The 72,089-nt window shown below is 42.9% G+C and overlaps 3 protein-coding genes across 3 annotated transcripts; 2 read left to right on the forward strand and 1 right to left on the reverse strand.

Moving 5' to 3' along the window:
- The first annotated feature begins 5,149 nt into the window (after positions 1-5,149).
- LOC112229614 (anillin) lies at positions 5,150-18,538 on the forward strand. Its single transcript, XM_024395550.2, has 23 exons — positions 5,150-5,358; positions 6,757-6,910; positions 7,946-8,431; positions 8,626-8,981; positions 9,211-9,601; positions 9,779-10,029; positions 10,229-10,336; positions 10,466-10,607; positions 10,827-11,032; positions 11,238-11,383; positions 11,953-12,100; positions 12,472-12,607; positions 12,767-12,943; positions 13,188-13,314; positions 13,405-13,453; positions 13,552-13,605; positions 14,141-14,173; positions 14,445-14,463; positions 14,694-14,806; positions 15,502-15,588; positions 15,834-15,941; positions 16,190-16,362; positions 16,706-18,538. Exons 1-23 carry the CDS (start codon positions 5,341-5,343, stop codon positions 16,818-16,820), a joined length of 3,597 nt encoding a protein of 1,198 aa, XP_024251318.1. The 5' UTR covers positions 5,150-5,340; the 3' UTR covers positions 16,821-18,538.
- A 555-nt stretch (positions 18,539-19,093) lies between these two features.
- On the forward strand, positions 19,094-40,549 carry asns (asparagine synthetase). The gene is made up of 12 exons (XM_024395548.2): positions 19,094-19,216; positions 21,933-22,188; positions 32,535-32,775; positions 33,086-33,271; positions 33,624-33,725; positions 33,961-34,088; positions 34,943-35,069; positions 35,645-35,751; positions 35,994-36,094; positions 36,546-36,627; positions 37,430-37,585; positions 38,886-40,549. The coding sequence occupies exons 2-12, from the start codon at positions 21,940-21,942 to the stop codon at positions 39,093-39,095; spliced, it is 1,689 nt and encodes a 562-aa protein (XP_024251316.1). The 5' UTR covers positions 19,094-19,216; positions 21,933-21,939; the 3' UTR covers positions 39,096-40,549.
- Positions 40,550-45,659: 5,110 nt separating this feature from the next.
- Positions 45,660-51,080, reverse strand: LOC112229612 (protachykinin). Its single transcript, XM_024395546.2, has 5 exons — positions 50,400-51,080; positions 49,378-49,480; positions 49,125-49,148; positions 46,667-46,723; positions 45,660-46,508 (listed from the first exon to the last, which is right to left on the reverse strand). The coding sequence occupies exons 1-5, from the start codon at positions 50,508-50,510 to the stop codon at positions 46,462-46,464; spliced, it is 342 nt and encodes a 113-aa protein (XP_024251314.1). The 5' UTR covers positions 50,511-51,080; the 3' UTR covers positions 45,660-46,461.
- Positions 51,081-72,089: the final 21,009 nt, after the last annotated feature.

The raw sequence follows: 72,089 nt of genomic DNA on the forward strand, positions 1-72,089 counted from the left end.
CACTTTTTTTTAACTAAACCTCATACAAATTCCGCCAAATTGTTTAATAAATGTAGCTTCATTCAATATCTGCTCATCTGATTCCATGTATTTCTGCATGTTTTAAATTTGTTACTCAGACTCAATGGCATAAAGAAAAGCATATGTTTCATTTAACCGGGCAGGTCAAATTCCATCCTCCTTATGTCTCACTGAAGGTAAGGCCTTGAATTATGGGATTATAATGATGACAGAAGCACAGAACTACCTGGGTTTGTATTTTGAATTTCGTGATCACACACTATTTATGATTCATGGTTTATGATTTATGATTCGCAAGTTTGTATCATGATGTGTGAAAGATTTAAGAATGGTCGCAAACGTGTAATTTGACATTTGAATACATTCAATAAGATTTAAAGCATAAAGTGAATTTAGGAGTATGATATTCTACTGTGAATTTAAGATACACTTGCAGATTTTGAATCTGCGTGTACTCTGAGTTATGTCACTGTTATCACCTTACCAAGAGATTTGTACATGTTCCTGACGGGCCGCCCCCAGGTGGTGAGGGTAGGCAACAACATCTCCACCCCGCTGATCCTCAACACTGGGGCCCCACAAGGGTGCGTTCTCAGCCCTCTCCTGTACTCCCTGTTCACCCATGACTGCGTGGCCATACATGCCTCCAACTCAATCATCAAGTTTGCACACGACACTACAGTGGTAGGCTTGATTACCAACAACGACAAGATGGCCTACAGGGAGGAGGTGAGGGCCCTCGGAGTGTGGTGTCAGGAAAACAACCTCACACTCAACGTCAACGAAACACAGGAAATGATCATGGACTTCAGGAAAGTTATAAATGAGAACTTGTTCTCGACTGGTCCACCTGGTTAAATAAAGGTTAAATAAATAAATAAAAAATGTAATCTGCAAAGTGATACACAAATTGGCTTAATTATTTATTTACTAACTAACGAAAAAAATCACACAGAAATACATAAACACATTATTGATTACTAACATAATGCAATGAAACACAGTCCCTAGTGGACTAACACGATATGACGGCTTGTTACACAATGGAAAGGAGGTCGGGAACGATAAGGAGTGGGAGAGACAAAGAGAGTGGGCTTATATGTTCATACATTTGGAAACTACGCTCGCCGTAAATATGAATATTTAGCACCCTAACAACCGCTCGTTCGGATTGGAAATGCAACATATATTTACACGTAGATGTCTTTCTCTGTCGTCTCTCTGATGAAACCATTTGATCCATCTATGGTGAGTATTTCGATGCAAGTCTCTGGTTGTGTAAATCTCTGGTTGTCCACCAGAGCTCAAAATGCCCTTAGTTGTAGTAGGCTTCTTTATCTTAGTGTCCTTAGAATGGATACTCTGGAGTACCTACGAGAGAACTGTTATTTGCAGTTGTAGGCTTCTTTGTCTCTGAGTGTTTGTTACAAAGTATACTCCAAATTTTACACACGCGGTGGTCTTTGGTCGAGTTTACTAGACTACCAGACTTAACTACAGACTGAATGTTTCGGTGTAGTCTATCTTCTTCACTCATTCTGGTGTTGTGGTTTTAAACCATTTGTCAGCCGTGTAGCCACCGCTCCATGCTGTCTGGTCTCTATTTAAATTCCAACCATTTCAACATGTGGACCACATCCTCACGTTCTCTGGTCTAATGTAAATTTCATCACGAGTCCTTTTATTCTTGAGTAAATGGGGTGTTCCATTACGCCGACACTGTGCTCACTTGATCATGGTTACTGACTGAGCAAAAGTTTATATGAAAAACAATTCTCATTTAGAAGGCTAAAATCACATTGTTATCTTCACAAAAATATTCTTAAACTTAATAATTTATTTTATACAACATTAGGTGCAAACCTGATAACTAGAACGTGTACACCTTCAGAGTTACAGTTGTCTTGTTATACTATCCTTAATGATATCACAAAATAATAAATGATATCTTTTAGTTCCCACAGCCCTCCACAAAGAAAGAACTGATAAGCTTCCTGGGAATTGCGGGGACTTACCGTGCTTTCTGTAAAAAGTTTTCGGTAGTAGTGTCCCCACTGACCAATCTGTTGAAGGCCAAGTCTGAATTTATCTGGTCCACCCAGTGTCAAGAGGCATTTGGTGCAGTTAAGGCTCTTTTGTGTTTGGCACCCGTGTTGGTAGCACCAAATTTTGGGAAACCTTTCAAATTGCAGGTAGACGCCAGTCAAATCGGTGCTGGGGCTGTGCTTCTCCAGGAGAATGATAACAATGTTGAGTGTCCAGTCAGTTTCTTCTCCCGGAAATGTAATAAGTATCAGCAAAACTATTCTGTAATTGAAAAGGAGGCTTTTAGGTCTCATTTGGGCTTTACAGCACTTCGAGGTCTATGTTGGTTCTGGTTTGACCCCTTTAACTGTGCTCACTGACCACAACCCACTTATTTTTCTGAGGTCCCTGCAAAATCCCAACCAGCGCCTGATGCGTTGGGCTTTGTTCTTGCAACCATTCAACTTTGATATTAGACACATTAGTGGTAAGGATAATATCATTGCTGATGCTCTGTCCCGTGCTCCTCCCGTGTCCAGTTTGTATCTTCTCTCTGCTGACCCCTACGGGCTGTCTGCGCCTCTTTCCTCTTAAATTGCTCCCCAGGTACCAGGGCTGCCGAGTTTGAGGGGCGGACAGTCATTTGGAGGACACAGGGCCACTACTAGGAGCCGGGACTGGTATCCTTTTTTTTTCTTTTTGGGGAATTTTATTGTTGTGAATATGTTTGGGCCAAAATTTGGGTTTTAAGGAGGGGGGTGTCACGGCCCCTCTGCAGTGCAGGGGCGGTTCCTCCTGCAGGCAGAGGAGGGTCGTTAGTGATTGGAGTCACCTGGGCTCAGGGTATTTAAACTGCTTCACTAATCTCTCTCTCTCTCTCTCTGCTCCTCCAGGTATGATCCTGTTTTGTTTGTTCCTTTGAAGTTGTGCATAGTTTTCACTCAGTCATTCACACACACAGATTCATGCATCCCTGCACTTTACATACACCTTACATTATGATACTTTCACACCTCATTCCTTTTTCTTTGTTTAAAGTTAATAGTTTTGGTTTACAATAAAGAACCTTTTTGATTGGCCTATACCTGTTTTTCGTGTCCCCTCATTTTTGCCACAGGCTATGAGCCGGCCTCTCATGGTCAAAGATGAGAATCACGGACTGGTCCCCCGATGGACCTGTTTTCATGTTCTCTCTCGTGTCATAGTCCCTGTGGTCTGTGACGTAGATGTGGACATTCACCAGGCTCTGGAGAGGGAACCCTCTCCCACTACCTGTCCTCCTGAGTGTCTCTACGTTCCCATGGGGATAAGGACGCGACTGTTGACCTGGGCACACACATCTCTCATCGCTGGACATCCTGGGATCACCTGTACTATACAATCACTCTCTGAAAAGTATTGGTGGCCCACCTTGAAGCAGGACGTTACTCCCTATGTCAACTCCTGTTCTGTGTGTGTCCAAACTAAGTCTCCCCAACATGCTTCAGTAGGGAAACTCCAGCCCGTGCCTCAGCGTCCCTGGTCTCATCGGTAACGACAATGGACAGATCTCCCCTCTGACGGTTTCACCACCATTCTGGTGGTTGTGGACAGATTTTCTAAATCATGGCAGTTTATTCCTCTCTCTGGTCTCCCTACCTCTCTTCAGGTCGCTGAGGCACTGTTCCGGCAGGTCTTCCAGCATTATGGCCTTCCGGAGGACATCGTCTCCGACCGTGGCCAGTCTACACACACGTAGGACAGAATAGTGGATGTGTTTAACTATTCTTTTGGGGACCAGAAGTCCAACTGGGGACATTTTGTTAGTCCCCACGAGGTCAAGTTATATTTCTAGGGGGTTTATGGTTAGGGTTAGAATTAGTGTTAGGGTTAGGAGCTCGGGTCAGTATTTAAGGTTATTTTTAGGGTTACGGTTAGGAGCTAGGGTTAAGGTTAGGCTTTTGGGTTAAGGTAAGAGTGTGGGTTAGGGAAAATAGGATTTTGAATGGAACTTAATTGTGTGTCCCCAGAAGGTTAGCTGTACAAGACTGTGTGTGTGTGTGTGTGTGTGTGTGTGTGTGTGTGTGTGTGTGTGTGTGTGTGTGTGTGTGTGTGTGTGTGTGTGTGTGTGTGTGTGTGTGTGTGTGTGTGTGTGTGTGTGTGTGTGTGTGAGAGACAACAACGTACAGTACCAGTCAAAAGTTTGGACATATTTAGATTTGTTTAACACTTTTTGGCTTACTACATGATTCCATATGTATTATTTCATAGTTTTGATGTCTTCACTATTATTCTACAATGTAGAAAATATTAAAAATAAATAAAAACCCTGGAATTAATAAGTGTGTCAACTTTTGACTGGTACTGTGTATATAGCCATAATATGACATTTGAAATGTCTCTATTCCTTTGGAACTTTTGAGTGTAGTGTTTACTGTTTTTTTGTTTTGTTTATTTCACTTGCTTTGGCAATGTAAACATGTTTCCCATGAGAATAAAGACCTTTGAGAGAAGACAGGCTATGTGCGCACTGCCCACCAAATGAGGTGGAAACTAAGCTGCACTTCCTGACCTCCTGCCAAATGTATGACCATATTAGAGACACATTTCCCTCAGAATACACAGACCCACAAAGAGTTCAAAAACAAACCCAATTTTGATAAACTCCATATCTATTGGGTGAAATACCAGTGTGCCATCACAGCAGCAAGATTTGTGACTTGTTGCCAAAATAAAAAGGCAACCAGTGAAGAACAAACATCATTGTAAATACAACCCATATTTGTTTTTATTTTCCCTTTTGTACTTTAACTATTTGCACATCGTTACTACACTGTAAATAGACATATGAAATACCTTTATTCTTTTGGAACTTCTGTGAATGTAATGTGTACTGTTAACTTTTATTGTTTATTTAACTTTTGTTCATTATCTACTTCACTTGCTTTGGCAATGCTAACATATGTTTCCCATGCCAATAAAAGCCCTTAAATGAAATTGAATTGAAAGAGAGAGATAAAGCCCTTGAATTAAATGGAGAGAGACTTGAATGGCTAGACTGCGTCTGTCCTCGCCCATCGGGTTTATCATTGGCTGTCGCGTGATTCCAACCGTCGGAGTCTGCGCAGTGAACACAGCACTGAAATTCAAATATTGAACAGCTCTGTTTGTTAAAAAAATAAGGAACGAACGACGCGTCTGCAGAAACAGCGGCTGAGAAGCTGTCCGCGTTTAGTGTATTAGGATAGATAAACGACGATTATTCAGTGTACGTTAGCTAAATCAATAGATTTGAACAAAGAAACTCTTATCGGAATGGATCCGTTTACCGAGGTGAGTGCAGTTTGTTTCTAGCTAACTGCCATGGCCAGCTAACGATAACGTAACGCGTTAGCCAACAAAACATTATTTCTTGTTGCGTTGCATAAAGATGGTAATCTTGTTTGATAGTCACTGTCAAACCCATATTTATAGAACTGAAATAATGTTGTAAAACCTGGATTCAAAACAACGTTAGTTACGTTAAATATCTAACGTTTGTGTGGTAACGTTAGGTAGCTAACTTTAACTGGTAGTAACGTTTGGGACAAAACATTGAAAGTATTGGTTGGAGTCAAACTAATACTTGTTCTTCAACAAATGTGAATTTAAATATCTTAACTAGTGTAGCTGGGTAACTTTAGCTTAATTCAAATGTATGACGTTAACTGAAAGTTGTTGGAAACGTTGCTAACGTTAGATAGATAGCCAAGTCAAATAGTATAGAAGTGACATCTAAACCCTGACACCTTCCATACGTATATCATTGTATAGCTAATGTTAGCCTGCTACCTTTCCTCTTCATAATTCATAATACTGTACTAAAATTGCATGCCAGCACAAGGCAGTCAGATGATTGTCATCTTGTCAAAAAATGAATGGATTCCTTGGTCAACTACAGTATGAATACAGTAATGTTTTCCACCTTCATTTCCATACAACATCTGTCTGTCAATTTCCCTTTCTGATGCACCCTGTCAGCTTTATCAATTTTACCAAATGTGCCAGGAGTGAGTGTGTATATATATATGTATATATGTATGTATATATATGTATATATATATATATATTTTTTTAAGTCACTCAAGTTAGGAACTAAGTGTGTTTCATAACAACACTGATATAGAAAAGCAGTGGCTGGCAGCAAAATCCATAAAATGTCAATTCCAACCAATAGAAATGCCTGGGAGATTTCAAATCCAGGAGCCACAACACGTCAGAAGTGGCTCATTCCTGAGGAATGACACACACACTTTAACAAGTTTTCCACACATCCTGGCTGGGTGTGAGATGTGTAGGCAACTGAAACAGGCAGGAATGTGTTGAGTCTTGCACTGTAACAGCCAGGGCAATAAATCATGCCTTGGGATTGTTTGCCTTGGACTGGGAGGCCAGCTAGGGTTTTGGTGTTCAGATGAGAACTGACAGGAGAGGAGGAGGCCAGGGAGGAGTGTAGAGACAACTGCAGTCCTATCTCCCCCAGACCTAGTTGTTTTTCTTGACCCTATGACATGGACTAAAACTTATTCACTATTTTAAAGCTATAGACCACTGCAATCCACTGCTCAATATGGGTGCAATAGCAGAAAGGAAATTTGAATTAGAAGAGGGAAAAAAAGCAAGAAATGGTGTAGACACTGCTTTTAATTGCAAATGTGTTACATTTTCTAATGTGCTTTTTTACCTGCTCAGAAACTCCTGGAGAGGACCCGTGCTCGCAGGGAGAACCTGCAGAAGAAGATGGCAGAGAGACCCACTGCTGCTAACAGACAGATGGCCAAGCGAGCTAGGGAGCCTCTTGCTGAGACCTGCAACAGCCTGGTCACAGTGCCTGTCATCGAAAAAGGTACGATCTTACTCATTTATTCTCAATATGATATAACATAATTTCTCAATACATTCATTTTCTAGCCCTGTGATCGCTCTGGCTGCGATAGTAAGTATTGCATTGATGGGAATCGTTTTAATTTAACCCTTAGATGTCTCCATTAGCCTTTAGGTGGTTGAACTTCATGCCCTGCACGTGTATGGCTTTCCATACCGGAAGCTTCAAAATCAAATCAAATTTATTTATATAGCCCTTCGTACATCAGCTGATATCTCAAAGTGCTGTACAGAAACCCAGCCTAAAACCCCAAACAGCAAGCAATGCAGGTGTAGAAGCACGGTGGCTAGGAAAAACTCCCTAGAAAGGCCAAAACCTAGGAAGAAACCTAGAGAGGAACCAGGCTATGTGGGGTGGCCAGTCCTCTTCTGGCTGTGCCGGGTGGAGATTATAACAGAACATGTCCAAGATGTTCATAAATGACCAGCATGGTCGAATAATAATAAGGCAGAACAGTTGAAACTGGAGCAGCAGCACAGTCAGGTGGAAGTTGAAACTGGAACAGCAGCATGGCCAGGTGGACTGGGGACAGCAAGGAGTCATCATGTCAGGTAGTCCTGGAGCTCAGGTCCTAGGGCTCAGGTCCTCCGAGAGAGAGAAAGAAAGAGAGAAGGAGAGAATTAGAGAACGCACACTTAGATTCACACAGGACACCGAATAGGACAGGAGAAGTACTCCAGATATAACAAACTGACCCCAGCCCCCCAACACATAAACTACTGCAGCATAAATACTGGAGGCTGAGACAGGAGGAAGCTTGACCTTTGAAACAGCTCACTGAGAATTATGTTCAAATCAAGTTGGTGGAATGGGTCTATGGCTGAAGCTTTCCCTAGGCTGTATTCAAATATAGACAAAATGGTGAAGTTTTAGATTGTCTATGTATATTTGTGAGCTTTAATATGGTACTCAAGGTAAATACTTAAATATGAATTTTGTGGATTGGAAATCTCCCACTGTAAACTTAATTTATGGTCTTTCTCACTTGACCCCCAGCCCCTCACCCATCCAGCAAGCCCTCTCCCTCAAAGCGGAGTCGTTCAGGTGAACTTGGCCAGCCCTCCATGATCGGCGAGGAGAACAGGGAGCCTTCAATGACTTCTCGCACCCTGACCCCTACTCTGACAGACCCCCAGACTGACCGGAAGCCCCCAACGGGCCCAGCCAGCGTCCGCTCTGCCGCCTCTTTGGAGAGGGTGGCTGTCCGTCCTCCTGTTCCTGAACCAGAGCCCATGTTGGCAGCACAGCTTGTCCCAGAGCAGGCCAGGGAGGTAGCATGCTCTGCCCCAGAACCAGAGAAGGTGGCTGTGAGTGCTGCTCCACAGCCACAGAGGACCAAGAATGTGGAGGTGGTGCCGGCTAGCCCGGTTCTTCAGGGGAACCGAGAAGCGCAGAGGGAGGCTCCCACCTCCTCTACCCCTGCTGCCATGAAGTCTCGCCTGGCCAGACTGGCTGAACAAAGGCAGTACTGGGATTCTGAAGGTAAGGCACGTGGCCTGTTGACTAGCTAGATAATTTCATTTGCACATGTAGCACCTGTTTAACCTTTATAGATCACCTGAAAACCAACATTTTTACACAACAATATCAGTTTGGAATTAGACTCCTACAATCATATTAAAAGCATATTTGTTTTTGCGTGACAAATATGAATGCCCATGTTTTTCCCGTCGAAGGTACCTCTGAGGTTCGAGACATCCCAGCAGCCCTGTCCCCAGTAAAGAACCAGACCCACCCTAGGCAGGCTCTGGCTCCGGTCCCCACACCTGTCCCTGCTGCTGCATCCTCAGAAGCCACCGTGGGCAGGAAGGGTCGCCTGGCCAACCTTGCTGCCAGCATTGGGTCCTGGGAGGACGACCTCAGCCACGCCGCCCCTCGTAGCAGAGACCATGCACAAGGGAACCCTGGTAGTGTCAGTATCGCCACCCCTGCTTGGAGGAGAGAGGCAGGTATCAAACCCATCTCTGTGGCTGCAGACCGGACACAGATGAGTCAGTCATCAAACAGCAAGCCTTTTCTGGACTCCAACCAGGCGAGTCATAATGCGACAGTTGGCTTGGTTATTAATCATGATGTACGTAACTTTTGTGTGAGTAATATGTCCTCCCATGGGAGAGGCTGATTCTACAGAGGCATTTTGGATGTGAAAATGATTCAAAGTAGAAATTAAGATAGGAAGTGGTGATGCTTTGCAAGAAAGCAGTGTGCAGTAACAAGTTATTTTAAATAGTTTGATTAATAAATTTCTTGCTTTTCTTCAGCATCCTTTCAACTCCCCAGTCAAGTCAACCGGAGTGGTTCCCCCCAGCCACCAGAAGACTGAAGTACCTGAAGCCAGACCAGCTAGACAGACTAGCAGAGGTCTCCCCTCTCCTTTACCCAGTCCCCAGAGGAGTTGCCAGGGTAGAGCCTCAGCCTTCACACCCAGCTCCCAAAAAGGTGCTCCCTCACCTGTGCCTCAGAGCCCCCTGAAGAACCAGGCCCTGTCCCGAGCCCTGGAGGTCAATGCCAGCCCCAAGAAGTCAGAGCTCCCTACACAGCCCTCTAACACTGGGCCCTCTGTCCTGCAGACCAGGGAGAGGTTCACCAAGGAAGCCACCCCGGCCACTCCCCTGCAGCAGAGAGGCACCGCAGGAGCAACTGGAACACCAGGTGAGCTAGAATGAGCACTCAATTTAGCTTTTTCTTTTTCCTAAGCTGAAGTTGACAACTTATTAGGTGGTTCTAAAATATCAGATGTTTTAATATGCAGTCTCTGCTCATTTGTCTGTTGCTGTCCACTTCCATTGTCCTCACAAGAGTTGCTAAATATTTTTCTGTTTCCAACAGGTGTCAAGTCGTTCATGGAGCGTTTTGGGGAGAGGTGCCAGGAGCGCTCCGGCCTGAGTTCCACTGATACCAGCCATGGAGCTGCCGCTCATACTCCAACCATAGTAAACTCGTCTGGGGCAGGCCTGGTTGGTCATACCCCTGTCGTGAGCCATTCTGGAACCCCCAACACCAGGCTGGTGCAGGAGAGGCTGAGAGCTGCCCAGGTTGCCAGCACCACCACCGCTGACCTTGCACAGAAACAGAAACTGGTATGTACAGTTCACTTTATTTGCTCAGACCTTCTGCCTTTAATGTCTTCAGTTTTCCCTTTGTACAGCACTTTGGCATTTTATTTTTCTAAGCTCTTTTTGAAAATAAAGTATTACACATAAAATTATGACATTTGTTTTGTGACCAGACTGTTGACAAACTGATGAAAAATTGTAATTTCCTTGTTCTTTATTGCAGGAGCGCGAGTCGGAACTGGCTCAGATTCGTAACCGGTTCCAGAAAGGGAACAACATTTGGAAGATCAAGGATGAAGAGGCAGACACCAAGAGAAACACAGAGGCCAAGGTTGGTGGTGAAGTATATTTCTTTTGACCACGCTTGGAGCAACCTTTTATGTGCAGTCTGTTGTATGATGGATGACTGCAAAGCAATTAGGAAGGAAATGTTAAATGATCCTGTAATAATTATTCTCAGGATCTGATTGAGCAGCCTGATGAGCAAACCGCTTCCCCTCTGGATAGCCTGAATTCAGCAACCAAAAAACCCAATGTACCTGCTGCCACCAACCCAACCTCCAGCCCTGTGAAGCGAGTAGAATTCTCAGTGGAGGAATCAGGTACTGTACTTACTGAGTATACTACTTGATCATACTAACTTTGCTTTCGAATAGTACACTGATCATAAATACATATTTGGATGCTTGAATCGGTTGCAAGTTAGTGTTTTAATGTCCTATGGTTTCGGTCAACTAACTTAATTAGAGCAGTCCTTACAATCTAAGTTCATACCGTTGGCGTCACTATATAATATTCCACTCACGATTGTCTCACTGCAGACGAAGATGTGAGTCATGAGCTTGAGGTGAACGTGGACCAGTCCATCAACTCTGATGTGATCAACGGGATCTTTGACGGGCTCCATGACCAGAGCGAGGTGCAGAGTGGTGAGGAGGAAGATGAATTGAACATCTCCTCTATGTCTATCCTCACCCCCTTCTCTGAGACTGTGGCTGCTGTGGTCAAGAGCCCAGTGAAGATGATGGTGAGTTAAAGTACAAAGCTGGAAACAACCTAAAGCATACAAAGTAGTAAAATCTTTCAGCCATTTAATGTCTTGGGGACGTACAACTGCTTTTTAATGCCAGCTTGTCATATTTTATTTGCGCCCATGGACTAGATATAATGTTATGGCGAATTATGTATTTTTTGGGGTCAACCTAATTACTTTCATGTATATCCCTGCCCAGGTGTCAACCCCAGCCAGTTCGTTCAACGCTAAGAGCCTAACTCCTGACAGTGTTTCCAGACCCAGTAAGTTCCAGAGGGCTCGCATGCTCCGGGCTGGGTCATCAGACGGGCTAGAGACCGATGATGGCCACAACCTGCCTTACAGGTAACCAACCAGTTAAAGCCCATACCCAAACTCTAATGTAGCTGGCTGAGCTTCACCCCTTCTACTGATACATCAACAACTTTAATTTTATTTAGTTTCACTGAGTTCAAGAGATGGCTAGGGCTGGGAATTGCCAGGGACCTCACGATACGATATTTCCACGATACTTAGGTGCTGATATGAATTGATACTATTGCCATTCTCACAATTCTGTGTGTATTGTGATTGAATATTGCGATTTGATTTTCCAAACATATTGCTCACTGTCTGCTGCAGAGAGAGCATGAGCAAACGCATTTTGATCAGTCAGTGAAATGAAAGTGCTGAAAATGTTGGCTCGCTATTTAAGGAAGATGGGGGACCGAACTATAGGAGGAAAATACTGGCGTTTTGGCGCAGGTACAGCCAACTGTACTGTAATGCAAGCTAACGCTACCTACAGTAGCAAACTTGTTTTAATATATATTCTTTCAAATCTAGATTGAGTCAAATATCTATCGTCCAAAAATAATATTGCCATATATAACTATCGATTTGAGTCTTTATGTATGTTTTCCTTTCTCTTCCAGTATTGATGCGTACAGGTCGACCAGGATCAAGGAGAGTACGGAGAGGCCTCGTGTGAGGCAGGTCATCGCGAGGAAGGAGGATGTGTCTCGTAGAGCAGCAGAGGAACCCAGGAGCCAAGGACACACCAATATCAAACAGAAGATGAAGGTAAAGGCATGAACAGACCGGTAGGATTGTTGTGCGTCTCCCGGCCAAGAGTACTTAGCACCTCTGAACAGAGTGCCGGCTGTAATTTGCACATATGGTCCCTATAACACGCCGTGCTGACAGCAAGCAAACGAATGGTCCCGTACTGTGCAGACCAACAGTCTGGCTGGATAGAAACAGACTCGACCACAATGCCAGCACAAAAACAATTCCGGTGTCATATTGTGAGAAGGATCTCACACTGTACAAAAACCTGATTTCATAGAATAAAGTATCTTTCCCCCTCATTCCGTGTAGGTTCTTCTGACCACTGATGTTGATTTCCTCATTCCATGTGACCAATGAGATGTCTTCTTTCTGATTCCTTGTAGGTTCTGACCAATGAAATAAACCTGCAGCAAACAGTGATCAGCCAGGCTAGCCAGGCCCTGAACTGCTGTACTGATGAGGAGCATGGGAAAGGCTCGCAGGTGGAGGCAGAGGCTGAGAGGCTTTTGCTTATAGCCAGTGAGTTCCCATTCCACCCCTACAACATGAGTGGACATACTGACAGCCAATCCCAATTTGCTCCATACCCCTTGGGGACCTGCTGTTATATCTTCATGCATTTCGCATTAACATTGCATTCAGTTTTCTTATCAGTCTTATGTTCTTGTCTCCCTCCAGCTGAGAAGCGGGGGGCCCTGAAGGCAGAGCTGGACCGTCTGAAGGGAGAGGGTCCTAGCGGTCAAATGGGGCAGGGTGGGGACATGGGGGTCACAGCCTCCAAGGGATCCATCTCCCTCCTGGAACTACGACTGCCCCTCAAAGCTGACTTTGTCTGCTCCACTGGTAACAATCCAGGTAGAGACCCAACACACAACAATTGTTACTTGGTTATCTCAGAATTTATTTATTTTAATTATGATGGATATTTTTTTGTAATTTGCCTGCAACCAAATTGCTTTTAAGGGACAAAGTTCTTGATCTCCTGTTTCCCACATTGTGCTGTCAAAAACAAGATCCAAATATACATTGCTCAATATACTTCATGTATAGTGTGTTAGACTGAAATCATTAAGTTTTCTATTGTATGTGTTTATTCAAGAGTGGTCCAGCCATTACTTCTTCATCATGATCCGTGCTGGAGCTGAGAATACAGTTGCTACTCCCCTAGCCAGCACACGTAGTGCTATCAGTGGAGACGCGATCACCTTCTCTACCAAGTTCACCATGTGAGTTAAACCACACACATTCTCTCTCTGGAATTCTGTAGAATAATACCACTGTCCTATTCTAATGTCTTTCTCTGGCTTCCATTTTAGGCCTGATGTCTCTAATGAATTTGCAATTGATATTGAGGTTTACTGCCTGGTGAGTTTTTGCTACTTTCGGCAAATGCAGATATTGTTTGAGGAGGTCTCTGACTTCTTTGATCTGGGATATTACTCTAACCCTGGTTATTTCTTCAGGAGCAGAAGCGTGAGTTGAACCCTGACAAGAGGAAGAAGCCCAGCAAGTCAAAGGTAGTTATATTTTCTCAAATGTGCCATAACAAACTACAAATCAGTTTATTGAATGTTGGAACTGAGTATAGTCTTGTATCTTGGCTGCTAGTTTCTGCTTGAATACACTGCCATTGTTATGCATCAGAATATGCATGTAGAGCCACTTTTAAAATGATGTCCTGTCTCTCAGATGAAATGGTGTGTGTTCAGATACCATGTTCACAAGGCCCACGAGTTGTGCTTGTCTGTAGGGACTGATTTTAAACCCCCATTCACCTTTTTTGTGTGGGTGTACTGTAATGTTACTACTCGGTAGTAGAACACATCTAATGCTGGTGTTACCAGGCCCTGGGCCTGCTGCTGCCAAATACACACACTAGGCCTGCAGGCTCTACTTTTCATTCCACACGGTGAAGGGTCCCTTTTGTAGGATGGAAGGCTTTGTTCACAGCTGGCAATGCAGTTGGCTTAGTCAGTGATTTGAATTACCCATTCACTTGTTTGTGTCCCAACGTAACCTCTTCTGAAACTGAATCACCGTTTCTCTTTCTAGGCCATCACTCCCAAGAGGTTCCTCGCCATCACTGTAAGCTTTCATTCTTACCAACCTCTAATACAGACCGTACTGCCTTGTGGTCTTATGCGGAATGTTTTAACACATCGGATCTGTTATTGGGGCGATAAGAGGGAATGATTGCCACATGAGAAATGTAGACTTGCATCGGTAATGCATTATAGTAATATTCTGTTACTGTGTAGATTATGCTGTCATGCATGTTGTATGCACAGCCAGCCATCTTGTAAATGATTCAAAACATGCCTCTCTTTCTAACATATCTGGCTCGCTGCTCCTGTAGAAGAGCAGTCTGACTCCAGGTAAGGATACTTTTTCGGTTGATGAATTTGAACCCTGATGTCTTACTGTGCTTGTTTAAATAATTCTGCAGCTAGTGAATATTTTTTTTGAGGGTTTTACTTGCAGTTGTTGTGATGTGTGGTTGTCTCACCTACTTAAGTTGAACTTATTGTTGCAAGTCTCTGGATGACGAGAATGTCTGCGCAATTACAAAAACATTGCTGAAACATCCTCCTAATACTCTTTGCAGTGGTGGCCAGTCCTGGGGGCCCTAATGCAGTACGAACCAGTAACTTTGTCCTGGTCGGGTCTCACAAGCTAACGCTAGCCTCTATTGGGAAAAACAAGTTCTCATTGGAGAAGGTAAAATCCATAGACCTTTTACATAGAACATTAATATATTTTTAACTCATTTGCTTTCACTGTTGTACAATGCAGTCACTTCCATTATATCCTGAATTCACCCTCTATTTCCAGTTTGGCTGTATCTCTGCACACAATGCCAGCTAATGTGTAGTTGTAGGGGAGGAGGTAACATTTCTAGCGTTTGGAACTGACAGGGAGAAAGACCTCCCATTCTGAGTTTTTTTTTTTTTCTTCACCTGCACAGTCTGTGTGCTACCTGCCAGACTCTGACACTCATTCACTCACACATACCTTGTTTCTCTCTCTTAGATCAAATATGAAGGCATTGAAAGAGTGCTTCTCAAAGATATGTTTCACAGCAAAGTTGCAAATCAATCCACGACCACTAATATTTTGGGGTTTGTGACATAATGTCGTTCTGTTGTGGCACCATCTAACATTTCTAACCTCAATCTACAAGTTGGTTGGTATTGTTGTAAGGAAAATAAGTTCTGCTGGATGTTTTTTGGGGTGTTTCAGGCAGTGTCAAGTTAATGTATTTCACCATCCAATTGAATCTTCTCTACAAGAAGATGAGTCTTGCGTTTCAGTCTAAAGCCCGATTAACACAATCTGTCCTGTCACCCGATGAAAGCATTTTGTGTTGGTAGTCTTAGAGCTGAGGACTGTTACATGTCCTGTGTAATCTGTAGGTGCCTTTCCTGTGCCCCTTGGAGGGACACCTCTACCTGAAGATGCAGTGTGAGGTGGGCTCCTTGGTGGAGGAGAGAGGCTTCTTGGTGAGTACACACTGGCTTTGAACGCGGGGCCCCTGTACACCTCAAGACTGTTGGCCTGCTGAGCTAAATCCTATCAATCAATGAAATGTATTTATCAATCCTTTTTACACAGTAATTGTCAGTGTGTTTATAGGAACCCTGCTTAGACCACAGAGGAAGCAGAGACCAAGCCTAGGCATTCATGTCTTCATGTCTGTCAAGGTTTATTACACAAGCAGTTTCAATAGCTTCCTTCTGTTTTTCAGACAATGTTTGAGGATGTGAGTGGGTTCGGAGCATGGCACAGGAGATGGTGTGTCCTGTCAGGATACTCTATCTCCTACTGGACCTACCCTGATGATGAGAAACGCAAGGTAAGAGAGGACGTGGAAGCCAACCTGCCTCTGATCACTATTATTGGAGCCTTTATTCTTGAATGAATAGCCCTGTGAGCCTCATTTCAAAATACTGTAGGACTCAAGTGGAAATCAGCCTTCAGGCTTTATTTAGGTAATTCTTGAGTTTTAATGTACCCATATGCCAATTCATGTTGCCTCCAATTAGTAGCTTTTTATATTTTAATTTTCAATGTATTTCTTTGGGCGGATCCATGTCTTTCTAGAAGCCAATTGGACGCATCAACTTGGCTAACTGCACCAGTTGTAAGGTGGAGCCAGCCAACAGGGAGTTCTGTGCCCGGCCCAACACATTTGAGCTGATCACCGTCCGGCCTCAGAGAGAGAGTGACATAGAGACGCTTGTCAGCCAGTGTAAAAACACAATGTGTGTCACCAAGTAAGTCTCCGGTCGAAGTTGCCATCGCACTGTGTTTTATAGGCAAATACCTTGCGTGAAGAATGTTGGCTGATTTTGACATTTAATGCACTTGACCCCAAGTTTCCTATTTTTTGCACTCTTCTCCCTGAAGTGAGCACTTGTTTACTCCCTTCAAAGATTTTAAAACAATTGGATTGGAGTAGGCAGTGTCTAGTATTAACATATTTCTTAAACCAATCCAATGCCTTCAAAACCTTCAAGGAAGTTAACGAGTACATACGTAAGGGAGAAGGAAACTGAATTGGACTTGGACCTCCGTTCCTGTATACTGAAACACATGACTCTTTCCGTGTACCTGCAGAAACTGGCTGTGTGCCGACACCAAGGACGAGAGGAACGTGTGGATGCAGAAGCTCAACCAGATCCTAGTGGACTTGCGCATGTGGCAGCCAGACTCCTGCTACAGGCCTGTTTGAGCACAGAGCCCCCGCCTGGACCCAAGGTTAACACCCTGAATGGCTCTGGGTCTTGTATGGACAGTCACTATCAGTGACACGGTGACTAAGTGCAATACAGTATGAAAGTTATTCAATAAGATTTACCGGTGGATGGTATTTTTTAGAGGTGCTTTAAGACAGTTTAAGTTTGGGATGGGCAACTGGTGGATCAATCCCCCCTCAACTCAGTCGGGGTCTCAATTTACTGTTGAGAGTTATAGTAGACTATACAAGGTGTAATTTGGTTGTGAATCAGCAGTTTTTATCTTGTCAGTCACTCGATTAGCCCGCGTCAGCTAACATTTATTTAGATTGGTAAGCTAGTCTAGCCAGCTATCTAAACTTGTGGTAGTCATAGTTGAATTACAGTCTGGGGGGGACCCCCATTGATTTTGTTAGTTACTCTCACTCAGATGGCACATTACCTGCAAACATTTCTTTCCGAACATGGCAAAATGTGTAGAATTGCAGGAAATTAACTAAAACATTTTCTCTCCTCTGTCAAAAGGGCCGCTAAAATGTTTTGCTCGCAAGGTCGCTGCATGTGTGGTTATGGATGTGGGTACTCAGACCTGTGAGCACTGCGGCCCCTCGTGATGAGTTTAGATTTTGTGGCCCCCACCCACATCGAAGTTGCCCATCCCTGGTTTAAGTTATGAGTGCGAGAGAGATCAATAAAGCTGTACTTTAGTAGATATTACAGTATTGATAAGGGCTGCTGGTGCTTTTACACAATCCAATTTTACACAATCTGTATTTTCTATGCATTTCCAACATGTTGAGGCCATACTACCAACTTTGAGAGAATTTTGAGACTGTTGCATTTTGGTTTTCTGTGCTGTTACTCACATGATCAAACTCCTGACGAGATGTGGCTTTTTCGGTTGAATCTGTTGTCTGATTTGAGGAACATTATTAAATATTTAACTTTGTCACACCCAATTCTAGAATAATCTGCTTCAGTGCCAAGGTGATGCATACTGTACTATACTATATGAATGCTCCTCTTTCTCATAGTATTGGGAGAATGGCATGATTTGGAAGCACTGAACAACCATAAGAGGATTTTAGATTTAGCTGCACACTTATCCACTCCAATACCCTTCTTGTTTTGCTATTCCCTTTTTCCCCTTTGCAATCTTAACTATAGCTAATCTTGTATTTATCATGTTGCAAACTCTGGTTATGAACTTCTAGGTCAATGAGACTACGGAACGAGAACCCTTAATATTGTTTTATGTAGATGTTTTATTTTTGTGTACATGTTTTAAATGGTTACAGTTAAACTGGGTGTGGGTCAGCAGATATCAGTATATTTTACCACCATTATATTGTAATGGTGAACTTTGACAGTTGATGTTATTGCAATAACCTATGGGCACATTTCTATTCTGATTTTAGTTTAGCTATGCACTTTCATGAACTGCAAAGCTTATTCTCAGTCCAAGTTTTAAGCATGTGCTTAGAGGACTGAGTGCATCACCTTTTTGTGCTTTTACATGGATGTTTTGGGGGGAATAGTGTGTCTTATCTACCCATTAATTAATGCACAACGTTAATTTTCCACATGTTGGCAGTTCTATTATATCCTCTGATCTGTCCGGTCTTTCATTGGCACAACAAGCACTCCAAATATTCCTGATGTACTGGTAATTCTGAAACGATGAGACTTAAATAAATGCCAGCTTTAACCAAAATAGTGTTTTGTTTCAAGATGATTAGGGTTGCATTTTAAGGTACTTTCTTGTGTTTTAGACCATATGTAGCATGTCAATCTAAAATTGGCTATGAAGGGTGAGAAATATTTCAGTGTTAAATTGTACATGGTCACTTCCAAAACCTATCTACACTGAACAAAAATGTGAAGTGTAGGTCCCATGTTTCATGAGCTTTGCCATTGCCATGGCTGCACTCCTGCCCAATCATGTGAAATCCATAGGTTAGGGCCTAATTTATTTCACTTGACTGATTTACATATGAACTGTAAATCAGTGAAGTCTTTGAAATTGTTACATTTATATTTTTATTCAGTATAAATTGAAACTGTCTTTGCTAGAATAAGACTGACTCCATATTAATGCCAATGATTAATGAATGAGATGTTCGACGAGCAGGTGTCCATATACTTTTGGTCATGTAGTGTATGTTTATTGTAACATTTACCTTTGGCTCGCAAACTAACCAGAACGTATGTCAAATGTGAATCTCAAATATAACCATAAAGTGATGCAACCGAACATGAAGTTGCAAGTCACGCCCCTCCCAGTTCAGTTAAGGACATAGTCATCACTACGGTGTACTGAAGTTCTGTCGTTGCATCATTTCAGGCGCTGAGGAGAATACTATTAATTCACCCCTTTGTGTCAACGACAAAGGTATGTTTCTCACTAAACTATGTTAATGCGTTTTAGACATTTCAATCGAATGTGTATTTATCACGGAGTGAATCTTAACTCGTCTTTTCTATGGCCGGGTAGTTCGTGCGGCTTGACAAAGCCACATGGCACATACGTTTACATTACCATGTGTGGAGCAGAGCGCGACACAGTATTTGTTTATTAATAGATGTGATGGGGACTCGCTTTGTGAAACCGGTTTTGATGTCTTAACAGTAATACTACTTCGAATACACAGTTTAATACGTTGACGTCAATAGTTTTGTAAAAAGTATCATAGTGTGGTGTGTTATAGTGTCCTATCTGATTAGCGAAGGTACAATATGTCCAATAGTCCGTTGTATAACCCTTCAAGTATTTCTTCCTTCTCGATTTTTTTTACATGACCACGGCCTTATTTCTTTGACGAGATACATTTTTCCTATACCCATCATGAGGTTGCTACAACCTAGCCTATGAATGAACTTTTATAACGTAGCTGCACACAGGTCTAGAGATATATTTGAGGTGACAGATGGTGACATTCAATACCGCCTTGCACACTCTTGCCTGCATCTAGCTAATATAGGACGTAATCATTGGTCCAACTGTTGAAAACAGCGCCCCCCTAGACTGGAGGGTGGAGGGGAACACCCTGCATGTCTCTCATATGGACTGTCACTAGCAGTGACACTCATAATGACTTAAGTGCAATACAGTTGGAAAGTTATTAACTAAGATTTACTGGTGGATGGTATTTTTAGAGGTGCTTTAGTGGACAGTCAAGACAGTTGAAGTTTTGGAGGTGCAACTGGCGGATCAATTCCCCCCAACTCAGTCGGTGTCTCAATTTACTGTTGAGAGTTATAGTATACTGTACAAGGTGTAATTTGGTTGTGATTCAGCAGTTATGTAATTCACTCAATTAGCCTGCGTCACCTAACATTTTTTAGATTGGTAAGTTAGCTGGCTAGACTGTCTAAACTTGTCAAATTACAGTCTGGGGGGGACCCCCATTGATTTTGTTAGTCACTCTCACTCAGATGGCACATTAACCTCAAACGTTTCTTTCCGAACATGGCAAAATGTGTAGAATTACAGGAAATTAACTAAAACATTTTTTCTCCCCTGTCAAAAGGGCCGCTAAAATGTTTTGCTCGCAAGTTCGCTGCATGTGTGGTTATGGATGTGGGTACTCAGACCTGCGAGCCACTGCGGCCCCTTGTGATGAGTTCAGATTTTGTGGCCCCCACCCAAAAGTATGGTATGATAGTGTGGTGTGTTAGTGCACCTCTGCTAATCAGATAGGAAGCTATATGTCCATTTCTATTGCAGCATATTGGACGACTGTCATTCATATTCCATTTACCCAGTTCAATGTAACAGCGATAGGTTCAGACTACTACTACGTGATACTCACATTTTCCTTATACCCATCATGAGGTTGCTACAACCTAGCTTATTAATGAACGTTTATAACGTAGGTGCACACAGGTCGAGAGACGGATGCAAACGAGAGTTTCTATTGGACAAATTCAAGTATGTTAATCCACGTTTTGTTCCGTTTGCTTCCATTTAAGAGACTTTTTTCAACAGAATCCGCGGAATGAATACACCGCTGATCACGCTAAACACACAGCCACGTTGTATTTCTTCTCGCATCTGTGCGCTCCTCCTCTTACCTCCTCCCGTCGCTTGTGGACTTCAATGCACAACACATCAGCTGTATATGATCAGGCAAAAAAAACTTTCCAAGCCAAGCCACCACACACAGCCTGCATCGTTGTCACCATATGAACTAAAGTAACGTCCTCGTCAACATGGCTAATAGAACTAATGCGTTAGTAAACCCACTACAATCATGCAGTATCTTGTACAGTGTCGGGCCCCGGTGGCAATACATTAGTAAAACCACAAGCTTACCTTGACTTGGAAGAGTTCCAGTGTTGTGTTAGTCATAGCCAGCTAGCTAACATAGCATCCTGCTGTTTGGGTGGAGTGTTTCAGTAGGCTAAACTAGCTTGCTGCATTTGCTAGCTAAGTAAATGAAACTGAAAGTGGGAAAAAAATGACAATCTCTCTATACATTTCTGTCTTGCTTCTCCTTCATTTTCATTCTTTCTCTCTTTGAGTCAACTACTCACCACATGCATTGCAATGCTAGCTAGCTATATCTAATGCTTTCAGTACTAGATTAATTCTCTGATCCTTTGATTGAGGGGACAACATGTCAGTTTGTGCTGCAAGAGCTCTGATAGGTAGGAGGACATCCTCCGGAGGTTGTCATAATTACTGTGTAAGTCTTTTGTAAGGGGTTAGAACCAAGAGCCTCTTAGATTTATTTTTTAAGTCAATGTACCCAGAGGAGGACAGAAGCTAGCTGTCCTCCGGCTACCTCATGGTGCTACCCTACAGAGTGCTGTTGAGGCTACTGTAGACCTTTGCAAAATAGTGTGTTTTGATCATTAATTGGTGGCGTGATTATATTTAGTATTGTTTTATCTAAAAAGCATAACTTTTTACGTGTTTTACTATTTTTATGAAATTCACTGAGGATGGTCCTGCCCTTCCTCCTGAGGAGCCTCCACTGGTTGAAAGGTTGTAAAGAACAGTTACGAAAGGGGCACTAGTCTCTGGACCATCTTCTCTGCCCTTTGTGGCATGTATTTATTACACCCTCTCCCTCTTTCTATCTCCCCCACCCCGCTCTCTCCAGCCCCAGGATGTGTGGTATATGGGCCTTGTTTGGCAGTGATGAGTGCCTGTCGGTTCAGTGCACCAGCGCTATGAAGATTGCCCACCGGGGCCCTGACGCCTTTCGCTTTGAGAACATCAACGGCTTCACTAACTGTTGTTTCGGCTTCCATCGCCTGGCTATTGTAGACCAGCTGTATGGCATGCAGCCCATCCGCATCAAGAAGTTCCCCTACCTCTGGCTTGTCTACAACGGAGAAATCTACAACCACCATACGGTAGGTCTAGCCTGGAATCCACCTTGTTTCACTGTTTCACAAATCCCAGGCTCAATAGATTTGCAAACACCACAGTAGTTATGGCCCATAGACATATAAGGTATAGCCTGGAATCCAGATTGTGTTACTGTTTTATGTCACAAATCCCAGGCTATGGTAGGAGATCTACAAATCACACCGTAGTTACGGAGATGGTACCAGGCCTCAAGGAACCCTAGTATCTGGCCAAGTTTTGGTGTGGAACGTATTGAGTTTCTACTTGCAGGTCACGAAGCAGGGATATAGTATGGCTTTAGGCCAGTTAACTCCTCCTTTCTTAAAAAGGTACTATTGCTATGCCAAAGAGACTTACGTGGCCAAAGAAGTTAAGTAAACTTTTGTTAATGTGAGTTTGTGAAAACCGGGAGGGAAGAAAGTCGTAATATCTTCAAAGATCATATTGATAATGGTATTATCTGTCTTTTAAAAAATGGCAATAAATTATCTCACATCTTTTGTAGTATGCACAATTGTTTGATGTGATTGTGCATACATTACTTACAATCCATTGTGATTCAGTTATAAGCATGTATACTACCCTTTTGTATTAATTTGGACAGTGAAGCTAAAACTTTTCATTTGGCTTTTTACTCTAGCATGGATTTGAGATCAAATGTTTTATGAGGTGACAGTACACAATGTACATTTTATTTTAGGGTATTTTCATACATATCTGATTTACTGTTTAGATAATGAGTGAGAAAGTATCAGAGGCATAAATATCATACCCCCTAAAAATGCTAAACTCCCCTGTTATTTGTAATGGTGAGAGGGTAGCATGTTTTGAGGGCATGATCCTTGTGCATCTAACTTTCTCATCATTATTCACGATTCATTTATGATTATCTGTAATCATTGTAGCATCCACAAGTCCGGGCTATGGATGGGTCACTCAAGGTCATTCAGAGACTTGTCCTGAAGCCACTCCTGCGTTGTCTTGGGTGTGTGCTTAGGGTCGTTGTCCTGTTGGAAGGTGAACCTTCACCCCAGTTTGAGTTCCAGAGCACTCTAGGGCAGGTTTTCATCAAGGATCTTCCTGTACTTTGCTCCGTTCATCTTTGCCTCGATCCTGACTAGTCTCCCATTCCGTGCTGCTGAAAAACATCCCAACATGCTTCACTGTAGCGATGGTGCCAGATTTCCTCCAGATGTGACACTTGGCATTCAGGCCAAGGAGTTCTATCTTGGTTTCATCAGACCAGAGAATCTTGTTTCTCATGGTCTGAGAGTCTATAGATGCCTTTTGGTAAACTCCAACCGGGCTGTCGTGCCTTTTATTGAGAAGTGGCTTCTGTCTGTCCACTCTACCGTAAAGGCCTGATTGGTGGAGTGCTGTAAAGATGGTTGTCTTTCTGATAGGTTGTCTTTCTGGTAGGTTATCCGATCTCCACAGAGGAACTCTGAAACTCTGTCAGAGTGACCATCGGGTTCTTGGTCACCTCCCTGACCAAGGAAGGCTCTTCTCCCCCAATTGCTCTGTTTGGCCAGGTGGCCAGCTCTAGAAAGAGTGTTGGTGGTTCCAAACTTCTTCCATTTAAGAATGATGGAGGCCACTGTGTTCTTGGGGACCTTCAATGCAGCAGAAATTGTTCGGTACCCTTCCCCAGATCTGTGCCTCAATACACAATCCTGTCTCAGAGCTCCACTGACAATTTCCTGAACCTCATGGCTTGGTTTTTGCTCTGACATGCACTGTCAACTGTGGTACCTTATATAGTGTCGTGGAAATTTCCTCTATTTACCAAATCATGAGAGCAAACCACACACAAGTCAGAGTTAGTTATCACAAAGTCCATCTTTAATTATATGAGCTCTATCACAACCCTGTGACTCTCAGATCAATTCAGTGTCTATCATTGAATTCTCTGAGAGTCCCTTCCACATTTCAACTGAGATCCTTTATAGCAAAGACACACACAAGATAAGACAGCATCGGCATAATTCATCGTTCAGAGATACACGCTTGACCTCTCCCCTCTCTCCGGCCCAAGCAACTTAGTCTTGACATAGAACAGATACTGCAACCCCACCACAGTATTATACAAAAATAACATTCTGATGAGAAGTAACTTACAAACATTTGATGAATATAAAACATCTTACCTATGTTACCAATCAATTCTGATTTTTCCCCAACATTCCCCTCTCAAGGGACATTGTCCCTTCTAAAGAATCAGAATATTAATTACATACTCAATATAAAAATTCTAATCCCCTCAATGTCAAATACCTTAGCTTATATGTAAGCTTTCTCCCTTCTGAAACTAAGTTTACAACCGTTATTCTACAAGACAAACTTGCACATGTTTAATAACACAGAATAATCCATTTGAGGAAAATAAAAACACAATATTTAGAAATGCTCCCTAAGTTACATGAGAACCAGTGTCTAAACACACGCCTCCTCACAACATATAGGACAGACATCCTAAGTCCTCATGCTCAGAAATATACTCAGGAATAGAGAATAGGGCAGTGAAATCATTCATATTCCAAATCATAAGTAACAGCCCAACTATTTATCCAACCAATATTTAGAATAGCATTCCTCAGTGATTAAAATGTGTCTTATCACTCAAAGTAAAAACCTCAATTTAACACACATCAATATTAGCATATTTACTTACATTCAGTATAATTATCCCATAATTCTACTATTAACTTTTTTAATCATGATTATAATACAGATCAGTATCAATGCATTCTTAATCTAAATTACTACAATTTACATGGTGTAGACCTCTTCAATCAACCTGATACCACAAAAGTATAAACAATTTAATGGCACAGTTGACCACCCCCCCCTCTCAGGCACTGCATCTTCTGGCGTCTCTTTTGTTTTTCATCAGATAGCTTTACAGTTCAAAGTGGACGGCCCATGATAATGTCCCAATTTCAATGTCTCATCTTTACCACTCATGTCTTGTCCATTCGTCAACCAATATACCAGCATCATAAGAAAATGTTAGAACAGATCTTTCTCCATGATCACTCCAAGTGGACTCATGAAAGAAAAGCAGTTGATAGCTTAGATCTGATACTGTACACCAATTTCTGGCTTGGTTCTTTTCTCTCGGTAGAAGTGGTTTGGAAAGCCTCCTTCAACGCCTTTGTCACCCTTCTTCAGCCAGTTAGAGGGGGTTTTGAGGTACACACACCATTCGGTCCAATTATCTCTTCCATGCATTAAGATACCGTCTGATGTCACTTTTCATGATAACCTTGAAAGAACAGATCAGAACAACAGTTTAGTTCAGTTCATTAACTACATGATAAATTATTACTTTTACCAATTATTCTTAATACACATACAGTGCCTTGCGAAAGTATTCGGCCCCCTTGAACTTCGCGACCTTTTGCCACATTTCAGGCTTCAAACATAAAGATATAAAACTGTATTTTTTTGAAGAATCAACAACAAGTGGGACACAATCATGAAGTGGAACGACATTTATTGGATATTTCAAACTTTTTTAACAAATCAAAAACTGAAAAATTGGGTGTGCAAAATTATTCAGCCCCCTTAAGATAATACTTTGTAGCGCCACCTTTTGCTGCGATTACAGCTGTAAGTCGCTTGGGGTATGTCTCTATCAGTTTTGCACATCGAGAGACTGACATTTTTTCCCATTCCTCCTTGCAAAACAGCTCGAGCTCAGTGAGGTTGGATGGAGAGCATTTGTGAACAGCAGTTTTCAGTTCTTTCCACAGATTCTCGATTGGATTCAGGTCTGGACTTTGACTTGGCCATTCTAACACCTGCATATGTTTATTTTTGAACCATTCCATTGTAGATTTTGCTTTATGTTTTGGATCATTGTCTTGTTGGAAGACAAATCTCCGTCCCAGTCTCAGGTCTTTTGCAGACTCCATCAGGTTTTCTTCCAGAATGGTCCTGTATTTGGCTCCATCCATCTTCCCATCAATTTTAACCATCTTCCCTGTCCCTGCTGAAGAAAAGCAGGCCCAAACCATGACGCTGCCACCACCGTGTTTGACAGTGGGGATGGTGTGTTCAGGGAGCTGTGTTGCTTTTACGCCAAACATAACATTTTGCATTGTTGCCAAAAAGTTCAATTTTGGTTTCATCTGACCAGAGCACCTTCTTCCACATGTTTGGTGTGTCTCCCAGGTGGCTTGTGGCAAACTTTAAACAACACTTTTTATGGATATCTTTAAGAAATGGCTTTCTTCTTGCCACTCTTCCATAAAGGCCAGAATTGTGCAATATACGACTGATTGTTGTCCTATGGACAGAGTCTCCTACCTCAGCTGTAGATCTCTGCAGTTCATCCAGAGTGATCATGGGCCTCTTGGCTGCATCTCTGATCAGTCTTCTCCTTGTATGAGCTGAAAGTTTAGAGGGACGGCCAGGTCTTGGTAGATTTGCAGTGGTCTGATACTCCTTCCATTTCAATATTATCGCTTGCACAGTGCTCCTTGGGATGTTTAAAGCTTGGGAAATCTTTTTGTATCCAAATCCGGCTTTAAACTTCTTCACAACAGTATCTCGGACATGCCTGGTGTGTTCCTTGTTCTTCATGATGCTCTCTGCGCTTTTAACGGACCTCTGAGACTATCACAGTGCAGGTGCATTTATACGGAGACTTGATTACACACAGGTGGATTGTATTTATCATCATTAGTCATTTAGGTCAACATTGGATCATTCAGAGATCCTCACTGAACTTCTGGAGAGAGTTTGCTGCACTGAAAGTAAAGGGGCTGAATAATTTTGCACGCCCAATTTTTCAGTTTTTGATTTGTTAAAAAAGTTTGAAATATCCAATAAATGTCGTTCCACTTCATGATTGTGTCCCACTTGTTGTTGATTCTTCACAAAAAAATACAGTTTTATATCTTTGTTTGAAGCCTGAAATGTGGCAAAAGGTCGCAAAGTTCAAGGGGGCCGAATACTTTCGCAAGGCACTGTATCAAAACATTCTATTGAAACTATTCTTTCAAATTGGTTTATACTCTCCATCTCACTGTCAACTCCATCGTAGAGCCAAGGATCAAGAAATTAGACCTATACCTCGGGAATAGAACAAAACAAACACAATACAATACACTCAACAATACAATACACTCCTTCACATATCACTTAAGTTGTATAACTTCAATTCAAATTCAAACCCTCAAAAAACTGAATCCTCCCCCATGTTTTACACATATCTCTCCGTATGAGAGTAATGTAAAACAAAACTGAAAAGAAATGTAAAACAAAATTTCAGCTAACCTAATCAAATTAAAATCACTAAACTGAAAAAAAACTCCACAAAGAAAAATGATTTAACCCCTATGGTCATAGGAAAAAAGACTTAAAGCAGCATATCCTTAGTTAAAAGCAATGCCCTGTCCCTCTTCATATAGTGGTCGAAATTACAAATATGGCTAATAAACATATTTACCAATTACACAAATTATTTTGAAAGCAGTATTACAAATGACCATAATTTCATTATCCAAATGGCTTTCCAATGCGGGTGATCAAGCCACAACGGAAAGTCATCAGAAGGTCATACAAAACCCTTCAAAGCAGTGTTTTTCATTATATTAAACAATTTGCAAACAATAATCAACTAGTTCCAACATTTTTGTATTTCCATGTTCCCAGAACATTCCTTTATCAAAAGAATTTGCGTGTGTAATGAAAAGTCAGAAAATAAAAACTCATTAAATCCCATGTGGTGAGTGCCCCTTTAATACCTTTGCACTAAAACAAAAAACTTCCAGGCCCCCTCCAATGTGGTAGTTTATGGCCTCAATTTCACTCACTCTCCCCAAGAGTATAGTCCCTGGAAACATTCCAGAGAGAGACAGTGAAATATCAATTTTCCCGGAGAAAACACAAAAACACTTAGTTAGTATTCATTACACTACATCGATTCAGAAACTCAAACGTGAACTATAAACCAAACCTACTGATAATGCCACTGTACCTCAAATCATTAATCATAAGTTTTAATCAAATCAATGTATATGTATGATACAATGTTTAATTAAGTTAAATCAACTCCTAAAAAAAACTTTTAATCAGCAATCTAATAATTTCAACCTGTTGATATAAATTTAGTAAAAACCAATCCTGATTTTTTAAAACAAATCTAAAATCTTTCAAAAGTTGGCGCTGTCTCATCAGCGTAAAAATCAAAACAAACTTATTCTCATACTACTCAATCCAGCAATCACCTTTAATGACCTGACATTGTTCCACATAATGCAAACATACTATAATGTTAGACTACATGAACTTTCCTGCTCAAATTAACTGGTGTTACTTAAACAATCAAACCAAGAATCAATAACCATCAGAATCTATTATCACGATGTTTTATGATTCAGACATCCAGTCTCCCTTTCTCATAGCCTAATACAGTCCAAATAAACGCCACAAATCTATGATGCCCACCTAGCGAATCAGCTGCTAGAAATACAGAAAGAAGTGTACCTGAACAACGGTCAAAACAATTAGAGTAAGGTTATTGTATATTCAAACTAATAACGCAAATTTACGTTATTCTACAACACTGTTCAGCAACTTACTCTCTTATATACTTTCAGCTCAACTTACCCTATTCCTTTTTTCCCATTGGGCAAAAATATATAACCCCTCATTTCAACGTTTTTCCTTACCTCTATGTAAGATTAAAAACCCCAACTTTATAACTTCCTCTTCTCTTTGCTCTTCACACTTATGAAATGTATCCTATTTCTTTAAAAATAACACACGCATTGCCAAAATTATAACATGCGTCAGTCAATTTTTAAGAATGAAAAACATTTCGGTTATCACTTTCTATCGCCATTCTCTCCCCGCTATCATTCATAATTTCTTTAATTTAGGTAACTGTCTTCTCTATTGATACAGTAATTTAAATACGACTCAATTCTCAATACATTATTCCAGCAGATAATTTAGTGAACAGACATCGTCTTGCATCAGAATTCGCTTCGTTATTATTTTAAGTTGAATTAGTCTATCAATTTAACCTAAACAATCTATTGAAAACGTTCAATTTATCCCTTCTATCAATTTGAAACAGACAAGCTATTAAAACGTTCAGTTTATATCTTATACAAACACTAGCGACCATAACTTTACAGGCAAAACATACAAATAGATTATTTACAATCAAAAACTCAGAATTCAGTCAGCGCAATGACTGGGAATGGAACCCCGGACTCCCGCGTGGCAGGCGAGAATTCTACCACTGAAGCACTAATACTATGCGAAAAACTAAGATTCTCCGCAAATAAACCCATTTTACAAATAAAATCAAAATACGTCACCGTCGGCAATTCCCAGAAGAATTATAGCCCAATTTTAATAGTACAAACGTTACTCCAGCTATGATTCTCAAATTCCAAATGAATATATTAGCAATCAAAGAATAAAATGGACAGTTAATGACTAGGAAACAGATATTGCGCCTTTTAACAAAAGTAGATTATGTTTACTTATGCAACGTATTTCAATTACTTTACTACATCACATTAATCACGCAATGATAATTAGAGTGAATGAAAACTTTAGGCTTTGTCTGACATTTTAAATTACATCGAGATTCCCCCTTAATTCTCTAACTTTATTCAGTTTATTCAATAAATCCCACAACTTCTCTCATACTGGGAAGAAAAAATATAACATGTTCAGACCTTAAGGGCAGTTAAATTTCAAATGTTTCACCCAGATGGTGATAATCCAATATGCGTTTTTTAGTTACATCGTTAGGGTAAGATAACCAAAAGTGGACACACTCTAATCTTTTTCTAGAGCTCGATTTCCCAGATTTTGTAGATTATTTTAATAGTGCTTAAAATCTTCATCTTTATCAAATTATCCATTTAAGATACCAACTCAAAACCTATGTAGTCTACGAATGGGTGGTTTAAATTGTATCTAATCATTCTCAGCATTACTTTATCAAATCTCTAGTAATTGATTATACACACATACAATTTATCATAATTTCAAATAATTCACAGAATCCATATAAAACTTAAGAAATCTTAGGTACTCACACAGAACTTTCAGGATCACCCACACAGGATTGGTCAGACGTCCACACAGAACATCAGAACATAAAAAGGTTTGCCCACACAGAGTCAACCCTACCCCGCTCACACAGAACGGTCCGACCACTATTACCTAGCTAGCACATTTAAAATAATTGGAATTCACCTCCTCTGAGGGTCACTTAGACAATCACACAGACGCACAGAATGAGGTCCTTCTTCCAATAGAAGACACAGTCCCCTGGCCCCTCACCCCGACAGACCTCACCAAATCCCCACTGTGATCAATTCAGTGTTAGGAGGGCTCTTGGTCACTGGCAACCGGACAGTGCAGAGTATCTTTTGAGTCCACAAAACCCCCAGATTACTCTCCTCTGACTCGGCCCTGCTTACGCCGCCATGGTGCCTTCCTTACAAAGGAATTCACGCTCAGAGTATACGTAACAGGCATAATTTAAAAACTCGACCTCAAATCTGTGTGTGGTTCGCTCACCTTTTTCTTAAAAAAAAAAACTCTAGTTCGAGATGTGGTATCCACTTGGCTCGCTTCCTCTTAGATCAAAGGTTGGTCCATCTGCTTCGTTCCCGAAGTGTGGTTTCCCTGAGAGCCCAAGTTTAGGGGATCCCTCGTGCACGATTTATTTACCTAGATCGTAGGAACGGTCACCGAGTGAAGATTCACATCCCCTCCTCGTCGCCAAATGTCGTGGAAATTTCCTCTATTTACCAAATCATGAGAGCAAACCACACACAAGTCAGAGTTAGTTATCACAAAGTCCATCTTTATATGAGCTCTATCACAACCCTGTGACTCTCAGATCAATTCAGTGTCTATCAATGAATTCTCTGAGAGTCCCTTCCACATTTCAACTGAGATCCTTTATAGCAAAGACACACAAGATAAGACAGCATCGGCATAATTCATCGTTCAGCTTTGTCTCCTAAACTATGTTCTTTTCTCAAACTCAGAACCATAAACAAATCCTCCATATCAACAGCTATATATCAAATCCATCCTATCTTGACAAGATCACAGAGACACACTGACTGGCACACAGACATTGTGGAGCCAAGAGATACACGCTTGACCTCTCCCCTCTCTCCGGCCCAAGCAACTTAGTCTTGACATAGAACAGATACTGCAACCCCCCCACAGTATTATACAAAAATAACATTGTGATGAGAAGTAACTTACAAACATATGATGAATATAAAACATCTTACCTATGTTACCAACCAATTCTGATTATTCCCTAACATTAGACAGGTGTGTGCCTTTTCAAATCATGTCCAATCAATTGAATTTATCACAGGTAGACTCCAATCAAGTTGTTGAAACATCTCAATGGAAACAGGATGCATCTGAGTTCAATTTTGAGTCATAGCAAAGGGTCGCTTTGTCATTATGGGGTATTGTGTGTAGATTGCTGAGGATTTTTAAAATTTGATCCATTTTAGAATAATGCTGTAACCAACATAACATGTGGAAAAAGTCAAGGGGTCTGAATACTTTCCTAAGGCACTGTAAGTATGAAAATACCCTCAAATAAAAGGGGACATTCTGTACTGTCGCCTCATATGCTGGAGTATAGAGCCCAGTGGTGTAAAGTACTTACGTAAATAAATTAAAGTACTTACAAAGTAGTTTTTTTGGGGTATCTGTACTTTACTTTACTATTTATATTTTTGACAACTTTTACTTTTACTCTGATACATTTCTAAAGAATTTACATTGTGAATGCTTAGCAGGACAGGAAAATGGTCCAATTCACTCACTTATCAAGAGAACAACCCTGGTCATCCCTACTGCCTCTGATCTGGCAGACTCACTAAACACAAATGCTTTGTTTGTAAATTATGTCTGAGTGTTCCTCTGGCTCTCCGTAAATTTAAAAAACAGAAAATTGTGCCGTCTGGTTTGCTTAATATAAGTAATTTGAAATTATTTATACTTTTACTCTGGATTCTTAAGTTATGTATATTTTAGCAATTACATTTACTTTTGATGCTTAAGTACATTTAAGACTAAATAATTTAAACTTCTACTCAAGTAGTATTTTACTGGCTGACTTTTACTTGAGTCATTTTCTATTAAAGTATCTTTACTTTTACTTGATTAGGATGATTGGGTACTTTTTCCACCACTGATAGAGCCAAATTAAAAGTTTTTGCTTCACTGTCCAAATAAATATGTTGGTGAGTGTATGTCATGAGCATGTAAGACCACTTGTAATGTCTAATGTCTCATAATAATCCTAATACTTTTCTCCATCTTCCTCCCTCTTTAGCTGAAGGAGCAGTTTGAGTTTACTGACTACCAGACCAAAGTAGATGGTGAGATCCTGCTTCACCTGTATGAGCGCTTCGGCATTCAGAAGATGGCGTCCCTATTGGATGGAGTGTTCGCCTTCGTCCTCCTGGACACAGCCAATAGGAAGGTTTTCCTGGGGAGGGATACGTATGGCGTGCGGCCTTTGTTCAAACTACTGACTGACGACGGCTTCCTGGCTGTGTGCTCTGAGGCAAAAGGTGAGAGGGGACTACTTACTTGATATCTCCATTGGGGTTGAGCTGTTTTGGTTGCTACACAAGTGGATTAAAGAACAATACCTATTCAGGATAGGATAGGATGAACTTTGTCACAGAGTGTAGAAAAAAAATTAACTGCTCAACTCTATTGCTATTCAATGGAAATTCACTTGGTCAAGTACAATTGTAACAAAATGCTAAGATGTTGTTTCTAGTGTGTAACAACAGTGTTACTACACAGGTATAACAACTTAATGTAAAGTGTTTCCATGTTTGTTCTTAAACACATGCTTATTCTGTTTGTTCCCAGGTCTGACAGATATCACCCACTCAATGTCCTCACCTCCTAAGATCACTCCATTCCTCCCAGGACACTTTGAGGTGTTTGACCTGAAGCCCACAGGGAAGGTAGGGTCTATTCAGATGGACCGCTTCCACTGCTGCACCCAGGAGCCCAACCACGCTGCCTATGACACAGTAGAGAGGCTCCCCTCAGGTACACACCCATCCATAGTATTTCCATAATGTCAGCATCATGATTGACAGCGGCCAAGGTTACAGATGATTTAACTGTGCCACTACCTGTTGCTAGCTATCAGTGAAAGATGACAGATGTTGTTTGACACATAAGATGAAGAGAGGAATGGGTCACTGATTGTTCTTTTAGGATGCAGGTTTTTGGTGTTGAGGGTATTGCCATGAATGAAGCCTGTTGTCCAACTGAAATCATTGTAGTCACTGACAATAGGAGTTGGATGTGTAGTATGCTAGAGTTGATTTGCTGGTCTTCAACCATTCAGTTGACTGGTCCCTGTGTGATGACAGTAAGATCTCTTGCTGTCCTCTAGGTTTTGTCCCAGAGACAGTGAAGAGCAACATCCGGTCTTTGTTTGAGAACGCTGTCCGGAAACGCCTCATGGCCCACAGGAGGATCGGCTGTCTTCTCTCAGGTACAAATAATGATTATTACAGAGTAGGTTTGCCTCTTTGTGTAGTGTCACACATGAAAGCTTGTGGCTTGAGTTAGTAATGCTTGAGGTCTTTTACTTGTTGTTTTCACTAATGCTTGTCTGTGCAAATACATAAATGATAATACATTCTTATTATCTTTACACCATAGGTCAAATTAAACGTGTGAAAATCTAGTAAATGAGGTGTATGACTGTTATTATATATTTCGATCAGGTGGTTTGGACTCTAGTCTGGTGGCAGCTACGCTGGTTAAACTGGCCAAAGAGGAGAAGTTGAAGTACCCTATCCAGACCTTCGCTATCGGGGCTGAAGACAGCCCAGACATTCTGGCTGCTCGCAAGGTGAGTGAGGCTCTCTCCAGCCTCCATAGAGAGACTCTGCCTTATAATATAATGGTGATGATATTGTTATGGAACGGGTTGGGTAGGTCTTAGGAGCATGATTAGACACTACCACTTCTACACTCCATCCCCAGGGGGGCAGCAGCAACCGGGTCCAGGTGCTCTGTCAAGCCTTGATGAAGCCCATAGGTACAGGCAATCAGGTTGAGCGTGAACGATTCAGAGAGAGGTGGCCATAGAGCCCCTCGGCCTGCAAGTCTTTGTTTTTCTGTTTTAGTTAACTTTTTCAGTTTTGGAGCGGTCTTTTTAAGTTTATTTTTGTAAATATATATTTTGGTCACCCTTTTCAACAACAAATAATAATCTGCTTGGGCTAGCTGACCCATAGGAGTCAGGATGGAGCTGGCCCTGGATCCCTGTAAGTTTGCTGTCTCCTGAGCGTATGTACATACAGCACTGACCTCATACGCTGATTTCTCACATAGTTGCACATCTTACATCAAGTTACAGACCAGTTAACTAGGCCTAAGACTTCTAGACTTAGCGAGCGCAACAATATTAGCAGGCTAGTTAATCAGTTTTGTAACAAATAAAACTTCATAATCAGTAATAATCTAACTTTATTTTTGTATCACCTTTTACCCAATACATTACAGCTCCCAGGGCATTAAAAAGGAGCATTTAAAATAATGAAAACGCAACATAATAGAATAATACAAATATAATACCAAAGACTCCTTTGTGAAGAAGCCTGTGAAGTCAGTGCTCCCTGTAATTGTAAAAGAATATGTGTTCTCAATAAACTGAAGGCAATAAATAGATAGAACATGAATGAATGTCTTGTGTTGTTCCAGGTGGCGTCCTACATCGGCAGTGAGCACCACGAGGTGAACTTCACCCCTGAGGAGGGTCTCAAAGTCGTGGAGGAGGTCATCTTTCACCTGGAGACCTATGACATCACCACCATACGCGCCTCTGTCGGTGAGAGAGCACACTGTCCCATCTTAGATTGGCCTAGACCTCCAAACACCAATCAGAAGTGGTGTCCCATTGAAGATGAATTAATAGGCTATGAGAATGACACATTTGTGAAATACCGAGACACTAGACAGCTTCTTTGTACCTTGTCAATGTGCCCAATGACCTGGACAAAGGGAGTCTGGACAGGCTGCATTCCTTTTCCTCCTGATTGGCTGGATTGAATCCCAGTGGAATCCTGGGAGATTAGTGAGTGTGGCCTGTAAAAGCCTGTCAATAGAGAGAAGCAATCAGCCAGACCTTGGCCTAATATGTTGATGAAATATGTGATTCAGTTTGTCTGGTACAATTGAACAGTCCCAAAAGTGCAAACTTGAAGTAAAGACCAAAGTTCATGTGATGATCAGTTTACTTTCATTTACTTTTTTCCTGCTAAATACAGATGGTTTTATTTGCCTCTAGATGGCATGATAACCTTTTTTATAAGATATGTACAGTATATTTGGCAAGGCTTAAGTTATAGCCAAGGGATTACTTCAACTCAATTCTGTTTCCAATAATCCTTTCTCATTCTGCAGGCATGTACCTAGTGTCAAAGTATATCCGTGAGAAGACTGACAGCGTGGTGATCTTCTCTGGGGAAGGCTCTGACGAGCTGACACAAGGATACATCTACTTCCACAAGGTACTGTAAGTCTGTTCCACATCAGAGATGTGTCGTTCTCTCCCCCTCACCAAATTTCATGTACCAGACAGTGTTGTGGTGACTGCAGTAGTCAATTCAGGAAGTGCAGGAATTGAAAATATTTATTAGAAATCAATGGGAAATTCCTGGTTTGACTTAATTGAAAATGGAATTGAACCCAACCCTGGAACCAGTTGTTATGTCTGGGAATATGAGCTGAGTTGTTGTGTTTCCTGTTCCAGGCTCCCACTCCCAAGGCAGCAGCAGAGGACAGTGTTCGTCTGTTGAAGGAGCTGTACCTGTTTGACGTGCTCAGAGCAGACCGCACCACCTCTGCACACGGGTAGGGGCATCAACCTATTTTTCAATACATTCATTATTTTTTACATCCATTCCTCAAACTTGTCAGACTGCTATCTGCTCTTCTTTCTTTCTTTCTTTCTTTCTTTCTTTCTTTCTTTCTTTCTTTCTTTCTTTCTTTCTTTCTTTCTTTCTTTCTTTCTTTCTTTCCTTCTTTCTTTCTTTCTTTCTTTCTTTCTTTCTTTCTTTCTTTCTTTCTTTCTTTCTTTCTTTCTTTCTTTCTTTCTTTCTTTCTTTCTTTCTTTCTTTCTTTCTTTCTTTCTTTCTTTCTTTCTTTCTTTCTTTCTTTCTTTCTTTCTTTCTTTCTTTCTTTCTTTCTTTCTTTCTTTCTTTCTTTCTTTCTTTCTTTCTTTCTTTCTTTCTTTCTTTCTTTCTAGAAGCTATAGGTTTAATACAGAAGATCTAGGATTCTGACTTTCCTCTTCTCTCTACAGTCTAGAGCTGAGAGTGCCTTTCCTGGACCACAGGTTCACAGCGTACTACCTCTCCCTGCCTGAGGAGATGAGGCAACCTAAGGTCAGTTTTCTCAGCCTTATCACCATATGCTCACTATCCCAATCTCCCTATCCCCTACATTTGTCTCTGATGAGATAATGGAGTATGAAATCGGAAGTAATGTACTGTTCTAAATAACAGAGTAAAAACTGACGGACAACTATGAAAAGCTCAAACCAAGGTTATTCACCCAATGGGTCAGACAGACGAACAGACAAAGACATGTTCCCACCAGCCCAAGTATATCTACCCCACGTTAGGTGAAGTCTCCTCCTTCCCTCTAAACATTAAATCTTTATTGCTAGGCAGGAAGCGTAGTGATGTGGGTAATAAACTGTTCCTTCTCCCTTAATGTAACCTGACCTCGGCCCCCATTCCTCACTAATCCACAGCTCTCCACCCTTATCAATGACTACATCCATGTGATTGCCTTTCCCTTACTCAGTAACATTCCAAGGCCCTAGCTCATATCCATCCTTAATTGACCCCACCATATACATTCCTCCTACAGATTACCATTAACTTCTGGTGTAGCAAGTCCTTTCCATAGGATACCTGATGTATAACAATAACATAAACGGTCTTCAATGCCCTCTCTCTCCCTCAGTGTCATGAATAAGGATATTTCATATTTTCACGTTTAGAAGTCAGAACCCATCAGTATTATTGCAAAAGTGGAAAAGATGTGTATTGAGTGATTGTAAGTGTTGTGTATCCAAATCAGAGTCCTTGCAATAAAAATCTGTCTCTAAACATGTAAAGGGTTCCAGTGCTATAATTCCAAACACAGTTCAGTTTGACTGAGGGATGTGTGTGTAACCAGGATGGAGTGGAGAAGCACCTCCTCAGAGACTCATTTAAAGGTCTGAACCTGATCCCAGACGAGATCCTATGGCGGCGTAAAGAGGCCTTCAGTGACGGAATGATGTCTGTCAAGAAGTCCTGGTACAACAGCCTGCAGGACCAGATGGAGTCTGAGGTATTTTTGTATTTGTATTATTATGGATCCCCATTAGCTGCTGCAAAAGCAGCAGCTACTCTTCCTGGCGTCCAGCCAAATTAAGGCAGTTTATACAATTTTCAAACATTACAATACATTCACAGATTTCACAACACACTGTGTTCCCTCAGGCCTCTACTCCACCACAACCACATATCTACATTACTAAATTCATGTGTATGTATAGTGTTGTCGTGTGTGTGTGTATGCATGTGTCTGCCAATGTTTGTGTTGCTTCACAGTCCCGCTGTTCCATAAGTTTTATTTTTTTAATCTGTTTTTTATTTTTTAAATCTAATTTTACTGCTTGTGTCAGTTTCTTGATATGGCATAGAGTTCCATTGTGTCATGGCTCTATGTAGTACTGTGTGCCTCCCATTGTCTGTTCTGGACTTTGGGACTGTGGCATGTTTTGTGGGGTATGCATGGGTGTCCGAGCTGTGTGCCAGTAGTTTAGACAGACAGCTCGGTGCATTCAACATGTCAATACCTCTCATAAATAAAAGTAGTGATGAAGTCAATCTCTCCTCCACTTTCAGCCAGGAGAGATTGACATTCATATTATTAATATTATCTTTGTGTACATCTAAGAGCCAGCTGTGCTGCTCTGTTCTGAGCCAATTGCAATTTTCCTAACACTCTTCACACTTTTTGTGGCACCTGACCACACGACTGAACAGTAGTCCAGGTGCAACAAAACTAGGTGCCTTTAGGACCTGTCTTGTTGATAGTGGTTAAGAAGGTAGAGCATCACTTTATTATAGACAGACTTCTCCCCATCTTAGCTACTACTGTATCAATATGTTTTGACCATGACAGTTTACATTCTAGTGTTACTCCAAGCAGTTTAGTCATCTCAACTTTCTCAATTTCCACATTATTTATTACAAGATTTAGTTGAGGTTTAAGGTTTAGTGAGTGTTTCGTTCCAAATACAATGCTTTTAGTTTTAGAAATATTTCGGGCTAACTTATTCCTTGCTACTCACTCTGAAACTAACTGCAGCACTTTAAGTGTTGCAATCATTTCAGTCGCTGTAGTAGCGGACGTGTATAGTTTTGAGTTATCCGCATATATAGAAACTCTGGCTTTACTCAGTCAGTGGCATGTCTTTAGTAAAAATGGAAAAAAGCAAGGTACACATACACACAGTCATACACACACACACACGTGCATATGCACACAGCAGGCTCGCATGTACACACACACACAGGCACGCTGGCACATGACATATGCACACCCACACACACATTCTGACTCCTCCTTTCACTCCTCCAAGGTGAACGACTTCCAGCTGGAGAAGTCTCCTAAGACGTTCCCGTTCCTCCCTCCCAGAACCAAAGAGGCGTACTTCTACCGCCAGGTGTTTGAGAAGCTTTACCCGGGCCAGGCTGAGTGGCTCAGCCACTACTGGATGCCCCGCTGGATCAATGCTACAGACCCCTCAGCCAGAACCCTCTCCATCTACAAGCCTGACAAGGACCAGTGATACAGAAACAACAGTGGCTCTTTTCCAGTGTCCTCACTAGCGTAGCACTTAGAGTGAAGCAGTCTATTGAGCATGCATGCATTCTAAGTGGTATGATAGTATGGATATTGGAACGTAGACTGTGTCAGCTGTCAATCACTTGTGCCATTATTACTACACCTCATCTTCACACCATTACTACACCTCCCCTTCACCACATACCTATCTGGAAACAGTCTGATGCTAAAGTTGTGATTTTTATGGAATTCTGGGTAACGATTAGGCTTACTTTTCATGCAAATGATCACGGTTATTGTAATTTTGGTTTAAAAATGGTTTGACCTTGTAACGCTTCATAATGCATCTTTAGATAAGACATATCTAATTAGCTACGATAAACCTAATGAATAGAACACAGCATTGGTGACATTCCTGTTTCAAAAATGAATGGATTTGACCTCTTGGAACTTTTGGAAATGAAACTTCTCCCAACCGTGCCGTTCCGCTCATAAAATGATTATCAACTTTACCCATTTCATGTAAAACTGCTATTGGGTAAATTTATTTCTACTTGAATATAAAGTTGAATCCCCCATTCTCCTGAAACTTGAATCTAAAGTTGAATCCCCCTTTTCCTAAAATTAATTTATTAAGACTATTTTTTTAGTTCACGTTATTGACCATAATTGTCGGTTACGCAGCTCGATGGAGGAATCATCAAGCTCTAGTACTTAACCAGTGTTAATTACAGTTACAGGGTCAGTACTGATTTGGGAAACTGCTGTTTCACTAGGAATAGTTGATAATGTTGGAAGACTGGAATGATGCTGTAGGCCATCTATCTGGAATTTAGTAGCACTACTGTAATGCTTTCATCGATTATAGTACCATATGGTGATTACATAGTATATATTATTATATCTAAATTACAAACATATTTTAACAGCTTCAGACATTGGCTAAACCTTAACATGATAGTTAACTGTTCCTAATGAGTGCATTTTTCTGTCATTTACATTAAGTTAGATGTGTATAACCGGTACTGCAATTGTCCTTTTGCCTCTTACCCAGACAGGGAGTAGGCTGTAATAGGTTCAATTCCGTGCAAGAAGATGTCTTGATTATGTCACAGGAGACAATAGACAGGATAACTTTTAGGTATAGATCAGTTGCGGTCAGTGCCGTTCTATTTCAGCATGTTGGATGACTGTCATTCATATTCCATTCAGCCAGTTCAATGTAACAGCGATAGGTTCAGACTACTACGTGCTTCTCATATTTTCCCTATTACCATCATGAGGTTGCTACAACCTAGCCTATGAATGAACTTTTATAACGTAGCTGCACACAGGTCCAGAGACATATTTGAGGTGACAGATGGTGACATTCAATACCGCCTTGCACACTCTGTCCTGCATCTAGCTGATATAGGACGTAATCATTGGTCCAACAGTTGAAACAGCGCCCCCCTAGACTGGAGGGTAACACCCTGCATGGCCTGGGTCTCTCATATGGACTGTCACTATCAGTGACACTTGCGATGTCTAACAATGACACAACTCTGTTTTGTTCCGTTTGCTTACTTTTTAAGAAACGCGTTTCAACAGAATCCGCGGAATGAATACACCGCTGATCACGCTAAACACACAGCCACGTTGTATTTCTTCTCGCATCTGTGCGCTCCTCCTCTTACCTCCTCCCGTCGCTTGTGGACTTCAATGCACAACACATCAGCTGTATGTGATCAGGCAAAAAAAAACTTTCCAAGCCAAACCACCACACACAGCCTGCATCGTTGTCACCATATTAGCTAAAGTAACGTCCTCGTCAACATGGCTAATAGAACTAATGCGTTAGTAAACCTAATACAATCATGCAGTAACTTTACAGTGTATAGGCAGTAAGCAGTTACACCGCCTGGCCCCGGGGGCAGTAATTTAATAAAACCACAAGCTTACCTTTACTTGGAAGAGTTCCAGTGTTGTTAGATAGTCATAGCCAGCTAGCTAACATAGCATCCTGCTGTTTGGGTGGAGTGTTTCAGTAGGCTAAACTAACTAGCTGCATTTACTAGCTAAAAAACGACAATCTCTCTCTCTATACACTTCTGTCTTGCAAATGGAAGAAATTAATTTGTTCAACTGTTCAACTATTGTCTTTCTCTCTCTTTGAGTCAACTACGCACCACATGCACTGCAGTGCTAGCTAGCTATAGCTTATGCTTTCAGGACTAGATTAATTATCTGATCCTTTGATTGGGTGGACAACATGTCATTTTGTATTTTTATTGATTATGGATCCCCATTGCTGCAAGAGCTCTGATAGGTAGGAGGACATCCTCCAGAGGTTGTTATAATTACTGTGTAAGTCTATGGAAGGGGTTGAGAACCATGAGCCTCCTAGGTTTTGTTTTGAAGTCGATGTACCCAGAGGAGGACTGAAGCTAGCTGTCCTCCTGCTACACCTTGGTGCTACCCTACAGAGTTCTGCTGAGTCTACTGTAGACCTTTGCAAAATAGTGTTTTAATCAATTATTTGGTGAGTGATTGTATTTATTATAGTATTGTTTCATCTAAAAAAATAATTACTTTAAAAAGTTTTACTTTAAAAAAAAAAATTTAAAAATCACTGAGGATGGTTCTCCCCTTCCGCCTCTGAGGAGCCCCCACTGGTATAGATGGTATAGACATTATCCTGTTCTTTACCCAACCTGATAAAGAGAAGTACCCCAATTCAACTCATGTCTTTTAAACATTTTAAATGTCAGAACAGAATTATGATGAAACTTTGTAATGCTTTGATGCCTTGATCAATCCCCAAGGTTATCTTTCTTTGAACATTTCTTATTGAAAAGGATAATGCTCAACACTCACTCACCATTAAAAAAGTAGTATTTTATTGAAGCAACTATAAAAAGCTTGACTATTGGGCCATAATCATAACATGTTTTCACCCCCCCTTTTTTTGTTTTAATTATTGTCCTAATCAGAGCAAAGACCATGACATGGTGTAATAGTGGTCTATAAACCATAATAAAGTGTGTGTGCATGTGTGTTTTTGTATTTATGTGAGGGTTCTTGTGTCGTTGAGATAACAATAGAATGTGTTACAGATTGAATGTCAAGCTGGGAACAACATGATTCAATTGAAGACGAAACATACTTGAGACAGACTCAATGGGTTACTTTTTAAATATTTTTTTATACCTTTATTTAACCAGGCAAGTCAGTTAAGAACAAATTCTTATTTACAACAACAGCCTAGGAACAGTGGCAGCTCGGGGGTTTGAACTTGCAACCTTCCGGTTACTAGTCCAACGCTCTAACCACTAGGCTACCCTGCCGCCCTGAGACAATGGGTTACATTACTTAAGGAAAATAGTGAAACCAAAAGACACACTGGAAGTTGTATGCTAACCATGGTGCATTTGATTGCACTTTGTTTTCTCAATTACGATCCATCTAGAGTCTAGACTGATGGAACTACAGCATTAGATGTCTAAAGTGATGTACATAATGCTATGTGTCTGTCTACTGTATTTCATCCTAACCACGACTGATATAAAAAGTCCCCATACCCTTGACAATATCTCTGATGTGTTTTTTTGTTGTGTGTGTGGTCATGATATTCATGAGTTTGCATTACAATATCCGCACTAACATACAACTTAAGTATAACGCAATATATTGGGAATGCATTCTAAGTACTATGGGTATCCTAATATGGAAAACAGAAAGGAAAACACTGCACACTGCTGCTCATGCTCCCAGGTGATATTTATTTACGTTTCGATCCTTAGGTCTTCATCAAGCATCCATATCCCAGGTGGGGGTGGAAGGTCCTATATATAGGGGCAGTACTCAGTGACATCACTTCCTGAAACAGGAGGTAAAAAATGTATGACAGTACCAGTCAAAAGTTTGGACACACCTTCTCATTCCAGTGTTTTTCTTTATTTTTTACTATTTTCTACATTGTAAAATAATAGTGGAGACATCAAAACTATGAAATAACATATATGGAATTGTTTAGTAACCAAAAAAGTGTTAAACAAATCAAAATATATTTTATATTTGAGATTCTTCAAAGTAGCCACCCTTTGCCTTGACAGCTTTGCACACTGGTGATATTTATTTACAACAACCTTTCGACCCCTAGGTCTTCATCAGGCATCCATATCCCAGGTGGGGGTGGAAGGTCCTATATATAGGGGCAGTACTCAGTGACATCACTTCCTGAAACAGGAGGTAAAAAATGTATGACAGTTTCACAATTTTAACACTCAATGTATCAAAATATATGATCATAAACAGGGAATGTGATCAATATTTACAGTAATATACATACACATACAATATTCAACAAGGACTTTTTTTAAACAATTTGGACATATTGAAACTATAAAAACGGTTTCAAGTCAAACTCCTCGTTAAGACCAAGAGGAGACAGTGTGTTGAGCCTGTGTATCCAGAAAGATTCCATTTGAAGAAGTTTCCTCTCAATGTCCCCTCCCCTGCATGACATCTTGACCATTTATATTCCAATGTATCTCAGAGAACTAATAGGAAGTCCAGCTTGTACAAAATGAGCAGCAACAGGATGTTTTGTCTCACCTGTCCATATATTGCTGCAGTGCTCACTGGTCCGTGTCTTAAGGCTTCTATGGGGTTTCCCTGTGTAAGACGGGCCACAAGGACATTTCAACATGGAAATAACAATGGTGGACATGCAGGGGGTGGGTAAATGAGTTGCATTTGTACATGAAGCTGCAATGAGCACATTGGCCACATTTGTAATTATCCTCCGGAACCTTGTCCACTAAAGTTTCCCTTTTCTCTGGTGGGTAATCAGATTGAACCACAATATCTCTCACATTTGGGGGTCTTTTAAAGACCATACATGGGGGATATTTAAAAATGGGTTTCAATTGTGGGTCAGTATGAATAATGTACCAGTGTATCCTGATAATGTCCTTAAATGCCTTCCCCAGTGGTGAGTGTTGGGTAAAGCATGATGGGAGATCTGCTTTTGCTTTAGCTTTTGTTTAAAGGCTTTCCAACTGTGTTAGTCCTTCAAAACGATCATTGGCATGTTTTACCCAATTGTCTTAGTACCCCCTTTCCTTAAACCTTTGTGTGAGGTCCGTGATCTGTTTCTGATAAGAAGTATCAGAGCTGCGTATTCTTCTGGTGCGACTGAATTGACTTTTCGGGAGACTTTTAATAAGTGGACGTGGATGAAATCTGTCACCTCTGAGGAGGGTATTCCTGTCTGTATGTTTCCTATAGAGATCTGTCGAGAGGGAGGTCTTGTCCATAATAACCATCACATCAAGAAAACGGATTTGTGATAGGTCATTAGTAAATGGTGCCAATGAAGGTTTTGAAGAGTTTACAGTTGGAAAGCATGGAAACAAAAGCTTCCTGCAGATCTCCCATCATGGATCACAAAAATGTCATCCAAATGGGGAAGGCATTTAAGGACATTATTCAGAGAACACTGGTACATTAGGTCTGGATTCAGCACCACCTGTTTTTAAACATTCCTAGATATAGGTTAGCATAATTAGGAGCCATAGTGGTCCCAATCTGATTCCCTTTGGTCTGGGAAAGTCTCATCTGAAGTGGAAACAGTTGGAGGTTAGTACAAAGTGGCCAATGTGCTCATTGCAGCAAAGATTTACAAATCAACTCTGATTACCTGCATGTCCACCATTGTTATTTACATGTTGAAATGTCCTTGTGGCCCGTCTTACACAGGGAAACCCCATAGAAGCCTTAAGACACGGACCAGTGAGCACTGCAGCAATATATGGACAGGTGAGACAAAACATCCTGTTGCTGCTCATTTTGTACAAGCTGGACTTCCTATTAGTTCTCTGAGATACATTGGAATAGAAATGGTCAAGATGTCATGCAGGGGAGGGGACCTTGAGAGGAAACTTCCTCAAATGGAATCTTTCTGGATACACAGGCTCAACACACTGTCTCCTCTTGGTCTTAACGAGGAGTTTGACTTGAAACCGTTTTCAATATTAATATTTCAATATGTCCAAATTGTTTTTTTTTTTAAAGTCCTTGTTGAATATTGTATGTGTATGTATATTACTGTAAATATTGATCACATTCCCTGTGTATGATCATATATTTTGATACATTGAATGTTAATATTGTGAAACTGTCATACATTTTTTACCTCCTGTTTCAGGAAGTGATGTCACTGAGTACTGCCCCTATATATAGGACCTTCCACCCCCACCAGGGATATGGATGCCTGATGAAGACCTAGGGGTCGAAACGTTGTTGTAAATAAGTATCACCTGGCAGCATGAGCAGCAGTGTGCAGCGTTTTGCTTTCTGTTTTCCATGAGTCTGCCTACAACTCCATCACCTGTGGAAAGTACCTGGATGTGTGTACTGTCTGTCCTTCAGTGTGAGAGGAAGGGGTTGCCCAATTTTACAACTCTGTGTGCTACTTTCTTTGTCCCTCAGAGGGTGCACCACTCCACGATATCTACATCCGTTGAACAATTGCCTTTCTTCGCTTTCACAGCATATTCCTATCGGTGAAAATAAGAAAGTCACGTTCCACCAATAAAGAAAATAGTTTTAATATATCAAGCCATAATCACACACAAGTATTCTGTCATATCATACCATACATCTTGGTTTTATAAACATGACAGTTTGATTTACAGTCAATTTAAACGAGAGCGTGCTCTGATAGAGCAGCATGTACCAGAGTGTGTAGTTGATTTACAGCACAATCATTTATGAGGCACTAGACAGTGGGCTTGGCAGTGCAATTTTCTACATACCCTGGGGTAGAGCTTTGCTTTGATGTTCCATGACAATAGCATTCTCTGGAACATATGTTATGCTGATGGCACTAATACTGTGACATACATTAAATAACATTATGTTTCTGTAAAGTACGGTAGGAGTACCAGATCACACCGCGCGTGGCAAAATTCCGCAAACTTTCCCAAATGTCCCAGGATTTCCCAGAAATCCTGATCGGAGGATTCTGAGAATTTCTGGTTTACGATTTCCCTTCTGATTTAATCTTAAAACCGGGATTTCCGGAAAACCTGTGAATTTTGGGGAAAACAACCGTAATTTTGTAACCCTCTTCAGATCACACTCCTGCCCTCCTTTGAGCTCCCTTCTTCCTGGACAAATGAAATTGGCACTGTCAGGTACAATACAGCTACAAAACCACGATGTGAAAACAAGACATTTTATTATGGTAACTTACAATAACTTTGACTAACTATCCATATTTTGCACAAAACAAAACTCGGCATCAGACACCCCTTCCACTTGTCTGTAGGAATGACTGGATGAGAAGCGGACCAATAGCAGAGGACTGAAGAAAGACCAACCGGTTAACGGCGCTTGTCGTAGTTCTGTAGTGCGTTCCACTCATATGAATCTGTAGTTGAAGAGAAAGCTTGTAAATAACACAGCACAGTTTATTTTCAGATTGTCATTTTAAGCACAGATCCAGCAATTATTGTGGATTTGTAACCAGGCCATCTAAGAACAGCTCGGTTCGATCAGTCGTGTAAAAAGCTCCTATGAGGCCCTTACCTGGTTTCTCTTGGCTCCTCTTACCCATCAGTCCAACAAAGGAGTTAATTTTATGCCCTGAAAGAGAAGATAAGAGAGGAGAAAAAGGTGTGAGTTTCTTCCCGTAACAGTTAAAACCATTGTCACTGCAATTACAGACAGCGAGTGATGCAGTGACTAGTGTGCAGAACAAAAAGGTGTGAGTTCTTCCAAAAACTGCCAATATTATTTACACCCTAAACTAAACTAAACCTAGCCCTAACCTTAACCCTTACCCTTATTCTAAACCTAACCGTTACCTTAGCAAGCGTTTGCTTATCAACAGATAGTGTGTTGATAGTATGACCATGTGTAGATCATCTATATGGGACTATCCAAATAAAGTGTGACCCATCATTTTTTGTTAACGATGCAATGCCTGGTGTATAACCTCGATGGTGACAGAGTGACTGACGGACTCCATCCCCTTGCCCTAGTGACTGAGGGATAGAGCGGCGCCCACCCACAGGTTTTGGAACGAAGGGTTGTGATTGGAGATTTTTTCCTAAGAGGGCAGGGATAGGATGTATGTACTGAGGGGACATTTGCGTCCCAGACCGACTGTTGTCTCTGTCAGCCTCTGTCAATCCCCCTAATGGAATATAATATAAGGGTGGAGGGAATGGGGATACGGGGGAGTAGTGGGGTTATAAAACTGCGTGAGACCCCTGGGATACCCTATCTGTCAACACACCCATCATACTCATTCAAATGAAGTGGGGTAAACTCTAATGTGATCAATTTACTTAAATGATTCAATATTCCCATCAGAAATATGAGAATCATGACAATCATAAAGGAACGATGGCCTCATGTGCATCTGCCATTGGTGGTCTAGTCACGAGTCACTTCTCAATTGTCCATCCGGACATCATAAGTGCTTGGCCCCTTGCTGTGTGTAACATACTATATATATCTTAAAAGGTATAGATCATATGATATTTATATATATGCACACTGTACAATGTATATATTATATTATAGGTTTGTGTCAATGGAAGGGTGAGCTGCTCGCAACCATCTTTCCATCATCAGCGTAACCAATATAATTGAACGCCTAAATGTCCTTGGGGCATTGATCGAAGCACTCGCTCTCTTCCTCTCTCTCCCCCTTTCTCTCTCCCCATCGCTCTCCTTCACTCTCTCTCCATCACTCTCTCTCCTTCACTCTCTCTCTCTCCCTCTATCTCTCTCCTTCACTCTCTCTATCTCTCTCCTTCACTCTCTCTCTCCTTCACTCTCTCTCCTTCACTCTCTCTCTTTGCCTGTAATGACTGACATAGTCATGCCTGCATCAAGGCTCCGGCAACACGCTGGTCTACACGTATTTATGACGTACTTGCTGCCTCATATCGCTGAGTGGGGGAGTCATTAAGGAAATGCCTCAATGACTGAACAGAGGGGAGACATAGCGAGGGGTCTTCATGGCAGAATTAAGACTATGTATCCTAGCGAGGGACTAGAGTTGTCTTCAAGGCAGAACTAAGACTACCACCTACTGCATCTTAAAATCCCATCAAACGACCTGTTAGCTGTGTGGGTTGTGATTTAATTAAAACATTTGTCAGGTTTATTTTCCGGTCTCTCTATCTACTTTTATTTACAATTATGCAAAAATAAATATAATTATTCAACCCCTGCATTTTGTTAGTTTTTTTTGCTGCTGGGCAATATGTGGTTTGTGTTCTCCCTCCCATGAATGATAATGAGGACCTGTTGGCCTATGGCACTGGATATGTGACACCAGCCTGTCTTCTCCCTCACACCCCTCTCACCCCACCTCTCACATCATGTCACCCCTCTGGTTAGCACGACTCCTCTCGCCCACATAGGAGTACTGGTGAAATACAGTTGAGGTACAGGTGAAGTACAGGTGAAATACAGGTGAAGTACTGGTGAAATACAGGTGAAGTACAGGTGAAATACAGGTGAAGTACTGGTAAAGTACAGGTGAAGTACTGGTAAAGTACAGGTGAAGTACTGGTAAAGTACAGGTGAAGTACTGGTGAAATACAGGTGAAGTACAGGTGAAATACAGGGGAAGTACTGGTGAAGTACAGGTGAAGTACTGGTAAAGTACAGGTGAAGGACCTGTGTCATCCCTAATCCCCCCTACTCATGGAGTTAACTCATCACATTTCATCACTTGTCACATGGTCTACCTGGCCCATGTGCAAATAAAGCCATCATCACTTGGGTTGATGTCTCAATAGATTTTCCCCAACTTTGCCAAATGTTCTGATTGGCTTCCCCTGCCTGCCTTACACACAGCCCACACAGTCCCTTTCCATTTGTAACATAATGTCAGAAAAGATAATCATAACTAAATCATGGCTTAATTTGTTGGTATGCATGGACAATTGCAACATTTCCTGGGAAATGTTCTCCAAGATTAATTTAAAAGATGAATTAAGTAATTATTAATACGTTTTTCACTTACTTTTTCGGGTTATCTGTGGATTTGCTGTTGGAATAAAGGGGGGACTTCAGTCAATGTAGGCCTATAATTATCTAATTTAAGAATGTATGAATACGCTACAAAACGTGCATAAATATATTGATATACAATATGTAATTATTAAAGGCATTAATAATGCATATCAATATTGGCATTTCATTTCAATAAACGGGAAAGTGCCTTCAAGAGCGTGAAGGGTGAGGACAGGGCGAGGCGCGAGGAAGCACAGTCTTACCGGAGGAGCGTTTCCCCATTAGGCCAAAGAACTGATGCGGCCTCGGTTTCCGCGTCATTCTCCGCAGTATCTCTCCGAATGGGTCAGATGACAGCCACTCGTCCTGCACGAGGGAGAAAATCTAGTTAATGGAACATTAGACACCAGAGAAGGGGATAGGACGAGGGGTGGGGAAACTGACTCCCTTATTGCCTTCCAACCTATACCTTCGCGTAAAATATTGTACACTTGTATAGCACTAGATCTAATCTCGCAGAGCAATCAATATAAAACAGTAAAGACACCTCCGTGTGAACTTTTATATCCGACCTATTTTTATCTGACGGGGTTGCCTACAGGTCAGCATTAGTCTAAGTAGTAGTCCAACCGCTGCTATGGCTAATGGACCATGCACATTAAAGTGCCCATCAATTAACCAATTCCGTTGGTTCCTTCCCTATTGTATAGCCCTCCCGCCTTGTTAAAACGCTTTGCGTAACCTGCTGAATGTTCCCAAACCGACTGCAGATGATGAGAAATAAGAGCCCCGCCCGGAGACTTGGCAGGCGCCCAACCCGCAATGTCAGAGGGAGAACGTGCGCTACATGTGAATAGAGATCATTCTGGGACTAAGGTAATGGTGGAAGCACACTGAGCTAAGAGCTCATACTTTATCCCCATTGAATCATAATACATCTTTCACGGACATAGAATTTGTGTTGCTGGTAGAATGTTTGATGTTTTGTCTGTATACATGCGTAATTACGCATGACCAAGCTCTCCAAACAGGTGACTTATTTTATAAAAGCATACTAATATTTTACATTTAATTTAATTTAATAGAAATTGGTTGAAATTCCATTCAATAATTTTGATGAAACAAAACACAAGGCTGTGCCATCCAATTAAAAAAGTATTTTCCCCATAGTTAAGCAATCCTACATTTTCCCATGTCAATTTTTTACAATTCGTTTAACAGGCGATTCTAACAAACAATTGTCCTAACATATTTTCTTGTCTTACATCAAATCATTAATGCCTACCGTAATTTGATCGTCCATCCAATAATCAAGATCTTCCTTTGGACCAATTTCTTCACTAAAAACTTGGGCGATAGCAAGAAAAGCTATCACAAGCGGTAGCAGTAATTTCATGATGCAGCAATCTGTTGCGTGCAACTCTTCAGCCGTTTAAGTCTTCTTTCTTCGTTTGTTTCGATTTTCAAAAGTAGAAATAGGCTGTTCGGGCACTTGTAAACTGAGTTTAAATGTTTTTTAGCCACTCTCTATGACTTTTGAGAGCTCGATGTTGACACCTGCGGAAATTGGTATCTTCTCTCCATATAAGTGCCTCAAGCGTGCACAAAAATGATATGTTCCCTCCTTGGTTGCAACCTCGCCTCAGTTCTATCTCTGCTCCAGTAAGCGAGCTCTGCTGCTCTTTAATGCCTTCACTTTGGTCCTGTTGTGTCTTTGTGACCACACGGTAGTACTGCACTAGGTTATATAGCAAGGGATAGAAGGGTGACAGGTATCTAATTCGCTTTATATCAATTAAGCAAGTACATTTACTTGACAGGTACTTCCTCGGAGCTGTGTGATGACTAATATCCGTTGTGATATTTTGCATATGGTCAATATTACTTTCAAACGTTCCCCTATGACCCTCCTTGGCACTCAGTGTATTGTTCCCGTTGTAATCGGACTGTCCAAGTGAAGCGAAGGAAGTAAGTGAGTCTGATGACGCACTGAAGTTGAAGGTTTCACGTAAGTCTTTAAGACCTGTCCTACGCCAAAGCAAAATTTCAACATAAAAAGAAAGTTGATTTGCACCTTACTCATCAGTGGAACATGTTTTTCTTCACATTGACAATAGTTTGGATTCTGAAAGTCACTTTTCTAAAAATGAATCATTGGAAATTGAATCATTATAATTGAGCATAGCCTTGCTATTTAGAACGGCTGCCGTAGGCAGACCTGGCTCTCAAGAGAAGACAGGCTATATGTACTGCCCACAAAAGGAGCTGGAAACTGAGCGACACTTCCTAACCTCCGGCCAAATGTACGACTATATTAGAGACACATATTTCCCTCAGATTACACAAACCCACAAATAATTCAAATACAAACCCAATTTTGATAAACTCCATATCTATTGGGTGAAATAGCACAGTGTGCCATCACAGCAGCAAGATTTGTGACCTGTTGCCACAAAAAAAGGGTAACCAGTGAAGAACAAACACCATCGTAAATACAACCCATATTTATGTTTTATTTATTTTCCCTTTTGTACTTTAACTATTTGCACATAATATGACATTTGTAATGTCTTTATTATTTTTGGAACTTTTGTGAGTGTAATGTTTACTGTTCATTTTTATTGTTTATTTCACTTTTGTTTATTATCTAGTTCACTTTCTTTGGCAATTTTAACATGTTTCCCATGCCAATAAAGCCCTTAAACTGAAATAGAATAGAATTAAACAGGTGTCTGACCCCACAGAGACAGAGAGGAGCCAGCTGATTTTCATTACAAAGCTTGGCTTGTTTAGCAGAAAGGTGTTGGATGTGAAGAGAGAGATGCACTGACACTGACAACACACAGTTCACAGTGTCCACGCAGCTCCCCGAGTGCTTGACAACTCAAGTGCCTTTCTCCCAGCCACAACGGACTCCTTTTATTTAAACATGTTGTTAATGGAAAATTGCTCATTTTAATTTGACCAATAAATAACATGAGGTGTCTTTCAGTCACGATGCATATATATATATATATATATATATATATATATATATAATGTCACTGTCATGTACGGTATATATAGTCTACGGATGATCTAATAGGTCACACTGTCACCATCAATCACATAGTCGGATGTGTACATTTATAACACATATACCACAATACAAATAGCCTTGAAAGAGCATGAGTCTTGAGCATATGTTGAGACAGAGATACAATGATGATGTGCATAATTTACAATGAGTACTTTAGGATTGACCCAGTCAAAATTTGGACATTTTACAGTGATCCAACCTATAGGATGTGTTCTAATGACACCTGAATCTACTCCTCTTTTTGAAATTTGACCTTTTGCCTCGTCACATTGTGCCTGTCATTAGATCACATGCATATATTACTAAAACGTTCAATTTATAAATAACAAATATTACATTTATGGATCAGGATTAGTTCATCAGCAGTGGCGGGTCTGAAGACAGAGTTATGGTGGATGGATTTACGCTGCTGCTAATATTAATGACATTATCTGTGCTGCCACGGTATCTGTAGTCACCAAGACACTTTAGATGGATTTTAATCATCCTCACAACTAGGACTGCTTATCGAATTAACAGTGGGAAGAGGAGAGGTACTGAGGAGAGAGAGAAGAAGGGAAAAAGAGAGAGGGACGGAGAGGGAAAGAGGGAGAGGGAGGGGGAGGAAGGGGAAAGGGCTCTTAAATCAGAAGAAGCGGGTATTCTGTGGGAGAGACAATGGAAGATGGAGACTGAGCGAAAGAGAATATGAAAGAGAAACGAGGAGAGGGAGCAAGTGAGAGAAGGAGTGAGAGGTGGGCGTGCTGCTGTAGAGGAAGAATGTGAGGAGAGCCCTGGGAGCTATGGGAGAAGAAGGAAGATAAAAGGCAGAGGTAGAAGGGGAGAGGTGGGCGGTACATGGCGAAATGTGAGAGGTAGCTGGAGAGATGTGAGAGGTAAGAGGGAGGTAGAGAGAGGTAAAAGGAGGTAGAGGGAGTAAAGGTGTAGATAGAGGAGGAGACAGGGTGGACAAGGAAGATAAAGGGGAGGTTAGCAGGGTGGAGAGGCAGAGAGAAACAGACATAGCTATGCTAATTATATAAAAAGCTGTAGAGATATGATGGCATGATATGACACAGCATGGCATGGCAGGTGACCGGGGTGAGGCTCTATGTCACCACCATGTAGATAATAGAATCAAGCTTGATTCCCAGCAGGTATCACTCAACATGTCACTACTATCTCCATCTGATAACGTAACACAGGGCTGTATGGAACTCTGAGATTACAGGATCACAACCAACAGTCATCAAGTCCCGTGTCAGAAAATCTTTTTGAAAAAGCATATGATGTTTCTGATTGGGCTTTTACTACACAAAATAACGTGTTCTCTCTTCCCCTCTCATTCTCTCTCTCTTTCTTCCCTTTTCCTCTTCTATCCTCTCCCTCTCTCTCTCCTTTTAGAGACAGAGACTTTCCCACAACAATGAATCCTAAAACATATAAAACAGGATAATGTGTCTCTTGGCCCGGATCATATTGTGGTTTTTGTACCTTACTGAAAGTGTCAGTGGATTTGAATTGCGAGTCATTATGTGGTGCATAAAATGTGTAATCAACAAGTCAGCCTGCTGCAGATAGATAAACAGATAGTAAGAGTAAAGGATAGTCTGATTGTGTGTGGACAATTTTACATATCCCACAGTAATACATGCAATTGTTTGGCAAAGCAGAGTGAATTCTGAATACGTGAGGTTAAAGTGAATCAGCACATAAAATATGAGAGAAACAACATTATTCTGTCCAAAAAGACGTTAACCAGCGTTGGCCGACATCCACATAGCAGATGTTTTGATGGTGTTGGAGGTGTAACTGCGGTATGAGCTGACATCAGTGGAGGCTGGTGGGAGGAGCTGTAGGAGGACAAGCTCATTGAAATGGCTAAAATGGAATAAATTAAACGGAGTCAAACATGTGGTTTCCATGTGTTGGATGTGTTTGATAACGTTCCATTTATTCCATTATAGACATTACAATGAGCCCGTCCTCCTATAGCTCCTCCTACCAGCCTCCACTTGTGTGTGCCACAAACCACTCCCTTCCGTAATATCCCTACAGCATTAGAGGTTCAAAACAGCATGAGAAAGTGTAGGCTCTATCAATGGTAGAAATAATGACTCTCAAATGTCAAACCGTTGATGTTAGATTAATGCATGTCTGTGTTTATCCTGGGTTTTTATCACATGACATGTGGAATTTGAAACAGATTCAGATTAATGTATCCATGATAACTAGTGTTGTGTCCAAAAGGGCAACCTATTCACTATATAGTGCACCACTTAGTGCCATTTTGGATGCATCCTTAGGTCACGGTGAAGGATACTGTTCTCTATTCATGTGCATGGTCTCTTCTGTCACTTGGTTAATTGGGATTGTGTAGAATAATGACATTGAGTGAGATTATCAATGACTGGGCTTCGTTCAAACAGAACGGTGTCACTGTCACAAAGGGATTATATGGCTTTTGTTAACATGAATCAATGTTCATATTCACAAGGTGACCAACTATACCAGACTGGAGGTCAGACCACATTGCAGTGGTTCTGTCACGCTGTATAATGATAGGACAAGTGCAGGAATATGTAATAGGGTTTTTTATTTTCTCCACCCAAACAAAAGAGCGATGTGTAAACCTCTAAATAATACACAGGAAGAGACCCGTAAAACAACTGCACAATAACATGTAGCATAGAAGCCGATACAACAGCACAGGTACTCACAAGTCCAACGGACATGGTAACAATAACCGAAAAGGACAGAGGGCACATATATACAGTACAATCATCTGTAAGGCCCCACAGTCAAGCAGTGCATTTCAAACACAGATTCAACCACAAAGACCCTTCCTAGCTCAGTTGCTGGAGAGGAAGGAAACTGCTTAGGGATTTCACCATTAGGCCAATAGGGACTTTAAAATAGTTACAGAGTTTAATGGATGTGATAGGAGAAAACTGAGGATAGATCAACAACATTGTAGTTACTCCACAATACTAACCTAATTGAAAGAGTGAAAAGAAGGAAACCTTACTGTCATCCACTTTATATGGGCAACAACTTATATGGGCAACACATTCAGTCCAGGACTGACCATCCTACTGTCATCCACTTTATATGGGCAACACCTTCAGTCCAGGACTGACCATCCTACTGTCATCCACCTTATCTGGGCAACACTTTCTGTCCAGGACTGACCATCCTACTGTTATCCACCTTATCTGGGCAACACCTTCAGTCCAGAACTGACAATCCTATTGTCATCCACCTTATCTGGGCAACACTTTCTGTCCAGGACTGACCATCCTACTGTCATCCACCTTATATGGGCAAAAATGTCAGTCCAGGACTGACCATCCTACTGTCATCCACCTTATCTGGGCAACACTTTCTGTCCAGGACTGACCATCCTACTGTCATCCACCTTATCTGGGCAACACTTTCAGTCCAGGACTGACCATCCTACTGCCATCCATCCACCTTATATGGGCAACACCTTCAGTCCAGGACTGACCATCCTACCGTCATCCACCTTATATGGGCAAAAACGTCAGTCCAGGACGGACCATCCTACTGTCATCCACCTTATCTGGGCAACACTTTCTGTCCAGGACTGACCATCCTACTGTCATCCACCTTATCTGGGCAACACTTTCAGTCCAGGACTGACCATCCTACTGCCATCCATCCACCTTATATGGGCAACACCTTCAGTCCAGGACTGACCATTCTACTGTCATCCACCTTATCTGGGCAACACTTTCTGTCCAGGACTGACCATCCTACTGTCATCCACCTTATATGGGCAAAAACGTCAGTCCAGGACTGACCATCCTACTGTCATCCACCTTATCTGGGCAACACTTTCTGTCCAGGACTGACCATCCTACTGTCATCCACCTTATCTGGGCAACACTTTCAGTCCAGGACTGACCATCCTACTGCCATCCATCCACCTTATATGGGCAACACCTTCAGTCCAGGACAGACCATCCTACTGTCATCCGTCCAACTTATATGGGCAACACCTTCAGTCCAGGACTGACCATCCTACTGTCATCCACCTTATATGGGCAACACTTTCTCTCCAGGACTGACCATCTTACTGTCATCCACCTTATATGGGCAACACCTTCAGTCCAGGACTGACCATCCTACTGTCATCCACCTTATCTGGGCAACACCTTCAGTCCAGGACTGACCATCCTACTGCCATCCATCCACCTTATATGGGCAACACCTTCAGTCCAGGACTGACCATCCTACCGTCATCCACCTTATATGGGCAAAAACGTCAGTCCAGGACTGACCATCCCACTGTCATCCATCCACCTTATATGGGCAACACCTTCAGTCCAGAACTGACCATCCTACTGTCATCCACTTCATATGGGCAACACCTTCAGTCCAGGACTGACCATCCAACTGTCATCCACCTTATCTGGGGAACACCTTCAGTCCAGGACTGACCATCCTACTGTCATCCATCCACCTTATATGGGCAACACCTTCATTCCAGGACTGACCATCTTACTGTCATCCGTCCACCTTATATGGGCAACACCTTCAGTCCAGGACTGACCATCCTACTGTCATCCACCTTATATGGGCAACACTTTCTCTCCAGGACTGACCATCTTACTGTCATCCACCTTATATGGGCAACACCTTATATGGGCAACACTTTCAGTCCAGGACTGACCATCCTACTGTCATCCACCTTATTTGGGCAACACCTTCAGTCCAGGACTGACCATCCCACTGTCATCCATCCACCTTATATGGGCAACACCTTCAGTCCAGGACTTACCATCCTACTGTCATCCACCTTATCTGGGCAACACTTTCTGTCCAGGACTGACCATCCTACTGTCATCCACCTTATCTGGGCAACACTTTCTGTCCAGGACTGACCATCTTACTGTCATCCACATTATATGGGCAACACTTTCATTCCAGGACTGACCATCCTACTGTCATCCACATTATATGGGCAACACCTTCATTCCAGGACTGACCATCCTACTGTCATCCATCCACCTTATATGGGCAACACCTTCATTCCAGGACTGACCATCCTACTGTCATCCGTCCACCTTATATGGGCAACACCTTCAGTCCAGGACTGACCATCCTACTGTCATCCACCTTATATGGGCAACACTTTCTCTCCAGGACTGACCATCTTACTGTCATCCACCTTATATGGGCAACACCTTATATGGGCAACACTTTCAGTCCAGTACTGACCATCCTACTGTCATCCACCTTATATGGGCAACACCTTCAGTCCAGGACTGACCATCCTACTGTCATCCACCTTATCTGGGCAACACTTTCTGTCCAGGACTGACCATCCAACTGTCATCCACCTTATCTGGGACACACCTTCAGTCCAGGACTGACTATCCTACTGCCATCCATCCACCTTATATGGGCAACACCTTCAGTCCAGGACTGACCATCCTACCGTCATCCACCTTATATGGGCAACACTTTCTCTCCAGGACTGACCATCTTACTGTCATCCACCTTATATGGGCAACACCTTATATGGGCAACACTTACAGTCCAGGACTGACCATCCCACTGTCATCCATCCACCTTATATGGGCAACACCTTCAGTCCAGGACTTACCATCCTACTGTCATCCACCTTATCTGGGCAACACTTTCTGTCCAGGACTGACCATCCTACTGTCATCCACCTTATCTGGGCAACACTTTCTGTCCAGGACTGACCATCTTACTGTCATCCACATTATATGGGCAACACCTTCATTCCAGGACTGACCATCCTACTGTCATCCACATTATATGGGCAACACCTTCATTCCAGGACTCACCATCCTACTGTCATCCATCCACCTTATATGGGCAACACCTTTAGTCCAGGACTGACCATCAAACTGTCATCCACCTTATCTGGGCAATACTTTCTGTCCAGGACTGACCATCCTACTCTCATCCACCTTATATGGGCAACACTTTCAGTCCAGGACTGACCATCCTACTGTCATCCACCTTATTTGGGCAACATTTTCTGGCCAGCACTGACCATCCTACTGTCATCCACCTTATATGGGCAACACCTTCTGTCCAGGACTGACCATCCTACTGTCATCCACCTTATATGGGCAACACTTTCTGTCCAGGACTGACCATCCTACTCTCATCCACCTTATATGGGCAAAAACGTCAGTCCAGGACTGACCATCCACTGTCATCCACCTTATATGGGCAACACCTTCAGTCCAGGACTGACCATCCTACTGTCATCCACCTTATATGGGCAACACCTTCAGTCCAGGACTGACCATCCTACTGTCATCCATCCATCTTATATGGGCAACACCTTCATTCCAGGACTGACCATCCTACTGTCATCCGTCCACCTTATATGGGCAACACCTTCAGTCCAGGACTGACAATCCTACTGCCATCCATCCACTTTATATGGGCAACACCTTCAGTCCAGGACTGACCATCAAACTGTCATCCACCTTATATGGGCAATACTTTCTGTCCTGGACTGACCATCTTACTGTCATCCACCTTATATGGGCAACACCTTATATGGGCAACACTTTCAGTCCAGGACTGACCATCCCACTGTCATCCATCCACCTTATATGGGCAACACCTTTAGTCCAGGACTGACCATAAAACTGTCATCCACCTTATATGGGCAACACTTTCTGTCCAGGACTGACCATCCTACTGTCATCCACTTTATATGGGCAACACCTTCAGTCCAGGACTGACCATCAAACTGTCATCCACCTTATATGGGCAATACTTTCTGTCCTGGACTGACCATCCAACTGTCATCCACCTTATATGGGCAACACCTTCAGTCCAGAACTGACTATCCTACTGTCATCCACCTTATCTGGGCAATACTTTCTGTCCAGGACTGACCATCCTACTCTCATCCACCTTATATGGGCAACACTTTCAGTCCAGGACTGACCATCCTACTGTCATCCACCTTATCTGGGCAACACTTTCTGTCAAGGACTGACCATCCTACTCTCATCCACCTTATATGGGCAAAAACGTCAGTCCAGGACTGACCATCCACTGTCATCCACCTTATATGGGCAACACCTTCAGTCCAGGACTGACCATCCTACTGTCATCCACCTTATATGGGCAAAAACGTCAGTCCAGGACTGATCATCCACTGTCAATCACCTTATAAGGGCAACACCTTCAGTCCAGGACTGACCATCCTACTGTCATCCATCCACCTTATATGGGCAACACCTTCATTCCAGGACTGACCATCTTACTGTCATCCGTCCACCTTATATGGGCAACACCTTCAGTCCAGGACTGACCATCCTACTGTCATCCACCTTGTATGGGCAACACTTTCTGTCCAGGACTGACCATCCTACTGTCATCCACTTTATATGGGCAACACCTTCAGTCCAGGACTGACCATCCAACTGTCATCCACCTTATCTGGGCAACACCTTCAGTCCAGGACTGACCATCCTACTGCCATCCATCCACCTTATATGGGCAACACCTTCAGTCCAGGACTGACCATCCTACCGTCATCCACATTATATGGGCAAAAACGTCAGTCCAGGACGGACCATCCAACTGTCATCCACCTTATATGGGCAATACTTTCTGTCCTGGACTGACCATCCTACTGTCATCCGTCCACCTTATATGGGCAACACCTTCAGTCCAGGACTGACCATCAAACTGTCATCCACCTTATATGGGCAATACTTTCTGTCCTGGACTGACCATCTTACTGTCATCCACCTTATATGGGCAACACCTTATATGGGCAACACTTTCAGTCCAGGACTGACCATTCTACTGTCATCCACCTTATCTGGGCAACACCTTCAGTCCAGGATTGACCATCCTACCGTCATCCACCTTATATGGGCAAAAACGTCAGTCCAGGACTGACCATCCAACTGTCATCCACCTTATATGGGCAACACTTTCAGTCCAGGACTGACCATCTTACTGTCATCCACCTTATATGGGCAACACCTTATATGGGCAACACTTTCAGTCCAGGACTGACCATCCTACTGTCATCCACCTTATATGGGCAACACCTTTAGTCCAGGACTGACCATCCTACTGTCATCCACCTTATCTGGGCAACACTTTCTGTCCAGGACTGACCATCCTACTGTCATCCACCTTATCTGGGCAACACCTTCAGTCCAGAACTGACAATCCTATTGTCATCCACCTCATCTGGGCAACACTTTCTGTCTAGGACTGACCATCCTACTGTCATCCACCTTATATGGGCAAAAACGTCAGTCCAGGACTGACCATCCTACTGTCATCCACCTTATCTGGGCAACACTTTCTGTCCAGGACTGACCATCCTACTGTCATCCACCTTATCTGGGCAACACTTTCAGTCCAGGACTGACCATCCTACTGCCATCCATCCACCTTATATGGGCAACACCTTCAGTCCAGGACTGACCATCCTACCGTCATCCACCTTATATGGGCAAAAACGTCAGTCCAGGACGGACCATCCAACTGTCATCCATCCACCTTATATGGGCAACACCTTCATTCCAGGACTGACCATCCTACTGTCATCCGTCCACCTTATATGGGCAATACCTTCAGTCCAGGACTGACCATCCTACTGTCATCCACCTTATATGGGCAACACTTTCTGTCCAGGACTGACCATCCTACTGTCATCCACTTCATATGGGCAACACCTTCAGTCCAGGACTGACCATCCAACTGTCATCCACCTTATCTGGGGAACACCTTCAGTCCAGGACTGACCATCCTACTGTCATCCATCCACCTTATATGGGCAACACCTTTAGTCCAGGACTGACCATCAAACTGTCATCCACCTTATATGGGCAATACTTTCTGTCCTGGACTGACCATCCAACTGTCATCCACCTTATATGGGCAATACTTTCTGTCCTGGACTGACCATCCTACTGTCATCCACCTTATCTGGGCAACACCTTCAGTCCAGGACTGACCATCCCACTGTCATCCATCCACCTTATATAGGCAACACCTTCAGTCCAGGACTTACCATCCTACTGTCATACACCTTATCTGGGCAACACTTTCTGTCCAGGACTGACCATCCTACTCTCATCCACCTTATATGGGCAAAAACGTCAGTCCAGGACTGACCATCCACTCTCATCCACCTTATATGGGCAACACTTTCAGTCCAGGACTGACCATCCTACTGTCATCCACCTTATATGGGCAACACTTTCTGTCCAGGACTGACCATCCTACTCTCATCCACCTTATATGGGCAAAAACGTCAGTCCAGGACTGACCATCCACTGTCATCCACCTTTTTTGGGCAACACCTTCAGTCCAGGACTGATCATCCTACTGTCATCCATCCACCTTATATGGGCAACACCTTCATTCCAGGACTGACCATCCTACTGTCATCCGTCCACCTTATATGGGCAACACCTTCAGTCCAGGACTGACCATCCTACTGTCATCCACCTTATATGGGCAACACTTTCTCTCCAGGACTGACCATCTTACTGTCATCCACCTTATATGGTCAACACCTTATATGGGCAACACTTTCAGTCCAGGACTGACCATCCTACTGTCATCCACCTTATTTGGGCAACACCTTCAGTCCAGGACTGACCATCCCACTGTCATCCATCCACCTTATATGGGCAACACCTTCAGTCCAGGACTTACCATCCTACTGTCATCCACCTTATCTGGGCAACACTTTCTGTCCAGGACTGACCATCCTACTGTCATCCACCTTATCTGGGCAACACTTTCTGTCCAGGACTGACCATCTTACTGTCATCCACATTATATGGGCAACACTTTCATTCCAGGACTGACCATCCTACTGTCATCCACATTATATGGGCAACACCTTCATTCCAGGACTGACCATCCTACTGTCATCCATCCACCTTATATGGGCAACACCTTTAGTCCAGGACTGACCATCAAACTGTCATCCACCTTATATGGGCAACACTTTCTGTCCAGGACTGACCATCCTACTGTCATCCACTTTATATGGGCAACACCTTCAGTCCAGAACTGACTATCCTACTGTCATCCACCTTATCTGGGCAATACTTTCTGTCCAGGACTGACCATCCTACTCTCATCCACCTTATATGGGCAACACTTTCAGTCCAGGACTGACCATCCTACTGTCATCCACCTTATCTGGGCAACATTTTCTGTCCAGCACTGACCATCCTACTGTCATCCACCTTATATGGGCAACACCTTCTGTCCAGGACTGACCATCCTACTGTCATCCACCTTATATGGGCAACACTTTCTGTCCAGGACTGACCATTCTACTCTCATCCACCTTATATGGGCAAAAACGTCAGTCCAGGACTGACCATCCACTGTCATCCACCTTATATGGGCAACACCTTCAGTCCAGGACTGACCACCCTACTGTCATCCTCCTTATATGGGCAACACCTTCAGTCCAGGACTGACCATCCTACTGTCATCCATCCACCTTATATGGGCAACACCTTCATTCCAGGACTGACCATCCTACTGTCATCCGTCCACCTTATATGGGCAACACCTTCAGTCCAGGACTGACCATCCTACTGCCATCCATCCACTTTATATGGGCAACACCTTTAGTCCAGGACTGACCATCAAACTGTCATCCACCTTATATGGGCAATACTTTCTGTCCTGGACTGACCATCTTACTGTCATCCATATATGGGCCACCTTATATGGGCAACACTTTCAGTCCAGGACTGACCATCCTACTGTCATCCACCTTATCTGGGCAACACCTTCAGTCCAGGATTGACCATCCTACCGTCATCCACCTTATATGGGCAAAAACGTCAGTCCAGGACTGACCATCCAACTGTCATCCACCTTATATGGGCAACACCTTATACGGGCAACACTTTCAGTCCAGGACTGACCATCCTACTGTCATCCACCTTATATGGGCAACACCTTTAGTCCAGGACTGACCATCCTACTGTCATCCACCTTATCTGGGCAACACTTTCTGTCCAGGACTGACCATCCTACTGTCATCCACCTTATATGGGCAAAAACGTCAGTCCAGGACTGACCATCCTACTGTCATCCACCTTATCTGGGCAACACTTTCTGTCCAGGACTGACCAGCCTACTGTCATCCACCTTATCTGGGCAACACTTTCAGTCCAGGACTGACCATCCTACTGCCATCCATCCACCTTATATGGGCAACACCTTTAGTCCAGGACTGACCATCAAACTGTCATCCACCTTATATGGGCAACACTTTCTGTCCAGGACTGACCATCCTACTGTCATCCACTTTATATGGGCAACACCTTCAGTCCAGAACTGACTATCCTACTGTCATCCACCTTATCTGGGCAATACTTTCTGTCCAGGACTGACCATCCTACTCTCATCCACCTTATATGGGCAACACTTTCAGTCCAGGACTGACCATCCTACTGTCATCCACCTTATATGGGCAACACTTTCAGTCCAGGACTGACCATCCTACTGCCATCCATCCACCTTATATGGGCAACACCTTCAGTCCAGGACTGACCATCCTACCGTCATCCACCTTATATGGGCAAAAACGTCAGTCCAGGACGGACCATCCAACTGTCATCCACCTTATATGGGCAATACTTTCTGTCCTGGACTGACCATCCAACTGTCATCCACCTTATATGGGCAATACTTTCTGTCCTGGACTGACCATCCTACTGTCATCCACCTTATTTGGGCAACACCTTCAGTCCAGGACTGACCATCCCACTGTCATCCATCCACCTTATATGGGCAACACCTTCAGCCCAGGACTTACCATCCTACTGTCATCCACCTTATATGGGCAACACTTTTCAGTCCAGGACTGACCATCCTACTGTCATCCACCTTATCTGGGCAACACTTTCTGTCCAGGACTGACCATCCTACTGTCATCCACCTTATCTGGGCAACACTTTCTGTCCAGGACTGACCATCTTACTGTCATCCACATTATATGGGCAACACTTTCATTCCAGGACTGACCATCCTACTGTCATCCACATTATATGGGCAACACCTTCATTCCAGGACTGACCATCCTACTGTCATCCATCCACCTTATATGGGCAACACCTTTAGTCCAGGACTGACCATCAAACTGTCATCCACCTTATATGGGCAACACTTTCTGTCCAGGACTGACCATCCTACTGTCATCCACTTTATATGGGCAACACCTTCAGTCCAGAACTGACTATCCTACTGTCATCCACCTTATCTGGGCAATACTTTCTGTCCAGGACTGACCATCCTACTGTCATCCACCTTATATGGGCAACACTTTCAGTCCAGGACTGACCATCCTACTGTCATCCACCTTATATGGGCAACACTTTCTGTCCAGGACTGACCATCCTACTCTCATCCACCTTATATGGGCAAAAACTTCAGTCCAGGACTGACCATCCTACTGTCATCCACCTTATATGGGCAACACTTTCAGTCCAGGACTGACCATCCTACTGTCATCCACCTTATATGGGCAAAACTTTCAGTCCAGGACTGACCATCCTACTGTCATCCACCTTATATGGGCAACACTTTCAGTCCAGGACTGACCATCCTACTGTCATCCACCTTATCTGGGCAACACTTTCTGTCAGGACTGACCATCCTACTCTCATCCACCTTATATGGGCAAAAACGTCAGTCCAGGACTGACCACACTGTCATCCACCTTATATGGGCAACACTTTCAGTCCAGGATGACCATCCTACTGTCATGGGCAACACTTTCAGTCCAGGACTGACCATCCTACTGTCATGTCATCCACCTTATATGGGCAAAACCTTCAGTCCAGGACTGACCATCCACTGTCATCCACCTTATATGGGCAACACCTTCAGTCCAGGACTGACCATCCTACTGTCATCCACCTTATATGGGCAACACCTTCATTCCAGGACTGACCATCCTACTGTCATCCGTCCACCTTATATGGGCAACACCTTCAGTCCAGGACTGACCATCCTACTGTCATCCACCTTGTATGGGCAACACTTTCTGTCCAGGACTGACCATCTACTGTCATCCACTTTATATGGGCAACACCTTCAGTCCAGGACTGACCATCCAACTGTCATCCACCTTATCTGGGCAACACCTTCAGTCCAGGACTGACCATCCTACTGCCATCCATCCACCTTATATGGGCAACACCTTCAGTCCAGGACTGACCATCCTACTGTCATCCACCTTATATGGGCAAAAACTTTCAGTCCAGGACGGACCATCCAACTGTCATCCACCTTATATGGGGCTGGAACCATTCAACTGTCATCCACCTTATTTGGGCAACACCTTCAGTCCAGGACTGACCATCCTACTGTCATCCATCCACCTTATATGGGCAACACCTTCAGTCCAGGACTTACCATCCTACTGTCATCCACCTTATCTGGGCAACACTTTCTGTCCAGGACTGACCATCAAACTGTCATCCACCTTATATGGGCAACACTTTCAGTCCAGGACTGACCATCCTACTGTCATCCACTTTATATGGGCAACACCTTCAGTCCAGAACTGACTATCCTACTGTCATCCACCTTATCTGGGCAATACTTTCTGTCCAGGACTGACCATCCTACTCTCATCCACCTTATATACTTTCTGTCAGGACTGACCATCCTACTCTCATCCACCTTATATGGGCAAAAACGTCAGTCCAGGACTGACCATCCACTGTCATCCACCTTATATGGGCAACACCTTCAGTCCAGGACTGACCATCCTACTGTCATCCACCTTATATGGGCAAAACTTCAGTCCAGGACTGACCATCCACTGTCAATCACCTTACCATCCTACTGTCATCCATCCACCTTATATGGGCAACACCTTCATTCCAGGACTGACCATCTTACTGTCATCCGTCCACCTTATATGGGCAACACCTTCAGTCTAGGACTGACCATCCTACTGTCATCCACCTTGTATGGGCAACACTTTCTGTCCAGGACTGACCATCCTACTGTCATCCACTTTATATGGGCAACACCTTCAGTCCAGGACTGACCATCCAACTGTCATCCACCTTATCTGGGCAACACCTTCAGTCCAGGACTGACCATCCTACTGCCATCCATCCACCTTATATGGGCAACACCTTCAGTCCAGGACTGACCATCCTACCGTCATCCACCTTATATGGGCAAAACTTTTCAGTCCAGGACGGACCATCCAACTGTCATCCACCTTATATGGGCAATACTTTCTGTCCTGGACTGACCATCCAACTGTCATCCACCTTATTTGGGCAACACCTTCAGTCCAGGACTGACCATCCCACTGTCATCCATCCACCTTATATGGGCAACACCTTCAGTCCAGGACTTACCATCCTACTGTCATCCACCTTATCTGGGCAACACTTTCTGTCCAGGACTGACCATCCTACTGTCATCCACTTTATCTGGGCAACACTTTCTGTCCAGGACTGACCATCTTACTGTCATCCACATTATATGGGCAACACCTTCATTCCAGGACTGACCATCCTACTGTCATCCACATTATATGGGCAACACCTTCATTCCAGGATTGACCATCCTACTGTCATCCATCCACCTTATATGGGCAACACCTTTAGTCCAGGACTGACCATCAAACTGTCATCCACCTTATATGGGCAACACTTTCTGTCCAGGACTGACCATCCTACTCTCATCCACCTTATATGGGCAAAAACGTCAGTCCAGGACTGACCATCCACTGTCATCCACCTTATATGGGAAACACCTTCAGTCCAGGACTGTATATCCTACTGTCATCCATCCACCTTATATGGGCAACACCTTCATTCCAGGACTGACCATCCTACTGTCTTCCGTCCACCTTATATGGGCAACACTTTCTCTCCAGGACTGACCATCCTACTGTCATCCACCTTATATGGGCACACCTTATATGGGCAACACTTTCAGTCCAGGACTGACCATCCTACTGTCATCCACCTTATATGGGCAACACCTTCAGTCCAGGACTGACCATCCTACTGTCATCCACCTTATCTGGGCAACACTTTCTGTCCAGGACTGACCATCCAACTGTCATCCACCTTATTTGGGCAACACCTTCAGTCCAGGACTGACCATCCCACTGTCATCCATCCACCTTATATGGGCAACACCTTCAGTGCAGGACTTACCATCCTACTGTCATCCACCTTATCTGGGCAACACTTTCTGTCCAGGACTGACCATCAAACTGTCATCCACCTTATATGGGCAACACTTTCTGTCCAGGACTGACCATCCTACTGTCATCCACTTTATATGGGCAACACCTTCAGTCCAGAACTGACTATCCTACTGTCATCCACCTTATCTGGGCAATACTTTCTGTCCAGGACTGACCATCCTACTTCATCCACCTTATATGGGCAACACTTTCAGTCCAGGACTGACCATCCTACTGTCATCCACCTTATCTGGGCAACACTTTCTGTCAAGGACTGACCATCCTACTCTCATCCACCTTATATGGGCAAAAACGTCAGTCCAGGACTGACCATCCACTGTCATCCACCTTATATGGGCAACACCTTTCAGTCCAGGACTGACCATCCTACTGTCATCCACCTTATATGGGCAAAAACGTCAGTCCAGGACTGATCATCCACTGTCAATCACCTTATATGGCAACACTTTTCAGTCCAGGACTGACCATCCTACTGTCATCCATCCACCTTATATGGGCACACCTTCATTCCAGGACTGACCATCTACTGTCATCCGTCCACCTTATATGGGCAACACCTTCAGTCTAGGACTGACCATCCTACTGTCATCCACCTTGTATGGGCAACACTTTCTGTCCAGGACTGACCATCCTACTGTCATCCACTTTATATGGGCAACACCTTCAGTCCAGGACTGACCATCCAACTGTCATCCACCTTATCTGGGCAACACCTTCAGTCCAGGACTGACCATCCTACTGCCATCCATCCACCTTATATGGGCAACACCTTCAGTCCAGGACTGACCATCCTACCGTCATCCACCTTATATGGGCAAAAACTCAGTCCAGGACGGACCATCAAACTGTCATCCACCTTATATGGGCAATACTTTCTGTCCTGGACTGACCATCCAACTGTCATCCACCTTATTTGGGCAACACCTTCAGTCCAGGACTGACCATCCCACTGTCATCCATCCACCTTATATGGGCAACACCTTCAGTCCAGGACTTACCATCCTACTGTCATCCACCTTATCTGGGCAACACTTTCTGTCCAGGACTGACCATCCTACTGTCATCCACTTTATCTGGGCAACACTTTCTGTCCAGGACTGACCATCTTACTGTCATCCACATTATATGGGCAACACCTTCATTCCAGGACTGACCATCCTACTGTCATCCACATTATATGGGCAACACCTTCATTCCAGGATTGACCATCCTACTGTCATCCATCCACCTTATATGGGCAACACCTTTAGTCCAGGACTGACCATCAAACTGTCATCCACCTTATATGGGCAACACTTTCTGTCCAGGACTGACCATCCTACTGTCATCCACTTTATATGGGCAACAACTTCAGTCCAGAACTGACTATCCTACTGTCATCCACTTATCTGGGCAATACTTTCTGTCCAGGACTGACCATCCTACTGTCATCCACCTTATATGGGCAACACTTTCAGTCCAGGACTGACCATCCTACTGTCATCCACCTTATCTGGGCAACACTTTCTGTCCAGGACTGACCATCCTACTTTCATCCACCTTATATGGGCAACACTTCCTGTCCAGGACTGACCATCCTACTGTCATCCGCCTTATATGGGCAACACTTTCTGTCCAGGACTGACCATCCTACTCTCATCCACCTTATATGGGCAAAAACGTCAGTCCAGGACTGACCATCCACTGTCATCCACCTTATATGGGCAACACTTTTCAGTCCAGGACTGACCATCCTACTGTCATCCACCTTATATGGGCAACACTTTCTCTCCAGGACTGACCATCCTACTGTCATCCACCTTATATGGGCAACACCTTATATGGGCAACACTTTCAGTCCAGGACTGACCATCCTACTGTCATCCACCTTATATGGGCAACACCTTCAGTCCAGGACTGACCATCCTACTGTCATCCACCTTATCTGGGCAACACTTTCTGTCCAGGACTGACCATCCAACTGTCATCCACCTTATCTGGGCAACACTTTCAGTCCAGGACTGACCATCCTACTGCCATCCACCTTATATGGGCAACACGTTCAGTCCAGGACTGACCATCCTACTGTCATCCACCTTATATGGGCAACACCTTCTGTCCAGGACTGACCATCCTACTGTCATCCACCTTATATGGGCAAAAACGTCAGTCCAGGACTGACCATCCTACTGTCATCCACCTTATCTGGGGTCCAGGACTGACCATCCTACTGTCATCCACCTTATCTGGGCAACACTTTCTGTCCAGGACTGACCATCCTACTGTCATCCACTTTATATGGGCAACACCTTCAGTCCAGGACTGACCATCCAACTGTCATGCACCTTATCTGGGCAACACCTTCAGACCAGGACTGACCATCCTACTGCCATCCATCCACCTTATATGGGCAACACCTTCAGTCCAGGACTGACCATCCTACCGTCATCCACCTTATATGGGCAAAAACGTCAGTCCAGGACGGACCATCCAACTGTCATCCACCTTATATGGGCAATACTTTCTGTCCTGGACTGACCATCCAACTGTCATCCACCTTATTTGGGCAACACCTTCAGTCCAGGACTGACCATCCCACTGTCATCCATCCACCTTATATGGGCAACACCTTCAGTCCAGGACTGACCATCCTACTCTCATCCACCTTATCTGGGCAACACTTTCTGTCCAGGACTGACCATCCTACTGTCATCCACCTTATCTGGGCAACACCTTCAGTCCAGGACTGACCATCCTACTCTCATCCACCTTATCTGGGCAACACCTTCAGGCCAGGACTGACCATCCTACTGTCATCCACCTTATATGGGCAATACTTTCTGTCCAGGAAGGACCATCCTACTGTCATCCACCTTATCTGGGCAACACCTTCAGTCCAGGACTGACCATCTTACTGTCATCCACATTATATGGGCAACACCTTCATTCCAGGACTGACCATCCTACTGTCATCCATCCACCTAATATGGGCAACACCTTTAGTCCAGGACTGACCATCAAACTGTCATCCACCTTATATGGGCAACACTTTCTGTCCAGGACTGACCATCCTACTGTCATCCACTTTATATGGGCAACACCTTCAGTCCAGAACTGACTATCCTACTGTCATCCACCTTATCTGGGCAATACTTTCTGTCCAGGACTGACCATCCTACTGTCATCCACCTTATATCTGGCAACACCTTCTGTCCAGGACTGACCATCCTACTCTCATCCACCTTATATGGGCAAAAACGTCAGTCCAGGACTGACCATCCACTGTCATCCACCTTATATGGGCAAGACCTTCAGTCCAGGACTGACCATCCTACTGTCATCCACCTTATATGGGCAAAAATTTCAGTCCAGGACTGACCATCCACTGTCATCCACCTTATATGGGCAACACCTTCAGTCCAGGACTGACCATCCTACTGTCATCCATCCACCTTATATGGGCAACACTTCATTCCAGGACTGACCATCCTACTGTCATCTGTCCACCTTATATGGGCAACACATTCAGTCCAGGACTGACCATCCTACTGTCATCCACCTTATATGGGCAACACCTTCAGTCCAGGACTGACCATCCTACTGTCATCCACCTTATCTGGGCAACACTTTCAGTCCAGGACTGACCATCCAACTGTCATCCACCTTATCTGGGCAACACTTTCAGTCCAGGACTGACCATCCTACTGTCATCCATCCACCTTATATGGGCAACACCTTCAGTCCAGGACTGACCATCCTACTGTCATCCACCTTATATGGGCAATACTTTCTGTCCTGGACTGACCATCCAACTGTCATGCACCTTATATGGGCAATACTTTCTGTCCTGGACTGACCATCCTACTGTCATCCACCTTATTTGGGCAACACCTTCAGTCCAGGACTGACCATCCCACTGTCATCCATCCACCTTATATGGGCAACACCTTCAGTCCAGGACTGACCATCCTACCGTCATCCACCTTATATGGGCAAAAACGTCAGTCCAGGACGGACCATCAAACTGTCATCCACCTTATATGGGCAATACTTTCTGTCCTGGACTGACCATCCAACTGTCATCCACCTTATTTGGGCAACACCTTCAGTCCAGGACTGACCATCCCACTGTCATCCATCCACCTTATATGGGCAACACCTTCAGTCCAGGACTTACCATCCTACTGTCATCCACCTTATCTGGGCAACACTTTCTGTCCAGGACTGACCATCCTACTGTCATCCACCTTATCTGGGCAACACTTTCTGTCCAGGACTGACCATCTTACTGTCATCCACATTATATGGGCAACACCTTCATTCCAGGACTGACCATCCTACTGTCATCCACATTATATGGGCAACACCTTCAGTCCAGGACTGACCATCCTACTGTCATCCACCTTATATGGGCAACACCTTTAGTCCAGGACTGACCATCAAACTGTCATCCACCTTATATGGGCAACACTTTCTGTCCAGGACTGACCATCCTACTGTCATCCACCTTATCTGGGCAACACTTTCTGTCCAGGACTGACCATCCTACTGTCATCCACCTTATATGGGCAACACTTTCTGTCCAGGACTGACCATCTTACTGTCATCCACCTGGGCAACACTTTCAGTCCAGGACTGACCATCTTACTGTCATCCACATTATA

This window comes from Oncorhynchus tshawytscha, linkage group LG31 (genome assembly GCF_018296145.1).
Source record: "Oncorhynchus tshawytscha isolate Ot180627B linkage group LG31, Otsh_v2.0, whole genome shotgun sequence".
Classification (NCBI taxonomy): domain Eukaryota; kingdom Metazoa; phylum Chordata; class Actinopteri; order Salmoniformes; family Salmonidae; genus Oncorhynchus; species Oncorhynchus tshawytscha.

Bases quoted from the DNA above. Each gene is read 5' to 3' on its own strand.
- LOC112229614 (XM_024395550.2), top strand. The intron at 12,944-13,187 runs GTAGAGACCCAA...TGTTTATTCAAG, and splicing joins CTCCACTGGTAACAATCCAG to AGTGGTCCAGCCATTACTTC. The intron at 15,942-16,189 runs GTAAGAGAGGAC...ATGTCTTTCTAG, and splicing joins CTGATGATGAGAAACGCAAG to AAGCCAATTGGACGCATCAA.
- asns (XM_024395548.2), top strand. From the start codon at position 21,940: ATGTGTGGTATATGGGCCTTGTTTGGCAGTGATGAGTGCCTGTCGGTT. The intron at 36,095-36,545 runs GTAGGGGCATCA...TTCTCTCTACAG, and splicing joins CGCACCACCTCTGCACACGG to TCTAGAGCTGAGAGTGCCTT. The intron at 36,628-37,429 runs GTCAGTTTTCTC...GTGTGTAACCAG, and splicing joins AGGAGATGAGGCAACCTAAG to GATGGAGTGGAGAAGCACCT.
- LOC112229612 (XM_024395546.2), bottom strand. From the start codon at position 50,510: ATGAAATTACTGCTACCGCTTGTGATAGCTTTTCTTGCTATCGCCCAA. The intron at 49,481-50,399 runs GTAGGCATTAAT...TCCCTCGTGCAG, and splicing joins GGATGGACGATCAAATTACG to GACGAGTGGCTGTCATCTGA. The intron at 49,149-49,377 runs GTAAGACTGTGC...TTATTCCAACAG, and splicing joins AATGGGGAAACGCTCCTCCG to CAAATCCACAGATAACCCGA.